This window comes from Nymphaea colorata, chromosome 5 (genome assembly GCF_008831285.2).
Source record: "Nymphaea colorata isolate Beijing-Zhang1983 chromosome 5, ASM883128v2, whole genome shotgun sequence".
In the NCBI taxonomy this organism is placed as follows: domain Eukaryota; kingdom Viridiplantae; phylum Streptophyta; class Magnoliopsida; order Nymphaeales; family Nymphaeaceae; genus Nymphaea; species Nymphaea colorata.
This window is the reverse complement of record NC_045142.1, coordinates 1994246-2064219: the sequence shown is the minus strand read 5'-3', so window position 1 is coordinate 2064219 and position 69974 is coordinate 1994246. Positions and strand designations below refer to the sequence as shown.

General features: G+C 39.4%; 6 protein-coding genes across 14 annotated transcripts in view; 3 read left to right on the top strand and 3 right to left on the bottom strand.

Moving 5' to 3' along the window:
* Positions 1–1933, top strand: part of LOC116254568 (transcription initiation factor TFIID subunit 12b) — a 13958-nt gene extending 12025 nt beyond the window's left edge. Inside the window, exons 6-9 of the mRNA XM_031630038.2 lie at positions 217–281; positions 1043–1078; positions 1170–1394; positions 1623–1933. Coding sequence (XP_031485898.1) covers positions 217–281; positions 1043–1078; positions 1170–1334 — 266 coding nt within the window. The 3' untranslated portion in view covers positions 1335–1394; positions 1623–1933. The remainder of the gene's footprint in view (positions 1–216; positions 282–1042; positions 1079–1169; positions 1395–1622) is intronic.
* Positions 1934–13136: 11203 nt separating this feature from the next.
* Positions 13137–21501, top strand: LOC116254133 (transcription factor LHW-like). Of its 3 annotated transcripts, none has more exons than XM_031629263.2 (11): positions 13138–13574; positions 13672–14375; positions 15230–15418; positions 15556–15649; positions 15765–15806; positions 15966–16025; positions 17618–19126; positions 19236–19337; positions 19821–19952; positions 20535–20660; positions 20764–21501. In XM_031629263.2, the coding sequence occupies exons 2-11, from the start codon at positions 14272–14274 to the stop codon at positions 20851–20853; spliced, it is 2448 nt and encodes an 815-aa protein (XP_031485123.1). In that variant the 5' UTR covers positions 13138–13574; positions 13672–14271; the 3' UTR covers positions 20854–21501. The 3 variants fall into 3 exon arrangements, with proteins under 3 accessions (XP_031485125.1, XP_031485123.1, XP_031485124.1); XM_031629264.2 differs by having other exon boundaries at positions 13667–14375; XM_031629265.2 differs by lacking the exon at positions 19821–19952 and having other exon boundaries at positions 13137–13574.
* Positions 20987–28766, bottom strand: LOC116254134 (ultraviolet-B receptor UVR8). Of its 2 annotated transcripts, none has more exons than XM_031629267.2 (11): positions 28472–28766; positions 25846–25919; positions 25348–25432; positions 25138–25269; positions 24753–24998; positions 24305–24550; positions 22754–22797; positions 22145–22327; positions 21969–22059; positions 21408–21451; positions 20987–21302 (listed from the first exon to the last, which is right to left on the bottom strand). In XM_031629267.2, exons 1-11 carry the CDS (start codon positions 28668–28670, stop codon positions 21180–21182), a joined length of 1467 nt encoding a protein of 488 aa, XP_031485127.1. In that variant the 5' UTR covers positions 28671–28766; the 3' UTR covers positions 20987–21179. The 2 variants fall into 2 exon arrangements, with proteins under 2 accessions (XP_031485127.1, XP_031485128.1); XM_031629268.2 differs by having other exon boundaries at positions 24305–24544.
* Positions 28767–30492: 1726 nt separating this feature from the next.
* On the bottom strand, positions 30493–34922 carry LOC116254210 (BTB/POZ and MATH domain-containing protein 3). The gene is made up of 5 exons (XM_031629421.2): positions 33575–34922; positions 31829–32177; positions 31278–31548; positions 30763–30952; positions 30493–30674 (listed from the first exon to the last, which is right to left on the bottom strand). The coding sequence occupies exons 1-5, from the start codon at positions 33976–33978 to the stop codon at positions 30668–30670; spliced, it is 1221 nt and encodes a 406-aa protein (XP_031485281.1). The 5' UTR covers positions 33979–34922; the 3' UTR covers positions 30493–30667.
* Positions 34923–40469: 5547 nt separating this feature from the next.
* LOC116254209 (RNA polymerase I termination factor) lies at positions 40470–51721 on the bottom strand. 6 transcript variants are annotated; one of them, XR_004172647.2, is made up of 11 exons: positions 51435–51721; positions 48878–50042; positions 48024–48108; positions 46639–46756; positions 46360–46472; positions 45498–45595; positions 45312–45388; positions 43376–43450; positions 43144–43281; positions 42474–42536; positions 40777–40919 (listed from the first exon to the last, which is right to left on the bottom strand). XR_004172647.2 is itself a non-coding variant. In XM_031629416.2 (10 exons), the coding sequence occupies exons 2-10, from the start codon at positions 49991–49993 to the stop codon at positions 40793–40795; spliced, it is 1872 nt and encodes a 623-aa protein (XP_031485276.1). In that variant the 5' UTR covers positions 49994–50042; positions 51435–51719; the 3' UTR covers positions 40470–40792. The 6 variants fall into 6 exon arrangements, 5 of the variants coding, with proteins under 5 accessions (XP_031485276.1, XP_031485279.1, XP_031485278.1 ...); XM_031629416.2 differs by lacking the exon at positions 43144–43281 and having other exon boundaries at positions 40470–40919; positions 51435–51719; XM_031629419.2 differs by lacking the exon at positions 43144–43281 and having other exon boundaries at positions 40470–40919; positions 48878–50025; positions 51435–51719.
* Positions 51722–55068: 3347 nt separating this feature from the next.
* LOC116254208 (probable methyltransferase PMT10) lies at positions 55069–61076 on the top strand. The gene is made up of 9 exons (XM_031629415.2): positions 55069–55732; positions 56078–56230; positions 56322–56595; positions 57111–57221; positions 57824–57983; positions 59206–59463; positions 59802–59921; positions 60317–60394; positions 60503–61076. Exons 1-9 carry the CDS (start codon positions 55142–55144, stop codon positions 60702–60704), a joined length of 1947 nt encoding a protein of 648 aa, XP_031485275.1. The 5' UTR covers positions 55069–55141; the 3' UTR covers positions 60705–61076.
* The last annotated feature ends 8898 nt before the right edge of the window (positions 61077–69974 follow it).

Here is a 69974-nt window from a genome sequence, read left to right as displayed (position 1 = left end):
TGAAACTGGCTTTTCTTTAGATTGTTTCATTAGGTTCGATTCCAGCATGTTATAGATAGTTCCACAATTTTCCTTTGTTCTATTCTTATTTAGTTGCGTAAGGGACAACCAGACAAGTAGTATTTGACACATTATTGATTAATTCACAATCACCATCAATGGACATTTATTTAGGCAGTCTGATAATGCCAATCTGATAAGATGACATTTATGCAGAGAAAAACTGGCAGCTAACCATCCCTGGGTTCTCGAGTGAGGAGCAAAAAGATCATGGGAAACGTGTAAGAATTGCTTCTCTTCTTCTGGTGGAACACATCCACTTCAGCACATGTTACTTTTCATTTTGAGGACATCTTCCTATCTTTTTATCTTGCTTTGAGTGATCCTGTTGTGAAGTCATCAGATCTGAAGGAACATATTTTCGTGCACTGCTTTTCTGTTGTTCTTTTGTCATTTATTCTTGCGTCTGTTGATATATGAATGTTTTCTGCAATATGAGGTTGTCACTGGCAAAGTCAGCATGCTTTTTGGGTAGTCATCGATTGCCACTTCTATGCACCAAGGGCCTCGTGACATAAGCCTGGCATGGGTTTGTATCTTGTAACTGCTGTTTTCTCCTTGACCTTAATCAGCATACGACAAATCAGCTTACTGATGTTGCCTGATTGCATGCTACCCTGGTGAACCATGCAAATAACACTACAACTATCCCTGGTTCAGATCCCTATATATCCACCCTATCTGATGCTGTGGTAGCTGATTGACTGTTAGCTAACATTTTTCTAAATTGGTCTCAGAAGTCAGAACTATGTGGTTCATTCTTGTGTTTGGGACCTAATCTGAGGTCTGCAACACATTTGATGGCATCAGTAATGTTAAAATCTCCTGATTGTTTTGATACTTCTATTATTCATAATATTATTACTTTCTTCAAAGACACATGTCAAGCGTGGAGATTGAGTTGGAAACTTCTATAAGGAATAGTAATATACATGGTCATTTTGTCATTGTTGATTCTTAATTCTGTTTTAATTTTCTGTAGATGCCAAGTGATTTGCACCAGAAACGTCTTACTATGGTAATTATGGAGTTGAACAATGTTGTTTAGTTGATTATTACTGGATTTTGTCTTAATCAACTGGACTAAGTGATGTACGTACTTTGAGCAGATTCGCAAAGTAATGGATACATCTGCCTCTGAAACTGAAGCTACCAAGGAAATGAACAACAATTCTCCTGTCGTGCAGCAACCAATAAAAGCTTCACAAAGCTCAGAAACATTATTTTCTCCTTCCTCTGCTTCTCCAATGCTGCAAAATGTACCTCGATTTTAGTCAAATTTTAGTCATTTTTAAGTGCCCCTTTGAGATCTACCATCATCATCCATAGATCAGGTGATCATCCTTTAATCCAATGATTTTTAATTTAGTTTTTCAATTGAGTAATGTCCTTCAAGTTCAGATACGTTAGTTACTGTCTATGATTCTGGAATTCATGCCATGGCATAGTATGATAGTGCGAACTTGAAATGCTTGGGTACGATTAAATGACATAGGTTATGTTTGTGGGCTAAGTTTGATTTTGGGATCTTAAATGTGTCTTTCTGGGACTTTGTTCTACAGGATGACTTGCTATTTCTGAAGAAGCTATGGGGTTTGGATGGATACTAACTGCAAAAATATTCAGGCTTCACATTTCTAACCGTACACGATATTGTCAACATTTGCAAGGATGGTTTTGCAGTTGGAGGGTAAAGTCACCTGCAACCCTTAAGCCTACGCCATCTTCTTTGATTGTTGTTGTCATCATAGTCAATGTATAATGTTCTCATTTCGAAAATAGAGAAATGGGACAGGTTCTTGTCGAATATTTCTCCAGGTTCATATGTAAATAAATTCCTTATTATAAAGCAAGCCTTTTCATCTTGGGAGCTTATCGCCCGTTTGGTGTTTGGAAAACTCTCCTTCAAGACTAGCCTTGTTTCCAGGGACAGAGGATAACATACAAGCCCAACACCATCGGAATTTTCATTCATAGTGTTTTGACTCTGGAAGAGAAAGTGTATAGGAGCTCATTAAAGGGGCAAAATCTTTCGGCTATTATTGGGGCCCATCTTTGGCAAGAATAGCTGGTTGCCAACAACAGCTCTCTGGTTAGATAAGTTGTGATCTCTTGGCATTTTCTGTCATATGCATTTGATGGCTTCCATATTCTAGCATTCCGTTGATTTTTTATATGATATCACCATTTCCTAGGGTGGTCCAGCATTATTTGATATTGAATCTGAATCTAAGCTCTATTGTTCGGATTCTATAAGCAAATCCAAATCTAGTTGGTAGTTGAGTTCAGACATGGTATATCAATTTTTTTTTTTTCAGTCGAAGCTAATATACCTTTACCTCAAGTGGAGTTTATGCATTTGCGTTTTGTATCTTAGAATTCAATCTGACTATAGACCTATTAGTTTATACTCAGTGAAAACGTGGTTATAGCTATGCTCCACATGAATCAGATTGTTTTATGCTCCTACTAATAGAGGAACATATTTTGTGCTCGTTTCTTTGCCTTTGAGTTCTTTTCTCTTCTCCCGCAGTTGGCTGTGTGACGTTATTATAGAGAATTCTATACTCATTTCTGTTTTTCCGGCAACTGTAGCTTGAGCTCACAAAGAACCCGAGTTAAACAAACTGAGCTTGAGTCTGCTCACTTTCATGTAAAATATATACTTTCAAGTCTAAAAGTTGGAGTTATGAACTTTTAGCTCATTGAACCAAGTATGTGATAAGATTTGATATTTGAATGTATTTATTTGCAAGCTGACATTTCATCTAGTTGTTTTATATCAAATATGTGACAAAATATATACTTTAAATAATGAAAATTGTTACGAACAGGTTTACACCTTCTGGGCCGATCTGAGCATCCATTGTAATATTTCTCGTCGAGATCATTAGTGGTCCACCGACCTCTTTCAGGGCTGAGCCAAACTAAAACATGAACAGCTCGACTTGGTCCTAATGGAAAGCAAAGTCAAAATTATGCAAATTATAGTCCTGGTAAAAGGAAACCTCTAGATAACATAAAGTAATTGGTTGAAAAAAGTGGGCTCTACCTTATCTTGGTTTAGAGCTACCAACTTATGCATACAATGCATCATCATTTTGATTTAGATCTGAACGGAGAAAAATAAAACTATTTACCACGCATTACAGTAAGCATGTGGGTGAATCACATGGGGCTTAATAATTAGGCCAACAATATAGAACTTAATTATTATTCATTTTATACTTGATTAAAAAAATATAAACTTATACTCTTTTGAGTGCTAGCATTTAGAGGTAGCAAAGGCATATATTAAATAATTCTCTCGGCAGGTCAGCCATGTGAATTTTAATGCACGGTAAAGACCTCTCGGCGCGCGCACACACACATATATATATATATATATATATGAAAGTGATGGCAATTTTTTGGTCTAGTATTAGTTTCCAACTTTTTTTAAATATTTTTCTTTCAACCATCCATTTGTATATTGGTAAGATAGCTGAATAACTCTGGATGGCTAAAGTTATCATTCACTCAATAAATATATATATATATATATATATATATATATATATATATATAGAGAGAGAGAGAGAGAGAGAGAGAGAGAGAGAGAGAGAGAGAGAGAAAAAGAGAGAGAGAGAAAAAGAGCTAATTAAGATGGATTATTGAGAAAAAAACAAAGAAAAAAAAGTGTGAATTAATATTAGATAATGAAAATGTTTATCATATTTTTATGAGGAGTAGGACTTGAGGGACACCCATCAAGTTGTTAAGGAGAGGCACCGTGGCCTCCTCTGCGCAGCTCCCGCAACGCCCGCCCGGGCTCTTTTGGTGGCCAGGTGACTCGCCATGTCGCCTCCCCGCTGCAAAAAAAATTTGCAGCAGCGAAGGCTACACCCGTACGGCGTACCCCCTCACAGAGGAGGCCTTTGCCTCCCCTTGTGGTGCCAACGACGACCGATGACCATTGTTTTTTTTCTTAATATATATATATATATATATATATATATATATATATATATATATGTGCTCAAAGTACTTCCAAATTGTCGGTTATTTTCAAATTTAACCGTATAGGTTAGCCTACCGTGTCAGTGAACCACACGAGGCTGTGTGAAGCCGTAAGAGGGGAGAGACTGAAAGCTTGGCCTCACAGCACTTCAACAAATCAAGGTTGGCATGGCTGGCCCCTAACTCTGCCCGACTCGGCCTTGACTTGTCCTTGACTCGCCGTGAGCCTCTGACTCATCCGATTCAGCTGCAATGATTTACATTTTGGTTATTTGAATACTCAAAAGATTTGGTTATTTGAATACTCAAAAGAGTCGAAACCCAGTGACTCAGTTATGCCTTATGAATATGATGAATCTCTCTCGTGAAACAATTATTATAGTATTTCGTGAATTCAGAGCAGAGCTAGACTAAGAGAGAGGTGGCAGGGCTCTTGTTCCCCTCAGAAGTTTTTTTTTTGAAATTTACATATAAATTTTAAAATAATTTGTTTATCCAATATAAAAATTTTAAAAAATAATATTTCAGCTCATGTTAAAATTTTGAAATTATAATTCGCTCCCCTTTGTTTCTTGAATCTAACCCTGTATAAATCTGTCTCATTTTTTGAGCCAAACTCATATCATAGTGATGATATATTACTCTTACCAAATAATTCCCCAATGTTGGGTCACTAGTTACTAGTGTTTTTGATGGGCTAGATTTGGTTTCATCCAGTGGTATTAAAAAATCAGAAATTGAATTCAATCAGTTAAAGCTGCTGATTCGGCAGCGATTGAGTGAGTCAGTTTTGAAAGTGTAGAAGTTATTAATGCACACTTGTTACGATAAAAATTATACAAGTAGAAGAAATAAAAAAAAGAAAAAGAATAAAGCTTGACTTATGGCGCCCTTGAATTGGCTGGTGAATCACTTTGATTTGCCAGTGGTCAGGTTCAAATTCATCTGGTTTAGGCCCATCTGTAACAATATTGAATATCAACCCTAATTTATTTGGCTGTCTTGCATCAGAGCCACTTACGACCCTACTAATTATAATCAAATTGAGGCTCTCTCTCTCTCTCTCTCTCTAGAGAGAGAAAAAGTGAGCCTCACTTTACACACACACACATTATATATATATATATATATATATATATATATATATATATATATATATATATAATGTGTGTGTGTGTGTAAAGTGAGGCTCACTTTTTCTCTCTCTAGATCTATATGTGTGTGTGCACATATATGTGTACATTACATTACATAGGATTTGAATACATATATATGTGTGCGCGTTTTTCTTGTTTGTTGGGAAGTGCATGGACAAGGAGAATATCCCTGGTTATCAGCCAAATCAGGGTGGAAATCTGCTCTAGGATCTCCACCATCTGCTTCCACCTCACGAGCATTTTATGCGGGAAGGGACCGCAGCAAAGATGCTGGTGCGGCACCATCATAATGGTGGCCATATAAACACCAAGCTTCCACATACCGTGTAGGATCTTAGATCACTTTAACAATGTAATTTGGTAGATAATATGTTCTACCACTACAAAATGAGTTTATATATATATATGCCATCAATCTCTTTTCAAATCATCAGTTGAAAAAAAACCAAGAAAAAAAAGTACCATAACAATTTGATTACTAATATTAGTTCACACATTTTCATTTTCTTTTTCTTTCAACCGAAAACATAGAAGACTGAAAGTATCCTTTTATCTATCTGACATATGAGTGTTTAGCACCTATATATATAGTACCATAACAATTTCATTACTAATATTAGTTCACACATTTTTCTTTTTCTTTTTCTTTCAACTGAAAACATAGAAAACTGAGATTGTCCTTTTATCTATCTGACATACGAGTGTTTAGCGCGCACACACACACACACACACACACATATATATATAGTTGGATGATAATGAATATGTTGGATCATTAAAATTATTATATAAATGAAAATGAGCTACTAGAAATTTCTCGCTCCACCGTTGGAAGAAGGAAACACTTTTAATGTTCACTTTAATGGGTTACACATGTATTGATGATTATACATACGAAATGGGATGAGTTGATCATGTGGTCCACCGCACGTATAAGGTTTGAATGAAGGAGGAGGCAAAGGTGGGAGTGGTTCTAGGTGCAAGTGCCCCACTTTGCCCAGAAAGCGCAAACAAACAAAAACACAAAACTTCCAAACATAAAGAACCAAAATTGGAGCTGGATATCTTTGGTGCTAGGGAAAAGAACAAGATCTCCTCACTTCTTTCACAGTAGTGATTTCCACATCTGTGAATGTGTGTTTGTGTGTGCACGCGCATATGCTTTGTATCATTTATAGGAAGCGTATATACTTCTCATACTCTGGATAGGAGTTACAAATCCACACTCACATGCATGCAAACGTGTGTGTGTGTGTGTGTGTGCATGCATAGGTGTTTGTGTATGTAGCACAAAATGCAATTTGGAAGCCAAAAGCTTAAGAATATGCTCCCAAAACAAGCTTTTCTAATGTGCATGTAGGATTTTCATTAATGATTTAAAAAATTAATAGTTTATGCTCACTTAATCCAAGGGGTTGAAGCACACTGCACCGCGGAACATCACAACTTCAATCACCATGGTTGTCAGCTCTCTGTGCCCTACAATATGAGTAAGCCCACTGATCAAGCTGGTCCTAGCTAATTATTGTAAATGAATGGGTCTACACAGGCAATTAATTGATCACACGTGCCTCGCCCATGCGTAGCTCCGCCACTGGCGGTCATCCTCGCCTAGGGTTAGGAGTAAGGAAGCAAAGTCTTGGCGGTATAATCAAAAGCATCACAATATCTTTGGGTGAACTAGAGAAACATTTAATCTCACTGCTCATGTCTTTGGTGAGGTAGAGAAATATTTCATCTCAGGACCCAAATAAGAGTCAAACCTTTTTTACTTGCCTTTAGGATCCAAGGCTGCATTAGTGTCTAGTGGAGTCAATGTGCCGTCAATTCGGTACTATACTTCATTCCAATGGCACACAGACATAATATAAATGAGAATCGAATGACAACACCAAGTTTCACCATTACCAGCTTGACTAGCTGTGCTATGCTTATCGGAGCCTAAAGTGTGAGCCAGGATTGACTTTCACAGTTTCAGCATAAAGATCATGTATCTCTGATGGTAGTGATAGTTTAATTATTAAAGCAGAATTAATGAAAAGATGATAATTATAAAAAAAATTTCAGAAGGCAAATGCACAAGTTAGTTATATTCAAGAACAAAGCCAACTAATTATTCCTTGAAATCCCCCAGGGAATTGGTGCAACCATCAGGGCAGGGGCTGATAGGTGGCGAGTTTTCGTTTTGAACTTCCATGACATCAATTTTCTGTGCTGCAAAAGGGAGATACCGATATGAAAATTGAAATATAACAAGAAAACCATCCTAAAGCACCGAAAACAACCCTCGACTCTGAAGGGATGAAATAAGGGGAGAGAGGCTTTGGCCTCCACTCAAGTGATGAGATTTCCTCCAGCTTACTCGAAACTACTCGTTCCTTAACATTGATGGCCCTTACCCTATTTAACCATTAATAGTGGTAGCTTCCTAGTGTGAGCCCTCATAGATGGTTGCCTCGGGTAGGCCCTAAATGGCAGTATATGAGAAAGTCCACAAGATTTCTTCCCCAGTTGTTGTTGTTGTTTTTTTTTTAAATTTGTCAAAAGAGAGATCTGCTTTTCAGTTGTTTGCTTCTTTTGGGGTGAAAGAGTTATATGGATGCATGAATTGAGTGTCAACTTCAAGGGGACACTCTATTATTAGACCCGTCACTGATGAGCTATTCTTTTCATATTTATTATGACTTTTACAAATTTGACTTCTTGCTTGGGCTCATCTATGATGCCACCCTCATTCATTATTTATGAGAGCTAAAAGGTTGCCCACATTAGGTACATCAAAAGCCAAATTGATGGCTTCTAGTGAAGTGTCTTTCTCTATTGGGGAAACCCTTCAGTTAGCTTGTAAGGCATGAGAGAACAAGAGAGGCTTTGGTACTCTACCCTTTAGTTGGCACTAATATCTTGTTGAAAACCCTCTTTGTCATGATCAAACAAGTTTTTTGGAGTTAATTTTGATGCTAAACCCGAGTTTCTAGTGCCGTCCAAGTAGGTTACAATTCGAGAGTTAGGCCCCCCGACCTTTATTGACAAAAAAATAGGTATAGTTAGAGAGGATTGAGGGCAAAATTGGAAACATAGACTCGAGTTAGCACGTCAATATTTTTTTTTTTTAGGTTTGAAGTTTGGGATGTTTGAATAAGTTTTTTTTTTGAACTTTTTTAGTCAATGAAAAGTTTCTTTTTGACATTTTATCATATTAGTACTTGAAAAAAGATTAAGAAATACTCCAAGAAATAAATAAATAAACTTCTAACTTGGGTCATGTAACATGTTATATTGTAGCGTGTTCAGCTTATGTCATGCATGACATGAACCCGAAATTGGCACGTTACGGTGTCATATCTCCTCACGTTCAAGAAGAGTGTCAAATTCGTGATCCAAGTTAAAGAAGTTCAAGGGTTCAATATCCAAGGTGGTCGTAATAATCTGGCCAAGTCTCTAGCGAAGGCAGGTGTGACTTGTGTAGATGATTTCCCACACATACCTGTATAAATTGTTTATGTATATATTGATGCCCCATAGTTATTTTCTCGTTCATATGTTGGTACCGTTTAAGCAGGGGCGGAGGCAAGTGTGGGTGCTGTGGGGGCAATTGCCCACACATACCCACAAAAAAATTTATTTTTACGTTGATACTTTGAAGTAATTTTTTTCATTTACATATTGGTGCCTCATAAAAATTTAAAATTTTATGACTGATGTCTTTTAACCAAAACTTTTTGGCACAGTGCACCCCAACAGCTGCTGGTCTACCATATCACCCTTACCTCTCTCTATCTCTTTTTTGCTCTCTCTCTCTCTAGTCTTTACACACACAAACATACATACAAGCACATATACAAACACGTAAAGTGGAAGGTCCAAGTAGTAACTAAGTGACCAATAGCTTATCAATGACTCAACTTGAATATTGGAACTCATATCATTGTTTCACCTAATAAAAATCACCCCGAAACTACTTTGTCCGTGTTTGTCTTGTCCGAATCCGTCCTCTGAAAGCGTTATCAATTAATAATTACCTCATCTTAGTTGGGGACAACAACGTACATTCATTTTTTCTTACCAATTTGACTCAAATGCAATCGGATAACAGATAATATCCGATATTTCTTTAGAAATCCAGTTTGTCGTACGATTTTTGTTTTTTATCCTGATGAGTTTTTTCTATGACGTCAAATTTGGTAATGACCAATGCATACTCTAAACTAAGTTGGAATGCACTGGCAAGTTTACTTAGGTATGTACGTTATTATGTAAATTGATTTTGTCACTGTAGATATGTACAATCTAAACATGAATGCTGTACCAAAATTGCTTTTCAAGCGGCAATAGTAATCATCAACTCTAATTGAGTGCGAGTGCCATGTCCAGCTGCACAACGAGTCTGAGTCCGCTCGAGCCGACTCGAATTTGCTTGTTAAAACTCAACTCGAACTCAACTTATTTATAAAAAGTCGAGCTTGAGCTCAAACCTATGCTCAAATGAGTCAAATTCAAGTTGTAAGAACTCGACTCGGCTCGACTACACAATGACTATTGAAATATAATGAAAAAATAATTAAACGAGTGTCAAGCAAATAAGTTAAAAGAAACAAAACATGCTTAAGATAAATGTGCTAAACGAGTTCAATAAGTCGAGTTCAAACTCGACATTATATCACCGAGTGGAGGTTGAGCTTGTTTTGTTGAGGTCGACCGAGTTTGAGCTCAGTTCGAGCTTGAGCTTTCTAAGTCAAGACAAGCTCGAAGTAGCCCAACTCGAGGTTGACTCGGCTCGTGTGCAGCCCTACATGTCCTTCCTTTTCTATTTTTTCTCCCACCCCCCCTTTTTGGCCCTACCATTCAAGCTGAAATATGATCATCAGTAACAAATTATTGCATGATTTATCTCTATTTTGCCCACAAAAAATTCATCTCTCTTAGTGTATTTCTTTGTTTAAAAAAAAAAAAATTATCCATGAATGTCTTGGGGGTTATTTGACAGTTGGAACATTACGTATGTATTCTATGAATCTACTTCAAAGATTAGGACATGTTCATATAAATTCTATAGACATAACCTAATCTTTGAAACAGATTCATGAAAGGGTTCTAACTACCAATGACTGCTTTATGTGTCATGCATTCTGCAAATACAAAGAAAATATTGAACCCTTTGGAGCCATTCAACATTAGGAACACTGCATTAATGTTGCATGAGAAATTCATACTATTGCCAGATGATCCCTTCATCTGGCATATTATGTCTCTCTCTCTCTCTCTCTCTTTCCCTCTCTCTCTCTCTCTCTCTCTTTCTCTCTCTCTCTCTCTCTCTCACACACACACACACACACACATATATATATATATATATATATATATATAGGACACACATGATGACTTGCACTATCCATATAAAGGCACCCATAGTGACCAATCTCTCTCTCTCCTTTAATTTTTAAAAAAATTGGTAGTGGGCTTTGTTTGCCCACTCCATCCACCACTTATGTTAATTCTTGGGACTTGGTAACTCCACTGCTTGGCATAAATTTAATTTTCTCCAAGTTCTAATATAAGTGTAAAGAGATACAATTTTTACATAGAGAATAGATGAGGAGAAGGTTAATGTTGAGGTCAAAGGCATTGAGGTGAAAGACCCTACCAACTTGCCCACTGCTACATTGGTAGCTTCTTTATGTTGTCATCCTTCCAATTGATGGTAGCCAGGAGGGCTCACCCACCATGTACCTCGCAAGGACTGCATCATTATGCGTCACAAAATCATAGCAATGGTTTGACAATCCCTTTTCTTCTTCATCACAGTCAACCATTGCCATTAAATGACCAATCTGTAGATGACATGAAATATCAATAATAGAGTTTATATTTGGTTAGAAGGGATTGAATTGCTCCTCTTCCGCCATTCATGGCATTGAGTCCTGTTATTAAATAATGCCTTCCAAGAGATGAATCAAAGTAACAAGTTGTGCATTGCAATATTCAATCTTCCTTTTCTTTTTTTTTTATTTACTTGAGAAAACTGCACACGTAAGATTCGGAGTTTGATACATTCTTTCTAGAGTTTATGTTTACTCTGATTTGCATAAAGAGTTGACACACACAAAAATAGAACCAACGGTTGCTCTCATGCCTGCCTCTAATCTAACCAGCCACAGAAAATCCCTTCAAATATATTGCTAGATTAATGACAGAAACTAGCTTGTCGAGTAAGTACTAAGTTTCGGCTTGTGAGTACGTGTGGGCCGGCTACCATTGTAGCCAGATAGTTATACGTATAAACATACATATATAACATGCATTTTATAGATTTCATACAACTTATAAGTTATCTATTTGTTATATGTCATATATATGTGAATATATATAACATATATGTCTATATATATATATTCATGTTATGTTATATATATATATATATATATATATATATATATATATATATATATATATATATATATATATATAAGTTAAGTGGTTAAGTCGTCCGACCATCTGACTCAATGCAATATATGTACAAAATAAGAGAAGACTTTTAGATGGCCTGCATGACGCAAGCAAGGATTTGGAGAATTTCAAACATCAACAACGAACAAATGTTTATCTTTTTATATCATTAAAAATCATGTATTTCAATAAATCTGGAATAAATGCAGCTTATCTGTCTGAACTTTGGCGTATTTAACCAACATTGCCAAGTTTCCTCCTTTAAGAATGGTTACTCTGCACATAGAAAAAAAAAACCGTCACATTGAATATTGTTATTTGTGATTGTTAAATCCGTTCTTATCATCTTACTTTCACATTTATACTTTCAGGACAAATTTAGATTTAACTTTGTAGTTATGCATATATTCGAGGGGTTTTGTTATGAGAGCTCTATTTAGGAGTTGTTTGGCAGTACCAATATTGTTCCTTTGTAAGTGTCTCATAAATCTGTTTTAAAGATTGAACATATTCATAGAACACTAGAACGACCCCTTAAAAATGTGGATAGATTGTTGTGTTTGGATTTGGTCCAGATTTGATAAAAGTCTCACATGTGTTTATTCTTAGATCTTATGCTAGTCAAATTTTAATCTGGTTTTAAAAGATGACATCAGAATCCAAGTCCAAATCTAAATCCAATTTAGTAAAAGCTGAATCCATTTATACCCATAGATTTTTGCATAAAATCGTCATATCTAATTTAGGTTGCAAGGGTTATATGCTCAATAGGATGAGCTTATATTCTTTGAGAAATTATTTGAAGTCTATATAACTATCTCTAAAGCACTCTTGTAAGCTTATTAAGGGAAAAAAGAAAATTAATTATCAAATTTAACATAAAAAGTTGATTTGGTAATATGAAATACTTGAGTAGGCAATAAATTTATAAATTATCTAAGGTCCATTATTCAAATGAATAGTTTAAAATCAAGTTGCCACTTATATAAATAGCGTCCATACTTTAATAAATATGTGATTTAGCTTGTCGAGTGTGACGATTTGAATACTGGATCTCGTTTTTTATTGCGTAACTTATACAGTAATTGCATAATATTTATTATATGAATATTATTGGCCATAATTATTAATTTAATACATCTCACATCTATGGTGACCGTGAGAAGGTGAAAAGTCACGCTCAGCCACGTCAGTGATATTCAAGAGGTTTCCAATTGCAACTCACCGAGTCTGATGACGACAGAATCGGTTTTATCCGAATCGGTTGCAGAGAATGTCGGCTTCCCGAAGCAGCCGGCGAAATAATCGGGGCGATCTACTCGCCGACGCGACAGCGTAGCTACGGAACTACCCGACCCCTAGTTCCACATTCATTCCATGTGGGGCCCGCAAGCCTCACGGTCACGGGCCCAGAAGGAGGCTATCAATTTCGGTTTTCAAACAGTTTCAAGTCCGCGGGGTTTTCTGCCGGAGGGCGCGCGCTATTTAAAGGGAAAGGCCCCGCCGGGAAAGAGGTCGTCGTCTCTTCAGAATCCGGCCGGTGTTTAGGCCATGAGAGAGACAGAGGCATGATCTGGTCCGTTTTTTAGGGCAGAAGAGCTGCGGCTTCATCGTTTTCCGGTTGCGATCGAACGGGGAAGGCGGAGGATTATTACATTGCTGCGCGAGAACCGGCGGTGAAGAAGACGAGCGAGAGTGCGTGATTCTTCGGCGTTCTGGCGTGTCTTCGGTGAAAAGTTCGCGAGGCGGTGAGCGATCGGAGGCGTTTTGCTATCGGTCGTCGAGGAATTTGAGGTGTTGGAGAAGGATCGCCGTTCTCAGGCGTTGCGGCGTTGCTTCTGGCGAAAAAGTGACAGATCACTGCTTTCTCCGGCAGCCTGGCGGGTTCTGGGTCGAAGCATCGGGGTAGAGGTAGATGCGGGGTTGATTTGGTCGAGTTTTTACTGGCTTTTGTTTTCTAGTCCATGATAGTTGAAATGACGTTTTGTCCTTTTCTTTCTAAGGGAAGTTCATCGTCGGCGGACGGATTTTTGTCATTTAGGTGTGGGATCGAGGAGGCGGCAACATCTTTCATAAGATACGAGTCGGAGGAATGAAGCCTAGTTCGCGATATTGCTTTCTTTGGAGAAAAAACTTCGAACCGGGGGGAAATGCCACCGCCTGAGAAGCGCCTTCCTGTTGGTGTTCGGAGCCTATCTAGTTGATGCGTTGGACTCGGTTCTTGCAGAATGCCTGAAGGGTGTATCCGTTTCCTTGCAGCAGGCCCGAAGCGTTCAGTATCTATCAGCAGCTTTGTTAGCAACTTTTTCGTGGTTTTTGCTGCCAAATTCTAGCTTATATTTACGCTCAGGTGTTTGCTAGAGAGAACAAAAGGATGTGTCTTTTGTTATTGTCTGCAAAGGGGCCTCCTATCAAACGAAGGGCTGGTCTACGAATGAAACAAGCTGGTAGGGGATCGTATCGAGGTAGCTAGAGACGGCACCTTGGTTGACAGCGAAATTTGAAGTTTATGGGCGGCAGAGAAGTTTGTTTTCTTAGAGCTTTTATAGTTTAGCTGAGGCTTTGCATTAAACTGGTTAGAGCCTTTCCCCGCTCCGATATACACAAAATGGAGATGAGTCGCATGACCGTGCATCTGCTCCTGAGAAGTATTTGCAACGATAGCGGATGGAACTATGCAGTCTTCTGGAAGCCTAAGAACCCACACTGCATGTACGTCCTCCCTCGCTCCTATTCGCATTTTTTTTTTTCACCTCTGTCTGCGTGATCCTTTCTCAAATTAGTACGGGTTTATCTCTTTTGCTCGTAGTCTTCTCCATCATTCTGAAATTTCTGCAGTTCTGCGATTTTTCCTTTCCTTGAATGTGCTGTCCCTTGAGCTCCTTCCAGCGGTTTCGAAAAACCCTTTCCCTGTTCATTTCATTTCTGGTTCCGGTCTGCATCAGCCACCTCTGACGTAAACTCTTATGTTTTTATCTCGTTTATTTATCATTATTTTGCTGAAATATGATATTGTTGTCTTACAGCATTATTGTCTAAACAAATGATTGTGCGTATGAAGGCGGGGCTTCTCGTGTAGCTTTTGTCTGTCGCTGTACCTATCCTCGTTATATATATATATATATATATATATATATATGTTGTGGAGTTGAATGATGCTCCGGCAAGTGGTGCCAGATATTTATAGTATAGCTAAAATTTAAAAATTCGTTATTAAAAAGATCATAAATCAACCATAGCGTTGTTAGCCGTTACTGCATCATAAACTATGTTTAATATCAATTTAATAAATTTTTTTAATGATAAATTCTTAAATTTTATGTATCATTAATATATATGTGTGTGTCTAACTTTCTGGAGCTATGTAACTGCTTCAGCTGCATTTTATGTTCCCTAGATTGCTTGAGCGTATTAAAATTAGAACTTGTGGAGAGACTTATTTTTCCTTCCACACGGATGAATATAAAACTTGCCTTTATCGACTTGCGCACATGTTGATGGGATGCCTTGACAACTATTATGTGCGAACACTTCTGACTAATTTCCTCATCTTATTCTTCTTACAGGCTGCTGACATGCAGTGAGGCTTACTATAATTTCCCAGAATCTCCGAATGTAAATAGCGCAGATGCGGGTTCATGCTTATACAGAAACGAATTGAATCATTCTGGCGGCGCTGTGAGTGGATATTATGGATCTGATCTTCAAGTAACGATCGCAAATATGTCACACCATGTGTATTCTCTGGAAGAAGGGTATGCACCTTTCAATAATTTTTCTTGGCTTAAGAATCCTTTTCTTTGCTCAAACGGCCATCTATAAATAGGATATCTGTTCAAGCCATTAATTTACGTCCGTTAAATATATGACCATGTTGACGTCCATATTTCAGTGTGATTAGCCAAATAATGAAGTCCGGGAGGCACCATTGGGCTTTGGCTGAAAAGGATCCTAATTTCGTCGAAAATTCTGAACTGTCACATGGGGTGAGTTTGTTTAAGGGGATATCCTAAGGCACGGCCTGACTTATTTAGTTATTAGTTACAACTATCACCAGTGTGTTGAGAAATTTCATTCAAAGCTGATGTGTTGTGTGTGCAGCTTCCAGATGAGTGGAGAATCCAATTTGCAGCTGGTATCAAGGTGAGTTTTTTCTTTTATTGCTGGTTTTGCTTGCTTTGACATGATTTTAATGTGTTTTCGAACTGATGTAGTTTGTATTTTTTTTTATCCTTTTCGTTATGATCGTTAATAAAACTGATTTTTCTTCACTGATTGTTAATAAAACTTGACTTTTTGTAGACAATGGTGCTCGTACCTGTGATGCCATATGGTCTGGTGCAGCTTGGCGCCCTATCAACAGTGAGTAATCAGCCTATGCTTGTTTTGATGGTAGCGGTCGAGTTGGCTGTCTGACTACTGACTGGGGCCTTTAAAGGGTCTGTCAGGCTGATCCAACCTAGGCGGTAGCCCATCCTGAGACTCCCACGATCAAACTTACCTCAACTTCGAACTACCTGATGCTTGTTCTGGTCAGGCTTAGGTCCTCATGGAAAGGAAGTTGAACCGTTAGTTCATATTAATTATCGGCCCAGGCTGGGCCCAATATGGAACAGGCATCTGGGGCCCAGCTCTTATTAGGCCGAGCCTTCAGCCTGATATCCCTCCTTGTTATGCGTGTGTTTGAGGTTTCTCGTGATTCCGCTCTAAAGAAGTATATGCATTTGCTTGCCATTCTTTCCGTTTTTTGGTGTCATTCATTTTTATTGAATTATGAATAATTAAACTGCATGGTTGAATTTGTCTATTTTCTGGTACCTGCCTTACAGCTGTTCAAAAATTTTATTCCTGCCTTAACTTGCAAATTATTTGTTGAGAACTGGAGGTTAAATTTGTTAGTAGAAATTGTATTATCTTTTAATTAAATGACATAAGTACCCTAGAAGAGAGAACTGAGTTAAAATGAATTGCTTAAAAGTTTCTTCTAAATGGCATGAGCCCATTTGTTCAGTGTATATATGTCTATATATATTGTTGTGAATAGACTAACAAGCAGAAGAGCGTCTTCAAAGCGCATGTAAGGTATGGACTTGTTAATTATCTACAATTCCGGATAAATTTTGGAAAGCTTTGTTTTGTTTCACATTGAGGGGTTCCAACTAGCTTCTTGCTGAATTCTCGTCATATATACATATATATATATATATATATATATATATATATATATATATATATTAGACTAACAAGTAACAAGCAGAAGAGTTTGTCTTCAAAGCGCAAGTGTCAGGTATGGACTTGTTAATTGTCTACAAGTCCAGATAAATTTGGAAAAGCTTTGTTTTGTTTCAGGGTTCCAACTTCCAACTAGCTTCCCAAGTATCTTGCTGAATTATCGTCATATTAGTTTTGAACTTCATTAGGCTACTTCCAACTCCGTCGAGGCACGTAAATATGGCGGAGGCATCCCCTAAAGTATGAACAAGCGTTTTGTTCCCTGCTTTTGGGTATACATGTAATCTGTTAGGATCAACGATAAATCTCCGTAATTTAGTCCCTGGTCGTCATTTTCTGTATTATGATTTGCTTTGTCAACCTTATCTTGCAGATCTTGTCTATTTGCTTTACTTCACATTCAGTGATCCATCTTACATTTTCTCTTTAATGAAGGCAGTAGGACCGTGTCTTCCTGAGCGTACGTGAACAACTAAATCGGTGTTTGTCTTATCGAAGTCATTAACTTAGATATTTGCGACCTTCTAGTTTCTGGTTACTTATTGCACATTTTCCTGTTGTCAGTTGTTTCCTGCCTCATAACCAGCTATTTCTGCTTCCTCATGAAACCATGTTTGGAATGTAATTTTATAAAATTGTGTGCTTGTTATGCATACGTTTCTTAGCATTGTTCTCCTACCATAGCCCACTAACTCACCCGAGGACTTCTTATGATTAAACAGATGAGAGAGGACGTGCAGCTGGTGGACCACATTAGGTCTTTATTTATCCATCTTCATCTTCCATCTGAGGTGGGATTTACGGTCTCCTCAGTGGGTTGCCTGCCCGAAATGCTCATTCTAGGCTCTGGTTTACCTGCAAGCTCGGCAACTTCATATACAGCCTATAACCTTTCACAGCAAAAACCTTGGGAGACACTGTTTGAGAAGGCCCCTGGTCTGGCAACTTTAGACGCAGACCAGGCGATAAAGAGTAGCTTGTTGAATAGCGAATTTTCAAATTTACCAATGTTGACTGTTGAGGATGATCCTGAGATGTGGCACAAGGGTTTGTACGCCTGTAAATTTGGTCCAGGTGGTGGGCATGGTTCAGACGATGAGATGGTGACGGATTTGGTACCAACAGCTTTAGCTGAATCTTCACATATGCAAAGTTGGCATATGGAAGACAATTCCCTATATGTGACTGCGGCCCTGCTGAATGATGAGACCCAACTTTGCAACAACATAGAAGCCGGCCCACAATCTAGATGCGATACACCTGATCAGAATTTTTTTGCTGAAATCCCGTATACATCTCACACGTTGGACAAAAATCTTGAGCAAAATCTGATCTGCAACGTCACTTACGCTTCACATTCGGGAAGCCAAACGTTCCTTGATGATACATGCAGTTTCATGTCTGAAGAAAGCGCTTATCAACTTTTTGGAAGGGGATATACTGTAGAGATGGCCGAGGCAATTGCTGATGACACCTTCAAGTTTCCGAATGATTCTGAACTACATAAAGCACTTGGACAGACGTCATGTCAAGAAAGGGCGTCTTATTTCTGTCTTGGCGCTGTTGCAAATCTTGATGGTTCTAGCACTGGAAGCCCTACGGTTGATAGGTTCATTTTACAAGAAAGTGCTTCTGACTTGCTTGGGGAAATCAAAGAGTGGTTAATGGATGGAAGCAAGTCAGAGCACCTTTTAGATGCCGTTGTGGCTGATGCGTGCATTTCCCTAAAAAATGAAGCTGCTTCTCAGCCGACTTCAGCTAAACCATCTGATGGCTCATTTGTAGGCTGTGGTCTTTACTCTGAAACACAAGATGATGTGCCCGATTCTGTGGCTGATGACGCAGTTAAGAATTTTCCACTTAGATCGACGGATGTTAAACCTTCTAGTCACATCCAGGAGGCGGCTCTTGCTTATCGTAAAACTCAAACTCAAAGCAATGGCATTCAGAGCGACTTTCTGCTGCATGATCTGGAACCCTGGAGCTATCCACGTCGTGGCTTTATCTCTTGGTCTGAAGAATCGGCAACCATACCACCGCCTGGGCCGCAAACTGACGACCCAAAGAGAATAAACGCAGGATCTGTATTGTCTAAGGACGAAGTCAAGTTACCGAAATCAAATAAGAAGAAGAGTAAGCCTGGTGAAAGCGGTAGGCCAAGGCCAAGAGACAGACAACAGATCCAAGACCGCATTAAAGAGCTGAGAGAGATTGTACCAGAAGGATCTAAGGTGAGTAACCGCTTTGGAAAACACTCTCTTGGAGTGCCTTTTTGTGAATGTTTGCCTTCGGGATTTTCCGACATTTGAAACACCATTTGTGGGTCATTGGCGATTGCAGTGCAGCATCGATGCGCTCTTTGAACGAACCATCAAGCATATGTTGTTCTTGCGAAGTGTCACAAACCATGTGGATAAGTTGAAGAAATGCGCACGGCCAAAGGTACGTTTAGTCCTGATATTGATATGGTTTGCAAATTTTAAAGTTCCAGACTGAATAAGCTACGGAGTCACATCTTACGCATGTAGCTTCTTCTCATACATTTGTCTGCAGCGTCTGCAATCTTTTGCAGATTAATTTTAGCGATTTACTTATTTTATTTGTCAACGGTGTTGATGTTAGGTGCAACAAATATGCTCCTCCCTGGCTTTACCGTCCACCAAAATCAATGGCGACAGAAGGAGCATATTCAGTGTTGCTGCAATAATAAATAACTTTTATCCACACGACATAATTGGTCATGGCAACATGACCATCCGGTCTAGCTGGAAATAATTGGTTGAAAACCTACAGATAGCTCGGGCACAGCTAGGGACAGGCCCTCTTCCTCTCCCTCTCATAGGAACAGGCTCTCCCTCTCTCTGTGGGCCAAATGGGCACACTTCGGATCGTGATAGTAATTAAGTTGTTCTGGGCATCGTGCAGGTTGTTAATGATGAAGGTTCTAACTCTCTTCATTCGAAAGGTGCGACCTGGGCTGTTGAGTTGGGAAGCCAGTCTGGTTCATGCCCACTGATCGTGGAGAATCTGAGTCATCCTGGTCACGTGCTCGTTGAGGTACCCCTGATCCTTTTAGTCATTGTTTCTAATGGGTTAAAAATAGACGGCAAAAGGCTTTTGCCGCTTTGAGTCTGTACCGGATCGCCATATCCCCTTCATGTTTGAGGCCGGGAGCTCACTGAACCCACTTAAATATGCTTAGATGCCTGCCTCAACATGTATCCGAGCATGCCGAATCTAAGCACTTGTTCATTTTCTGAGATAAACTCAAACAGTAACTTAGGCCTGGGCATTGGGCCGACTGGATAAGAGTCGGGTCTGAGCCCAGGTCCTGGGTCTCGAGCCTGAACCCGGCCCAACCCAATTACAATAATTTTTTTTAATACAAAACAATTTTTATTTTTTTAATACAACACAAATTTGAATATAAAATACATTTTATAATAATAAAAAATATATAGAATTTATTGGGTCGAACCAAGTATCCATCGCACCAACCCGGGCCCGATACCCCGATGTCCGCCTCCAACAGCAACCTAGAACAAGTCCTTTTCTCCTGCGTTTTAATGTTTTCTTACATCAATGTTATGTCCTTTTCTCCTGCGTTTTAATGTTTTCTTACAACAATGTTATATGCAGATGCTCTGTGAAGACCAGGGGTTATTTCTAGAGATAGCTCAGGTGATTAGGAACTTAGGGATGACTATCCTCAAAGGAGTTACAGAGACTCGAGAAGATAAGTTATGGGCTCATTTCATCATTGAGGTATCTAGCACACCAACGCACACATGCACACACATACACTTTTACTCTCTCTCTCTCTCTCTCTCTTGGATACTAATGAATCTTGGCACATGTTCCTAAACAGGTTAGCAGAGGCTTTCAGAGAATGGACATACTTTGGCCATTAATGCAACTCTTCCAGCCCAGACATAACGCTACATTAAGCAAATTTTAATCAGCTGCCGAGTAGTTTAACCTAGCTCACCTGCCTTTTAGCTCTCTGTGATTCATATACTGATTTTGTTTAGGCCAAACAGCACCAGAAAGTCTCATTTCACAACCTGTATGCGATAATATACTACCAATGATTCATGTATAACTTAGAATCAACTATTTGTCGAACTTGTTTGGCTGTACAACGTAGGCCACAAAAGAATGAAGACATGTAACTTCCGTTTATTGTTAGTCGGTGCCCGGACCACCAATGCTCTCCTAACCTCCCAAAAATGAGGAACCAAGGCTTCTCTGCTTGCTTCCGTGTATACGGCCTTCTAAGAGCTTTCATGGAGGAGACTCGGCCAACAGCAAAGTGTGCCACCACCCGCAGGCAACCTTCGTTGGATGGCAATCAATGAGTGGAACTTGAGAAGGGATGCTGCGGTCGATCACGTCACCCAAGCCAAGCTGTGCTTCACAAGTTAAAAGCCTTTAGATTTCTCGCAAAGGCGTGAGACACAAACTCCGACAGTAAAGGGAGAATGCAAGGTGCCGTTGCATGAGTTTTCATACCTGCCCGTACTTGTTCCATCCCCAGCTGAATACGTCTCCTTCCTCTGTATCAAGAAATGTCTCCAGTTAGAATTCTTCTGCTTTCATTTTCTCACGGGAAGAGTATCAATTGATGACTCGTATATAAACTTTCACCCCATTTTCTTACTGGACGGCAGCTACACTTCTAATGAACGGTTTTATAAAGGAGGCATTTAGGTTGGGCGAAATAAACAGAAACACTCAAGCTACAAAAGAAAAATCATATAACCCATTTAATAACCAATATTTACTTCATTTTCCGTGTTGACAGGAAAACAGATTTCAATCCACAAGTTAAACGCCAGGGGAAATTACGAAATTCAAAAATAGGTAAGCAGTAGCAACAAGACGAGCATTGATTTATCAATAGATGGCCATAATTTTAAGGATGAACCGGGAAAAAGTCCTATACTTTGGCAGGCATTCTATGAGACAAGAACTCCAGGAGATTCGGCATCGAAAGGATGACCGCTACCTTGATATACAGATGAAAGTTGAAAGTTGAACAGAATGATATCCCTGCACAAGTTGCTAGTTTACCTGTAAGTATCGCACTATGTCGTGCACCGCATGAAACTAGCTTGGCATGCTTGTTTTCCAGCGAAGGAGCCGATAGAAGCCTAGGAAGAGTCTAGAAAAACGACAAACCAAATTAATGAGAATGCATGAAGATTCTTAAGATCCTCAAAAAACCCATAATATCGACAAAATATTACCTCAGCTTGATCATTTCCTGTTCCAAGTTGCCCAAATTGGTTACCTCCGAAAGCATAAACTTGGCCTTCAACGGAGGTACAGATTGTATGCCACAAACCTGCTGCGACCCCTCCAATTTGGACACCCCATAGAGATGATACAAGACTAGGGCTGAGCTCATCATCCGTGCTTCCTTGTCCACACTAAGCCAAGTGAAACGCCATTAGCAAACTTCTGACTCGAGATGAGAGCTGACTTGGTTCTTGGACTGGTCAGATCAGCCCAAGTCAGTTTTTCAAAGCAAGCATTTTAAAAGAATAAGGGCCAATATGGAACAAATACGTATGTGCAGTCACAGATTATTCTCCTTTATGCTAAAATGGATCTGCAACCAGTGCCTTCTTTTGTCAAAGAAATATCTATTTTCATGAGATAATTGGTTTTCCTTTTTTTTAATCATGGGAAAAGGCAGGATGTAAAACTCAAAAGGAGTAGCACATGCGACATTAGTTGTAATGATCTTCCAAACCTAAAACACATGCTTTCGTTTTTCAGAGAGCCACCAGATAGCAATATAGAAAAATTCAGATAGCCCAACGTAGAAAAAGTACGGAAATACCAACATTTACCTGTCCGTATAATCCCCATCCGAAAGTTAGTAAAGCACCTGCGTCTGTCATCAATCGAAATCATCATATTTCCATAAATCACATGAAAAATGATCCACAAGGATTAGTTGGTGATCAAGCTTCCTCAAAGGTATCCACTCACATCAAATGCAAAGAGGCTTACGCAGAAGCAGAACAAGGAGTAACGCAAACGGCATTAATATCATATCTAGGAATACTGGAGCGAAAAAAATGACGAAGTAAAACAAGGAACAACAAGGACAAGAATACAGAGCGTAATCCTTAATCCATGAAAACAGGCAATGTTATCAAAATTAGTTTCTGGATTGAATTGGAGAAGGGTTTAATCAAATGAAAATCAGAATCATTAGTGCATTAAATGAAAATTATGTATATAATGTGAAAATTGGAAACAAAATTAAAAATAAGAAAATTTTGGGAGTATAAAAGATATAATATCAAATTATGAAAGTATGCCAGTATACCCCTTCAATCTGACCCTGTATCAAATAGAAAAGGATCCTACTTGGTCAGCCAAGTGTACACTGATTTTAGCAACACCGAATAGAACAATTAAAGTAGTTGGAAATCACTGCAAGGAAATGGGAAGCCCATAAGAATAAAGCCCAAACAGAGGAAAAAGCCAGAAAAGTATGAACAAACACAGCCGCAGGTTCAGATTTGTATACAGCAGACCTGAAAATAAACATCTTGAAGGCAAACTAGTAATGGCTATTGGCTATTAAAGCAGCAACCAGAAACACGACCAAAATAATAAAACAGAAACAATGAGACTAACAAATAAGGAGCTTGCTTCATAACACAGCACAGGGGACACACAAGAAAAAACTGAAAGCTTTAATAGATAATAAAAAAACAAGAAACAAGGAGAAAAGGTTTTTGTTTTAGGAGATATAGTTGCAGAAGCAAAACACGCATAAAATGATAAAATTCTTTTTGACAGAAGAGCTGGGGAGAAATGCATCAAGTTTCGAGCAGGGAGTTGTTTCTCTTTTTTTTCGAGTGAATGGAGAACTTGCATTACAATGAGAACATGAACCTTAAATTGTAATTTCTTCAACTGAGCTGAAAGAAGAATTTTTGTTTGGTGGCGTAAATGGAAAAACTTTTTAGCAAAATGCAGCAATTCAGAAGCCAGTATAGTAATGCCAGAAATTAACCCAAGATTTGTAAAATCCAAAACCAATCTGACTTTTCTTCTTTATCATGATAGAAGCCACGGCTGACCTACAGATCTGGATTATCTATTGTACCATATTCCGACTATTCTTATTAAAAAAACCCAGGTAATCATCGCCAGCCAACCAGGGAAGGCCATTCCATACTTAGGCCTTATAGTAAAGGATTCATTCACTTACTACCAAAATCTAGAGTCTAGCTAGACTTCAGAGGTTTCAAGACAACCAACCGAGAGAGGTATTTGGAAACCTTGCGGTTCAATATCCAGTTTATTGTACAAATAGAATTTCATTTGCTGTCGATTGCAGATATCAGACATGACACACAAAAAAAGATCTATTAAATGTGTACCTGTTACTACTGCACTATGTCGACCTCCACATGCAATAGCCTTGATGCAGGTCCCAGGAACCTTATAGACCTGAGAATCAGAAGCCACGCCTCGTCTGGGAAGGCCAGGAATTCTGTCCCTCACATAGGAAGAGGTCTCAACACAAGCTATCGGATGAGGAGAGGATATCATCCGTATTCGAGAACCCAAGCCTAGCTGTCCTTCTCCTCCATAGCCCCATCCCCAAACTTGACCCACATCTGAAACTTTAGGGAAAAAAGAATAGATCAGCCACCATGCTTTTGATTGCATAGCTCTAGCACGATCACTAAAATTTTCAGAGACAAGCTACAAAAGGGAATATTTGAGCCTTCCCTAACAAAGCAAACAAGTGGTTGATTTGTAAAAATAAAAATGCCTAAGCAATTCTTACACGCTAGTGCCAATGCATGCCAAAGCAATTCCTACCTGATAGTGCCAACGTATGCCTTCCACCAGCAGCAACCATGGCGATCCTCACACCTGGACTCAGTGAAACCAGACATGGAAGTGCTGACATGGCTTCCTCAGTTGTGGGGCTTTCAGAAGTTTGCTTGGCTGTTGATAACTTTCTCCGCTTGGTACCTTCCTCACCCACTTTATTATCATGTTTAGATACGCTTCCACTACTTTGTCGTCTTAAAATTGAATGACTGACTTGTGATTTGGGGCTAACTGTCACAAAGTTCACAGCAACATGCAATAAAATAATAGGAACTCTGTATAAACACTATTAAAGCAAGTCAAAGCCCTAAAAAAGAATCTTCAAGCTTGATGTAACAAATGGAGAAATTGTTATAAATCCATTAAATACCTTCTTCAATAAATGACCCATTATGTTTCTCTGTCACATCTTTCTCCAAATTTTCTGTAGTGGATTGATCTGTTACAACTCTCCCAGTTGGAACGCATTCTTTCCAACCCCAAGTATAGACGCCTCCATTTTCTACAGTTTCAAGACTTTGTTAATGTCCCACAGAAACATCAATAATTATTAATGTGAACACGAGTGGGAAGACACTACCTGTGACAGCAACACAATGAGCCCAACCAGCCGCTGCATTTATGATGGTGGCTTCTGTAGGTAGAGGGAAGGGCTCTGGATTTTCCTAAACAAGCCAAACATTGGATAATTTATGGAAATCAGTATGATGGAAATATATTGGTCAATTGACAAACTTTAGCAAACTAATTGCATAATTCCAGTGTTTTTGCAAAAATAAATTGCTTCGCAGCTTTGAAAATGTTTCTCCAACAACATATGAAAAAAAAAAAATGAGAAGCATGCTATCTCATTGAACACATGGTAGCACATAATGAAACCCGGTGACCTATAAAGAAAAATGATGTTTTTTACTTGAAGCCTCCTACTAAAAGAAGCTAATTCCGTGTGTGACACACATATGAGGAGGTAAAATTTGCTACCATGGGCATAGAACACTTAAATTCACCATGGATGATTTCAGAAAGTAAAAAAGCAACAGATAACAAGACAAAATGGAACTGATAAAAGTCAAGCTACCTCATGCTTCCCAGAAGTCACATATCCTTGGCCAAGTTCATCTGTAGAGCCCCAAGTGTTGAGCTTCCCTGACTCTATTGAGACCACAGAACAATTAAAATAATGCTTGAAGCCTTTCACTGATCTCAAATGCCAGTGAAATATTGGTATCATGCTGACAAACTTGAAAGAATCAATGCTCAAAATGGTTTTGCAGCATTTCTGTCATCTTATTTAGGTTCAGTTGTGTTCTCACGGTTTTCTCATCTCAAATTCTGATTAAGAAGATTAAAAGATAATAAACACAATTTATATTCGAATTCAATAGATACTCACGATACTTTAAAAAAAAAACTATGGAGTACATAAGGGAAAAAAGGAAAAATAACCAAACTACTTGGGAAAATTTGTATTTCCTTTTTGTCTTTCTAAGATTCTGCATCCAATTTAGTCTCCTAGTCTAACACCTGCTTTTTTCCCCAGGTTTTTCCAAGATCAGTTTTAGATGGAAAGCTCATCTTACACCAATTCTAGTAAGCAGAGGATTATAAAGGTGTCCATATCATCTGGACTCACCTTAAAACATATGAACTGTGGAGACTTCATCAAGTATATGTTTGGCCTTTGGCTTTGAGGTTGCATTTGGACTTAGGTTTTGACTTTGGTCTCCTTTCAATTTTCCTTTTGCCTCAAATCAGCCTCTGCAGTTAAGTTTCACATGACATGACATGATCTTGTTTATATTTGACCTTTTACCATCGTGAACTATGCAATTTGGGCTACAAATGGTCGTAACAGCTCAACTGCTACTTCACAAACCACTCAGAAATCATCATGTCACCTCTTTGATTATGACAGAAAGTACAGAAAGTGAAAGGGTCAGCTTCAAATCTATACCGTTGTTAGGCTCTCCGCTCTCCCTTTAAGAGTTACTGAAGTTCAGTGGGTGCATAGAAGCTCTTCTGGAAGATCGCCACCCTGTTGTAGATGATCTATCTTATGCTAGGCCATTAATTTCTAGCTAGGTGCATGATAACCACTTTACCAGTATCTGTATGTAGCTCCAGTTTACCCACGCACCCTACCCCACTTGAGATTCTTCTTTTCTCATTCCTACAGTTTGCTTCTTATTTCCTTTGAGCTCTTTCTAGCCAGGTTGCCATATTATCAGGGTTGGCAGTCACTATGTCATTAAAGGAGATTGGATGCATCCTGGAAAAAAGGATGGAAGTCGACCCTGTTATCCAGGAGCTTCTATGGATGGTCAATTGTTGTCCTAGAGTGAACATCAGAGACATGTTCCACCAAAAATTCCTACATCTAGCTTTTATACCACTTGTTGCCAACTTTAGAAGTTATGTCGACCTAGAAAATATCAATGGAATTACGAAAGAGCTCTCCAAATCAATGAACACTAAGTCAAACTGCAATTTGACCTGAAAAACAGAGACCTATGAACAACTAGGTTAGGATTTATAAAGGTAACCTAAGCACTTACTCCATCCATACTAAGTGCTATGAGTTCCCTTCTTTCAATCAATGAAAATGCTTTGATGAGCTCACAATCGGAGAAACCTACTGTTTGAGAGCCCTGTCAAATTTGTTTGTCTATTTCTTAATGAAAAATGAATGGGGCTGTCACTGCTCCACATAGAAGTTCTCTATCTCGAAAGCCATCCTCATTGGACGCCCTATCCAGCCCTATCAGCCTTGATTCACACTAGGTCTTTCCACTCCAATCTGGATTCCTGTCGAAAGACCTTAATACTCGAGAGCTGCTTAGCCGGCTTATACTAAAAAAGCTGCTTGAAGACCGTCACCAGATTAACACATCTGAAAAACCAATGCCCTATCTATCATCCATCTTACACCATAAAAAAACACGGAAGCCAAAGCGTTCGAGTCAGATGTTCAAAAGTCAAATGTCAAAAGAAATAAGGCGTAGAAGCACAGGATAGACACAAGAGGGAAGCCAAATCCTCGCCTTTCGTAGCTATTCAGATGACAAATCACAAATAAGATAGCAAACATGAAAATTGAGAAAATAACGAGATCGAAGCAGAAAAGAAAGAATACTCTCGACAACTTCAACTAACATGATAACAATGAACTCGATCTTCTGTCTGAATCAAAAAACGTGCTCTTCAAAAGGAAAAGAAGAGAAGCAAAATAGACCTGAAACTCTTGACTCTAGACCTGAAAAGGAAAAGAACGCAACGACTAAATGTGCCAGAAATGTATAATCTCTCGGAGTATACACAGAATCCCGGTGAACAAATGAAGCAAGAACATCACAGAGCATGGAAAAAAAGGAATGAGAATTCAAAATGGAACCGATGAGAAACGGAACTGTAACTTATCCACTGGATAAACACAAGCTGACTCTGAAATCCAAGGCAAACCAAAGGGAGGAAAAAAAGGACGCACGAAGGAAACTCTTCCTCACTAACTAACAAAGAGCTAGACGCCGAAAAGCACGTGTACTCAACAAGCAAGTTTGCGAAGATCTCCAAAACATTTACGCTAATCCAGCAAAACACAGATATCAAGACCAGATCCAAAACCCTAGTCAGTTTCAAGTCGGACACACCAGAGAAACAACAAGAACTCTAGCGAAGCTAAGCCGAAAAAGATCTGAAGCTGTTACCGGATATCGCCATGGCGAAGCCGCAGCCTCCGCCGCAAACATCCCTCCACTGTTCTCCTCCAGCGGCTTCCGCTACCGGCTCCGGCGACAGGATCGGCGATCTCTGCGGCGTCGCCCCTGGGAGGTAACCCCACATGTATACCATGCTCCTCCTCTTCTTCTTCTCCTTCTCTCCTTCTCCTCCTTCCCCTCCGCTCATTCTCACTCTACCGCTCTGCTTCTTCTTGACTCTCCTCGACTGAAAAAATTCCACTGAAGTCGCTCTCTTTTCTTCTCCTCTCCGTCCTACACACTCTCGCGCGCGCGCGGGACGCTTACCGCCCACAGGGCGGGGCCCACTGCAAATCATTTACCGGGCGGCACATCGGCCACGTTGACGGTCGGAACAGCAGCCGTGACACGTGGCAAAACTCTGACCAGGAGATGCGTCCGCAAGGTCAGAACCACACTTCTCACTCTCCATTCTACGGTAGCTTCGAGAAGTGGCTGGATCAAGGGGTGAAAGCTTGCCACGTGCGCTCAGTGGGGCCTACCCTTCTGGTTGTGCTGAATCCAGGCGTCGGAAGGGGGAGTGAAAGTGAGCGACAGCAAGCCGGGTCGGGTCTGGTTCTTCTTACTGATCCAAAGTGAACTGGCGTTTCAAGGACCACTATTTACAAGTTAAATATTATCTTTGTCAATACTCAATATAACATATAAGTTATAGTAAAAGTATATATACCTGCATATATATGTATACATATGAAGAGAGGGATGGGCAATTCCAGACCTTTCTCTACACGTTTGTATATTTTTTTGCTTTTCCTCAGCCTTTTATAAATCAACAATGTCTAATTTTTCTATTTTCAATAGGTGAGTTCACTGAGTTGGATATAGGTGAAGAAGCCCAGCTAGATTGTGCCAACTGAAACGCACCTTGAGTATCTAAAAGTTTACCTTGTTCGTTATGAAGTAAAATGCCAGTTCTTCTGTTATTTATTTAAGTAATAAAATGTCTTAGGACATAACACGTTCTTTTACTTATAGTGATTTATAGTAAAAAAAATTATCATGCCCTCAAGAGTCCATTGTGATTAAGTACGATGTATAAACCAAAGCTAAAGAGTATATTCTCGAAAACACTTATACCTGATCAATCATATTTGTCGGAACGTGTTCGAACATACATTATTTTACAAACAGAAACTTGCAGCGAAGTGCGAATTGTCGTGTAGGTTGATGGCAAAGGATAAATTGTTTATTGAGTAGAGATCACATGGCTGGCTAGTGGCTATAGCATAATTCCAAATCATTCTTCCACAAAAAATAGGGAAACGGTAAGAAAGTACATTCGGAGTCGAGCAATGGATGGTCGTGAATGCCCCTCCCTTCCCACTGACACGCAACAAGGAAGGGCTCTGCCAGTGGGGCCACTTGGATGGGTTTTCACTAAGTGGTTAATGTCAGTTTCAATATTCTGATTGTATCAACTCTATGTTATAAAAGAAATGCGTTCAAGCATAAGAGCATCACATCGATACACCAAAAAACCCTTGACCCTAAAAGAATCAAAAGAATGAAGGAGGTTTTGACCTTCAATTGAGCTTGAGTAACAGGATTAACCTCCTGTTCACCTGAACTCTTAACATACAACCGAGTGTATCTCTCACCTTAACTCAACACACAACCGAGTGGATCTCTGGACCTCCTTAACACACAACCGAGTGTATCTCTGGAACTCCTCCAAACAGGCGACCACGGTTCACTTTCCATGGGTATGGCCCACTCTGTAAGCAAAAATTGCGTAAATGAAAGCCAAAACCGAGTGTATCTCATGAAATGCAGGATTCCGTTGCTTCTCCAGAGTTTAGAACTTGACTTTCCCTTTAGCTATCGGGAAAAGCATATCAAGGTGGAGAAGGACCTGATGGGATATCGATGCACTTTATTAGTTGACATTGCCATTGAGGATCTACCATTATACTATTTGGCCCAACATAGCAGTTGAAAAATTGAAATTACACTGGAGAGAGAGAGAGAGATCAACTGAGAAATTGCCTACAACCAAATTGCATACCCAATCCAATTAGTTCTTACAAGAGGACAAACCATTCGACAGGGCTTCGATGGGAGTTTCATATTCAAGTCACCTTAGCTTGCATTTCAGCCAACAAGACGGGGCTCAAGGCTCTGAGCAACTGCAAAGATCAAGCGCCATCACTTCCTGTACAGAAATGGCAGCTCGACTATAACATACAAGAAAGCATTTTAAAGCAAATGCATCGAATGAGTGATGATGGAAGGGCTAGGACCTCCGCCTTGTTCGCCTCCCAGTAGAATCGACATCTGCTAAGTTCAGCCAAGCCAGGTTGCTGCTGCCACTTCTCTTCCTGCCTGACGAGTTGGATTCATCACCGGCGGCTGCCACTGTCCACAAGAGATCAGACAACAACAGCGGACAGGTCTCAACGAGGTAACGGAAACCTCCTGACTGCATAACAGCTGCAATAAAAGTCACACGTACATCCATCATTTTCTTCCCAGCACAATTAGTACACCATCTTTTTGTTCATCCTTCTGGATGGCAGCGTAGGGAATTTTTCACAAACATAAAAGTTCATGATTAAATGCTAAGGTGAAACACAAAAATCATTGTTTCATCCATGTGATGAAAAAGTTAACATAGTTCTTAATCTGGAATTGCAACAACTGGCCGCCATAATATGCCTCAAATCAGGCAATGGTTGAATAAATTCAGCATACAAAACCTTAAAGTGTCCTAAAATATATTTTTAACATAAAAATGATATTTTAATCTAAGGCATACCTCCCAAGTTTGCCCTGTTTGCAGCAAATTTCAAGCAAACGGACTTTAGCTCTACACAATGGTGTCGCTCTGCAAGGGCCAGAGTTGTTGCCACAGTGTCCACACTTATGTCTGAACATAATTTTGATTCACACAACAGTTTAAGTCTATCCAGGCCATAGCGGTCAGCTGCTTCCAACAGATGCTGCACCATATTAGTAGCAGAGCCTGAAGATCCTGCTAGTTCGCATGCATCAAGAAGTTCATCGGAGTACAAGAAGTTTAGCATTGCCTGCAACATTTAATCATCAAAATGAAAAGAGCTAGCTAGAAGAAGTGAATTGATTTGGTGACACAGTACTTTCACAGACACAAGCCCCACAAAAAGAAACCATACAAAAAACGTGCCCCTCTTTGCCCTAAATACAAAACCTAGTCATTTCAGGGGAAAAAAAGATGAAAGAAGAGGACATTTAGACCTGTCTAAACAAAGAAAAAAACCATAAAAACCTGAAAACCATTTGAAATTGCAAGATACAGCACAACTTACAAGTTGATTATCTGATATATACCTTAAAAACGGGTGGTTCCATATCCTCCACTACAACTTTATCCATTTTTGGATCTCCAATAAGTCCATAAAACTGAGCTCTAAAAACTGGGGACCGAGCAGCAAGGATTAATTTATGAGCCCTGTAAGTCTCCCCGCCAACCTCAAACGTTATGTCATAACCAAGCCCTGAGTCCAGAAACTCCTTTAGAGATTGACCCATACTGCTGGGTGGTAACGGAATCTCATACAGTTTTGGCCCCTCAGTTCGAGTCATAACAACACCAACAGTACAGTGCATGGTGAGGCTATCATCCTTGATGTAATCGGATGTTTCTAGAAGTGTCCTCCTGAAAAAGCGTTTGTAACCCCTGAGGCAAAACAAGATGACATCAGGCTCAAGCATCCAATTCACCTAATCTGATTAGATAAAATATACGAGTCATTGCACTTAAAGGAATTATCCTAATTTGATAAAAACAAATTTTATGACACACTGCACCTATAAAGTTCTTGTTGAATCACTGATGAGAATTCAGGGAAAACAAAAGAAAATGATTTTGGAATTAAATGCTTGTCCACACAAGCAAGTTGCTTGCAACTTAACATTTTTATTTTTCAAAACTAGAGGAGAGGCTAGTTCCGGGACCACGAAGAGACAACAAACAAATTACAATTCCACAGCACCACAGTTGTGTCCTTCTTCATCACCTATGCCACTCGTTTAAGGTTTCTTCACGTTCTTCCTAGTTCCTATACTTCAACAAATACCATGACTTTGGAATTATAACATTCAAAATGATCCCACACCTTAATGTGTCAGCTGGTGGTAAGGGGGTTACAGTAGGCTCGAAGCAAGATCTAATCTGCATGGGCTGGTTGGACTTGAAAATTTGACCTCAGGCATCTTACTTGTGCTAGATTTATCATTCCATCTAATTTGGAAATATATGGACCACACCATCATTCTAAAAGAATGGAGGTAGTTAAGTCTGAGAAGTGTTATCAAAGGCATGAATAGGAATGTTATTTTTCATCGAGAACCCAAACAGCCATTCAATTTTGCTAGAATCAAGGTTGAATTTGTAAGGAATCAAACCATGATGATCAGATTGTTTGTTGAATATGGAATTTGGAAGAAAAAGCCAACTAGGGGAGGTTGGGGGAGGGGGGTCTATAATTGTTTCTCTATTTTCTGGTGAACAGGGTTGCATGCAGTGCGTTCCTTATTTTTGTCATTTAGTAGTACCAACAGTATAAAGTTATAAACCAATCTTCCTTGTTTTCCACATTAACCTTCAGTATCAACACTACAAACAAATAAGATAAACAAGGCTATTGCAATTGTAACTGTACACTAAGTGCACAAGCAGGTCAGCAGATTTGGCGACAGAGGGATCAACATCTAAATCCAAGAACCAATTAAATTTTTTAATTATATGCGTCGAGAAGTATAATTGATCCATGGACATCAGTAACTAGCTTCACGTGGTATCACAATATGCAAATGGAGTCATAAATGGTGTTCATCTAATTTCCACTTGAATTAACAACTCTAGGTTCCATTTGAAATTAAATACATATAAAACCATGCACAAAAGTAAAATATCATGTACAGAGGAAGCCACAATGAAAGTATTATGGAGACACAAAAATGTGGTCACAACACAAAAGAAATGCACAAGACAGAGGGTTCAGCTCAGCAGTTAACCTATTACACGAGCTGTTTTAAAAGCAACAACCAACTTGTGAAAGATAAAGAACATACCACATGCTACCTCTGTACTTCAGCGTGTATGGGCCACTCTCAAGAGCTCTATCAAAGTGACTATGGACCTTGTGTTTCTCTTTTCCACTCTGGTCAAACAATGTCAATTCGAAGAGTGCCCTCACATCGGTGCCCTCGCTTGCCAAAGCGATGAAGACAGACACATATTGGGCACCATCTTCAGTGTTCTTCCCATCAGGATAGAAGTATACTGCCCAATCATACCCTCCAACAGTAAACGTATCACTAGTTAGATACTTTCCAATACCCATGCCCTTCGCTAGTGAATACCCTGTTATGGTGAACTTATGGGAGCCATTTACTGTTTCAATTACTGACTTAGAGAAGGAATCCTTCACTGGATCTGGCATACCAACTCTTTTGTCGACTGGATCCTCTTCCATATTTACCCTTTTTTCAAGAAATGCATTCCTGAATGCAAGTGCTTTCCTCCAAAATCTTGGTATTCCAACCCCCACGCGAAGGATTAGAATGCTTCACCAAAAGACTCCCACCACCGTGCTACTCATTTTTCATGTTTCAATATCCTCCCAAGTCTATCTTCGATTCCGAAATTTGTGCTTACCCAATCCCAATGAACGAAAATCGGTTTTTGCAGCCACAAGCGCATGAAAAGAGCCAGCCAAGACTTGTTCTTTATACCCAAATAGTCCGAATAAAGGACAAGTACTACTGAACAAAGGCATGCACGAATCTCCTCAAACAGAAACTATCTGACTGCGCATAATTCGAGTGTACACAATAAATGTTCGCAGCTATCTTCTTCCTGCTAAACCAACGGTTCCAAGACCCAAAGAAAAGACGAAATACATATACGGTTCCAAGCCGTTACTCAACAAAATTTCCACATGAAATCTCCCCCCAGACAAACAATTCTAGTTTTCCTTCTTCCTCCCAAATCACTTCCCTTAGAAACCTTCTCGACCCGGTTTTAAACTTCCAAAGCCCGCAAACTTGAAATTTCGGCCCACCAAGCGCCTTCTTCAACGCTTCCGGTCACAAACACCATATTCCAGCCAGATCACCATCCCCGCTAGCCCCCTCTCTCAAACCCTCCATGGAAAGCCCGGGCCAGAAAGCTTTGCCCTAAGTTCTAACCCTAATACGAAGACCGCGAAGAGTACGGGCGAAAACTTGAAGAACGAAGAGACGTACCTCCCCGCCGGACGACGGACCGAACCCCCCGCGGCCGACACAAATTATCGCCGAAAACAAAAGACCGGCCGGAAAATGTTTTACGGCTCACGCTTCCCAAGAAAGTTTCTGGAAATGGGATGGACGACGGCTACTTCGCTTCTTCTCCTCGAGGTTCCCCCCACCGGGTCGACACTTATAGCTCCCGCGTTGAGGTCGCGGGAAGGCACGTGACTTCGGATGTTTCTATTGCCGCGAGGCTACTCTCGCACGTGCCACCAATCATTTGAGCTCCCAGATAAATCCCCGATGGCTACGCCAAACGCCTTTAAGAGGCGTTTTAACTTCTTTATGACCACAGTAGGAGAGGTCCCCCAGTTCGATTTCTTCGGAATTTCTTTATTATCGTATAAACACACGTAATGGATCTTATTCGAATTGGTCATCCAGCCGAACTATTTTAAAAAAACCGGATAAGAAGAAAAGTTGATCGGACTATAATTCAGATCTAAATTTAAAAGTCCAATTTAAATCCAATTCATATCATAAATTCAAAAGTTGCAGATATGATATAAACTTTTTTATTTGTATTTAATGCCAATTTAAATCAAAATACGAGAGCATCTAAAAAAGGTGTCTAGTTTTTGTTTTAAATTTTTGAAACAACAACTATGTTTTGTAAAGGAAAGGATACTAATAGGCAAGTTAAAGCAAGAAAAGGACGGCACTCCGAAACATAAAAGATAAACCATATATTTTGTGGAGATGAAAGGTTGAATGCAGGCTTCAATTTTTCTACCAAGTTGTGTGAGAAACCTCAATCACCCAAAAAAATAAATATGAAAACAGAATGTGTTGTTTTCTACACTAAAAAAATGTATATTTTAAACATGTTATTTGTATTGCTATCAACATTTTTCTGGGACTCAATTTCGAGAAGGGCACCTTTTAGCTTATCATTTTTTTGTTCGCTTGTTGTCTATTTTGTAGCTTTCGTACATTAAACATGTTAACTATTTTCAACACAACGGAGGCTATAAAGTCCAAAATTTCATAGGTAAGGTTTTTTTTCATGGGGTAATGAAAGTGAGTGAAATGGCGCATTAGATGGAAGGGACGAAATCTTTCCAAGTGCATTTTTTTAAGGGAATTTATTTTACATCTTTTTTATTCAACACAAAAATTTTGTTGAAATATTTTTCAGTTTTAAACCACTTTATGCATGCCTTTATATTTGTTTTCTGTCTCTATAAAAGAGTCTAACTTTTGTTTTCCAACCTATCAAATACTTCTAAGGATTATACAAGAAGTCTAGTAAGATGGAGCACAGCAGTTGTAACATCCTGAAGAAGGTTTCCACCCAACTGGCTGGAGGTAGCATGTGGAGATGTTAATGGATTGGATTTAAATAAGATGTAAGCATTATCATATCCACTTTTTTAGATGTCAATGTTTATCAATTCAAATTTGAATGAAAAAATTCTATACCATATCCAAATCTAATGTTCGAACTTAGTCTGAACCCATTTTCTATATTAACAACTGTATGATTTTTAAACTGAATCCAAACCACATTGTCAACATTGAATATAGGATAGTTTGTTTAAAACTATATATGATCTGAATCCAAATCTGGACAATATTTACTTAAATTCGAATCCGAGTCCAAACCAATTGGATGTCATTTCTTAAATATGAATCTGATCTAACTTATTAGTTAAATACATTTAATTTTCCATGTCCACTTACGCATTCCTGCATGTTCAATTCCACATATATAGTTAAACCATAGTGTTGCTACTGCATCGTACATCTAACTGTATGGAAAAATGGAAAGAAAAATCTTGTAGGACATGTGGATAATCTAAGATAGGCCCGTCGATATTAATATGGTCAAGATCATGGTTTCTTGGTACTTGTTCTTTAGGAATAGTTTGGCAGCAGAGACACTTTGTGAGTGTCTCATAAATTTGTCCCAATGATTGGGGCTGGTTCATAAGATATTAAAACTATTGTTTCATGAATTATCCCAATTTCTCGAGTAGATTCATGAGACACTCATAAAGTGTTCTTCTAACAAACTACCCCTTGAGCGTTTTGAAAGTAAGATCTTCAAATTTCGGGAGAAGGAGGTTTAAAACCCAAGGTCATAAATCGAGGATTTGGTATAGACGCTTGAAAATTTGATTTCAAGAATAAGCAATTAAGCCATAAAGTTTTAGAATGTAGAGGGGTTTAAGTTTGAATGTGGACTCTCATTTTGGAGACACACTTTACTTTTGGCCAGAGAGGAAAGCTTGAATCTATAGAAAGACCAGCATAAGTTTGCAGATTTCTTTTGGAAAACATTTTTGAAAACATTGAAGAATTTGAAGGTTTATACATATATATCCACATGCATCCATATGTTTTTCTTGGTAAAGCAAGTTCTCGCCTTAGATTAAGTGAGATGCCTCAAGGGACATAGCATAGCTGGTCGAACAGGTGGCATGTTTAAGGCACATCAACGAGGGCCTTTAAGCTTCTTTTTCTCAGGTAGTTGATTGTTAACCTCATGTTCACAGAGACAAGAAGCCTCTTTCCACCATTGGGCATGGGAGACGTCCTAGGCCCATTGAAAACAAAGAAACACCCGAAGGGATGCTCTGATTTGGTGCAGTGGCCCATATTTGGCTCTTCTTCCTCCAATGTCATGGAGGGAAGCATTCACTAAGGTGGCACTCAAGGTAGTAACCCTGCTTATGCGTAAGGGTTTGGCTCTTCAAATTGAATCATGTGACGATAAACAATGTGTGATAAGAACGATCGAAATACAAGTCAGATGGTATAAAGGTCTAAAATTTAAAATAATGACGTTTTCTTTGGATTTGAATCTAGATCTAAAGAGATAAAATTGAATCTAAAGCCAGAATTACTTTCCATGTACGATAAGAAATAAGTTGAAAACAAGTTGATTATTTGAAAATTTTCAATTCCACCGAATTTTGATCAGAGTCATAGAAACCAGGCTTCTCACAGGGACAAAGAGACGAACTTAGAGGCTGAAGTGGAGAAAACTGATTCTTCCATTGATCGATGGCTAAGAAAGACGTGACAAATCAACAGTTGAACAAATGTTTAATATGAAGAAAGAGAGTGTTAATTTATTATATGAAGTTATAATTAACCTATATTAGTATCACATCATATTCAAAGATTCAGTGTGATGGCCATTTGGTTACATGGAAAAAAAAATCAGTAACTTGTTTTTATGTTGTCAGATGTAACATGCTGCCACCTTTACGGCCCGCTTGATGCACAAGAAGAATTTAACGTGGTAAATTTATCATGGTAAATTTTTCTAAAAAAATTTACAGGATGAAATTTCTCCCTGTACTAATCTGAGACTCTGTTTGATGACATGGCAAAAGTTAACGTGGTAAAATTAACTATGTTTGATGCACAGATAGTTTTTTGCAGGGTAAAATTAATCTTGTTTGATGCACATAATAGTTTTTTGCAAGGTAAAATTAATACTGTTTGATGCACATGATAAAAAAATTTGAGAGACTTTTTTCAGGATTGTTATGAGAAAACAGTGCACTAAAAAGAAAAATATGAAATGCTGTCGAATATGAATGTCCATGATTCCAAAATATTCCTGCACTACGAAGGAAAAATAACAGTGAAAAAGTGAAGATAATGTGAACTGATACCCCGGCCAAAATTCCAAAATTTATTCACCGAGAAGGGAAAGCCTTTTTCATTCCATCATACAAACGAATTAAATGTACATATCATTGTTGTACAATGGTAGGCATCACAAACATGAATTTTTGTGTGCTATGTATTATATACTACTGAAAGAGAGAGGAAAGAAAAGACACTTGTGAAAGCATCAGCTTATCTGTTCTCCAATCATGTCCAAGCCAACAAGTAGAAAAGACACTCCTTGAAACAGAAGGAAGTAGAAATGGATGCCTTGAGCAGACAGTAGGCTTCTTACTGCTGCTGTGAGGAGGAGGAGAGCAAGAGCTAGCTCCTTGCGATATATGCGATTGACCTTCTTCTTGGGAGAAGGAGCTTCTTCCTGTTCTCTCATTTTACTTAGTGTCTCCAATGCAGATTCAGAAGCTTGTTTGTGGAGCTTATGCTGTTTCATTTTTGCAGATTCCCTCTCTGCAACTGCTACTAGATCTGTTTCTGATGATCTCCCAGTCTTCTTTGTGACAACCCACTCATAAGCACTCCCCAATTGGAACAGTCCAGAAATCATCGCATTAAATTTTGTGACGGACATGGTGTTCTCAAACAAAAGGTAAGGCACCACAAAAGGAAATGACCTTGGAGCAGGCATAATGTTTAAGATTGACATAATCCTCGACAGCTATGTCCATATCCTCGACAGTCTTGCGCTCAAGCCAACCACCATTTAAGTTCAGGAAAACAGTAGGCACCTTGCAAAGAAGTTCAGGAAAACACCATTTACTTGCTGCTCCACCTCAAAGTGAAAGCACAAGCTGATGTTCTGATTCCACTTTGAAAATTCATTCTTAATCAGCTTTTGTATGCCTTCCTCATCTGAATCATCTAATATTTGTATCAACAGCCTATCTTTTGGCCAATCCAAATGGCAAACAGTTGAGATGGACTGTTCGTACACCTAATCATCACAATCCAACTCCATTGAAGATGCAAGCAACAAAGCAACTAAAAAAATCTAAGCACGCCATAGATCTAACAGCGTGGAGTGTGCTCTAACTTCTGTAGGATAGCTGGTCAATTCTCCACATTAACCATTCCACATCACTATAGGCCTTTATACCCAACGCGCTCGAATAAAGTGAAAAAAAAAAATCTGTTGTGCCCAAAACTAGATACTCTTCTGCCTGCCATGCCCAAGACAAAAACCAAAAACGAAAAAACAGACCTGATTGCATAAACACTATGACAGAAACAAACAAAAAAGGAAAGCAAGGATCAAGGAGAATGAGAATGGAACAACAGCAGAAGAAAGAGAGAGAGGGAAGGAGGACCTGGTTGTCGATGAGGGGAGGAGGACCTGGTTGCCGGTGTTGCGCAGGGAAGCTGCTCTAAGGCAGAGGTGCTTTGCTTCCTGATTTGCCGCGTGAACAACAAAAAAGCGAGGAAAGAGTGAGTGTGATGCAGCAAGGGAGAAGAGGAGAGGAGAGGGGTAAGGGTGTCGACGGAGAAACGAGGAACCCTGTTGCTAGAGAGGAGGAGTAAGGGCATCGATGGGAAAACAAGGGGAAAAGTTAGAGTCCTAACGGCAACTTTTCCCTCAAAAAAAGTTGGCCCTTGACTTTTTTTCGCGTAAAATTTCACCTAATCGCAAGATATTTCAGGTGAATTTCACAATGTTTGTTCGTCGGGTGAAGAATAAAATTTCACTCACCCGTACACATTTCAACCGATGCACAAAAAACGGGCACAGGAAATATGCTTCTGCCAAGCAAAGGCCCCCTTAGGGTCAAAAAATCACAAAACATCTCATAGCAACCTGGTTTGAGTTCTACATAGCAAAAGAGAGAAGTTGGATCGTTAATTTGATGGTAACTTTTCACCTTTCTATTTGTATTTGATTTCGTATTATAAGGAGGGAGTGCCTTACGTTTGGGAGAGATAATGGAATTTATATGAACAGTAAAAGCAGGAAATACCCACGCTATAGAACTGGCAACCTCCCCCAGTTGAAGCAACAAAAAATTGGAAAAGACATACGGTACCAGAAACCAAGAGGTAGTGAAAATCTCCAAATGTGTAAGGTTCAATCTACCCAGAAATTATGTCAATATCTTAGTGAAAATCTCCAAATGTGTAAACTCCCCAGAAATTATCCCAATCTCTTCCATTTCAAAAATAGTGGCCAAATTTTGAAAAGCAGCAGCACAAGAACCTTGCCGCAGGCAACTGTTTATCTTCATGTACAGGTAAAAGAATTCATCCTGGCTAGTGGCTACATTCAACATCCAAAGCTGCTCAAAAGGTACTGCGTTCAGAATTCGACAGCCACATTAGTGGTGATCTAAGAGAACCCTTCGACAATGCAGCTCCCACGTAGCTTCATTCCAACAAGTTGGGGCAATATCTTGAGACCAGAAGATGGACCTGTTCCTCAAACGACTTGGTCCTGTTGTCTCCAATATGTCTAGTCATCTGCTCCCAGCGCTTGCGGCAAAGTTCCCCTGATCTGAAAAGGACAATTACGCTCATTCATTATGTGGGAAGCACCAAAAGAATAGAATAACACAGAAGAAAAGAAATGGGAACAAAAGTCGGAATGAACAACAGACAGGAACTAGCATTTCACAAGTTTCCTATAGACAACCCCAGATATGAAATGGGGTCAATGTACTGCTCCCACTTGTTGACAGCCTACCAAGGCAAAATCACTGTTGTTGTACAAAACAACCTAATCCAAGCTTTAAGAAAGTTGATACATTGCTTGCACTCCTAGGATAGTTTCAGGAGCTTTTGTATCTTATGTTACGGCATGGGGTCAATCTTATGCTGTGCCTTAAACACAAAAAACTGACAAAAAAGAAATCCCCTTTTATCTTAAACTAACATAGATTCCTTTTGATTGGACATGATGTTTTCCACTAACGACATTGCCAACAATTAAGGTGAAAAATGAGATTTAGAATTGATTCCACGCAACAAAATATAGCTAAATTTCATGTCATTTCACATAAGGGTCTATCCCTCCAAAGTAAAAAAACAAGAAGAAACCAAGTTTTATAACCATTAAGTTGTTTCAAAACTCCAAGCAAGCCCTACACAAGAAATTTGTTTATCTTATACTCATTGAAGCAGTAAGAGTAATTTAAGTGGTCAAGTTGGAATTTAGTTATTTCTAATGAAAACATGCATGTTGTAGGCAGCATAAATTGGTATTTTTCTAAGTTTATGTTCATGCTTTTTCATAAAGAACATTTTTCCTATTTTCTGATTTTTCCTTGTCTGGTATATTTTTTTCGTTTTTGAACTTTTGTAAATACATTGAAACATTAAAATTTGCTTTTTTTTATGTAATGGTATGTATCAAACTCCAATCACTACAGTAAGTGTTTTACAACATTCCACAAAATAATGACGAGTGACAAAACTATTCATAGGATTTTGTTGTTCACCCATAGACGCCAGACAGACAATAAAGAAGCTAGCGGACAGCGATCGCAATGCTTGAGCTGCCTTTTACTGAACTAAAGTGCTTCTTAGATGGTTAGCACTTAGCAGGAGCTCAACTGGACCTTTACTGAAACCAAAAACTTAACTAAGAACCAATTGGAGTAAACTGAATCTGACCAAATTAGGACCAGCTTCGAAGTTTTCCAAGCACGACCGTAGTGGCTTGAACCAGCTGCATATCCAACTCAAACCTGAATAAGTGACAACTATATATATATATATATATATATATATATATATATATATATATATATATATACCAGTCCAAAAATTGGACTTCATTCTTAAGTCCATTTTCCTCCCTAGGGTTCCCCGATCCTAAGGTGGAGAAGAACAATGCAACTCAACAACCACATACTTCGAGGCAGTTTTGGTCAGGTTGCTATAGTAGGAAGCATTTAAATATACGTAACAGATTAAAAAAATTGTTTATAGTGTATGTCAATCTACAAACAAATGGTTTCATTTGGCAAAGATAAATATTTTAACTATCGGTAAGAGTAAGGCGGATTACATGAGTCCAACTCCACATATGAAATTAAACACCACATACCGATTGTCAAGAAGATTGTCCCAATCAACATCATCCACATTACATGCGTCCATCTCCAAAAGTCTGAAAAAAGAACAGCATATATTCAAATTAAAGAACTTTGCAAACTTGCAAGAACAGGCCCACAGCTACTTCTTTCCTATGTCACACGGGTGCAGATAAAGGTGCAGATGCGGCAAATTTTCAAAAATATTTAGGCGCGGGTGCGGTGAGGATGTATATGTGTGGGTGTGCATCATTTGTTATATAGTTATTTAACTGTTTAATAGTCTTATTTAGCTATATTTGTATATAAACATTTAGATTAGAGCTAGTTTAGTCATGTGGGGCATTTAAAATGGTTTTAGCATGATTCAGCTGATTGCACTGACCATGCTGCGTCAGAAAAGCACCAGCACTAGCGTCGACACTGGTGCGGCAACTATTTAGAAGCACTCATGTGACATACCTCCTTTCCCAATATGTATTTACTATTTACCAGATGAGATAGCTGGAACTTGGTGAAGATGGTAAACAGCTTGCATGTTGGACAACCATGAGATAACGCTGTAAGGGCTTACTTTGTTCACAGGTTATATAACCAATTTTCTAATGCATCAAACACTACAAAGGCCATGTCCTAATGCCAAATAAAGCAGACATGCTAACTGACTTCACATAGGAACTCAACTGAGTCAACTCCAGCTCATGATTTTTCTATCGTCCTATCTGCAAGTCAAGAGACTGATACTTCTATTCACCAGATCTGCACATTTAGCTTCTGCTCCTTACTAAGAATGACAGCATCAAAACGCAGACCTTCATTTCACTGATGATATGCAGAAAGCCCCAAAGTCTTGTAAGAACCTAAGATCATGCAGAGTGACTCTTAAGGCAATAGTGTCTCATCGTGGTACTTGTACCTTCCCAATAAAAGGTGATCATCAATATTAGCCCAAAGCCCAGTTTTCACTAAAGGTGATGCCAATTGGTTGTACCTGAAAACATAGGAATTACTGATATAAGATATAGGACAGTTAAAGATACCAATTCAATATGATGCTAAATAATTTTTATGGAACAGATTCAAGATTTTAGGACATGGGAAAAAGAAAATGTTGTAAAATATGTAAAGAGTAAACAATGTGCATCGATCAGAGCAATTGTTAAATATGTAACACAAAGTAAAAAAATTCACATTTTTTAAATATAAAAGTCATGAAAAGCTTTGAAAAATAATAAAAAATTCAAAAATCCAATCTAAGAATAGAAAAAAGTTTTCCCATAAAAAAAACGACTTACGTAAACACAAGTTACAAATATGAAAAGTAATCATTGTCTACTGACTAAATCAACTTCAACTTCCCACGGCATAAATATAAGAGTAAAAGGGGACATGGTTGCAAAATGGAAATCTGAAACAACAAAGTCCTAAGACTAAACAAAGAGGAAAAATATATAAGAAATGAAGACCTAATGATTTCACTAGGTTCTTCTGCTTTTGTTAGGTTCTCATATTTCAAGTTATCTGGCTCCATTGAGTTCGTCTTCATGCAGTGTTCGTACAACCAATGTTGTGAATGTTGTTAATGCATCATAGTTTCATTGCAAAATGAGGGACAAAGATATTTCTGTTGCAGGTGACCCATGCGGAGGAGAACATATGTGTGTGTGTGTGTGTGTGTGTGTGAGAGAGAGAGAGAGAGAGAGGATCAGTCTAGCAGGGGCTTCTCAAACATGGTATTAAATATTTGAGAAGCCTCCATCTCCAATAAGGATCCAAGGGAACCAAACATGTATAGATTTCAAAAGTATGGATTTAAGATCCTCAAAATGCCTCAAATCCATGGATCTCAAAGGGGTTCCGACTTTATTGACAACATTTAAGATGCAAACGTTACCAATTTATGATGTAATTCACGCATAATTCAAACAAAGGATTTCTGACCCTCATTAGAAAACAAGCATCTGAAATCTTCAAAGATCTTATATCACGCTGGATCTTAGATTCAAGGTAATCCAAGACAACTCTATCTTACAACCTATGGGTACCTTTCTCCACACTGTGTGAGCATCTTGGCACACCCGCACCAAAGCTTTTCTAAAAGTGCCAAATCTGTACCTGTCAGATAGGTTTACCACAAATTGCTTTTTTTTGTTTTGACTAAATAGTTCAAAAAAGAAGAGCAAAAGCATAGGCTAAACCACACAATCAATAATTTACATTGAAAAACAAAAAGACAATTTGAATGGAAGCATTAATTCCTTAAACAAGTTTCAAGAAAATTAGTAGGCAATGAGGGAGAGTGAACCAAACAAGCTGTCACTTTGCAATTTATGAATCTGCAACTAATACAATCTTCTAGAAGGTCTAAAGCTTAAATGCCACCCAGAATGATTCCCATCCAGGAGAGAGAGAGCATCTCCTATGACATACTAGACTTGTCTTCTTGAAGGTGTATGATTTCAGCTAAAGTGCACTACTATGTTGTTAGCATAGCAAGGAAAGTAAAGCTAAGTCTTCAATTTAAATGATGTCAACTGGAGGAAGTATGAAACATGGCCAGCTCATTTCATGTAAACATCACACTCTAATGCGATCATTCAGTAGCAAAACAGATGAAATATGATGTGAAATGGAAGGTTTGGGTTTCTGCTAGATTGCAAATTCAGGGGACAAAAATATGAAAAAGCAAACAGGTATCACCAGATATAAGAATGTGACAGCAAGATGAACAGTTCAGACCCGAAGTATGCAGTGAAATGACACCGCAGGACAAGTGACCCCAAATGGTGATGGCTCATGCTTGTAGGATATACTGCAGCGAACAAGGAAAAACACAATAAAGAAGGCTGTACCATTTTATACAGCAGTATACTTGACTCCTTGTAGCCAACTTGTCGCTAATTGCTTCCCAGGCTATGTTATCCCGCAACTTAAAAAAAAACCCAAGTTTTAGAAAATTTATTCCAAGGGTAGGTAACAAATGCTATGCTTATTTTAAAATCAATAGTGTCATATTTCTAGCTGAAAAGTTAACCAACCATCCCATGTTTTGTGTCCTTCTCTTCAGAAGCTCTCGTTTGTAAGTCAAAGTTGACCATGTCAAAAAGCTGCTGGTACTCCTCCTGAGACCAACGTCCTGGAATATGACAAGCAAAAATCAAAACATAGAAGTACATATGCCAAAGATGGAGTGAAACACAATTTTCAGCAGTCATTGATACATGATTTAAGGCACCAAAATACTAGAGGAAACTGAGCTGAATATTAGGTTAAGCAGCGTAAGTGGGGCTGTGGCTTGTATTCATGCGATGCAAGTACATTGTGCACAAGCAGACAAACAGCATGTTGTGTATGTGTGTGAAGATGCAAACAACGAAGATGGAGAATCTACAACTAAATATAATCTCAATCTAATGTAACCCCTCCCCACCCCCTTCATTTGTGATGGAGCATTTTCATGGACTGGAAGGCCTTATACATTCTACTGTGTCTAGATTTTCAGTAACTGAATCTTATACATTTTATCACTATGGCTTATCAGTAGCAAATGGCACTAATATGTTCCAAAGTTTGCATATGTACTTAAAACATGAACAATTAGAGCTTAAAAAAACATCTAAAATTTTAGAGCACAAGTCACTAGGTACTGTTTATTTTTTTCTTTTAGAATCACATACATGTAAATATTGAAAAGCCAAGTGCAAACATTTCTTTTAAATATAAATAACAAAATCTAATGTATCAAGTCCAACTATAAAACATCAAATTTATCAGACGTATGCATGAAAATTATCTGGAAGTAAACATTCAATGTTTAGTGCAATAACAAAGCTGCCTAATGAAGATGCACTAACCACTTCCAGGAGTTACAACTGTAGCAATAGTATCATGACAACATACCTTTTCTATAGTTAGCAGACTTAGTTCGACGCCAAAGATCCTTAACATGAAACCTATGTTTCCCGAGCATATCTGATATTTGTCTCCACTTTTTTCCATGAAATTTAACATATCTGCAGATCATCTATCACTTAGCATATTTAACATGTTATATTACAATAGTAAACTAAGTCAAACAAGTACAGTAATGAACTGATTGAAAGGAAACAGTTAAACACAGAAGAATACCATGAATACTCAGTAACTAAGGACTATGAGTATCACTATGTAATAAATCACCTTAGCACAGTTTCCCGTTCTTCATCAGTCCATTTGCGCAGTTCTGACCTACGAGACTCATAAAGTACATGTGCACGAATATAAATGCTTCTATATGGTCTCCAAGGCATGGTAGCACCTAGCACAAAGAATGACAAAACCATGAGAATTCTTGAAGTGGATTGTATGAGACCTTGACATCAGCAATGGTAAAAGCCCTACTAATGACACCATACATTCTGCCTAACATGAAGGGCCAAAACAGCAGGAAAGCTTTCGAAATTTGAATTCAGGGTGTATTAAAAAGTCCTGTAAACAAAAAATTGGTGAACACTTAATGTGACCAGGAAAAGCAAATTTCTGCAGGACTATCATAGGAATATTTTCATTGTTGTCCATCTATTAATCAAGCAATGCCTAAACAGGTACATATTTTCTAATAATTCACTACATCATCTTAAGTTGTTCTGTTGCATGAGAAAATGAGAGATGAAGCCAATCATGTATCACAATCTTTTCATCTCTGAATTATTTCTTTTGATGCCCTCTTTCCCATATACTTCTGTGCACAAAATCGTTTTGTATGTTTTATTGTTTATCCATCAGTAAACACTGTATCTGATGCAATGAAAAGTCAAATCTCAGAACATACTATGTTGCTTCAAACTGTAAGCACATGTTTTCACATGAAAATGTACCCAAAAACAGAAAAAGTTTATCACATGAACATTCCACACAGCCCAAATCGTTTGTACCTGCCTCACTGTCTGAGAACCCTTGGGAATATATGAAGCAACACTAACATTAACATTTTGATTACATATTCTCACAAGTCAAAATTCACACCCACAAATACTGTCTCATGATGCATTAATGCAAAACGATGTAGCTTCGATCACAGCATATGCCACATGGTGACTGTTCATATGCCCTTATTTGTCTTTCTTCCCAAACAAGGGTACCATTTAGGAGTATACAAAGCCAATGACAAATCTATCAACATAACTGCTTGTCACCCAGCCATCTACAGTGATAATGTTAGTCTCACAGATGATCAGAGACTTGCATAAGAAAAGAAAATACACAAAGCCCAATAGACATACTGGATAACAGGAACATAAAACAAAAATATCATGAGAAGATACTGGTATAGCATTTCACATACTACCATACCTTCAACTGCTATTATAAACCATGAAACCAAAATACCAGCATGACATGTTAACAGTAGGAATTTCTGCACAACATAAGACCTAAACCTTCAAGATCCCTATCATCTTTTTCTGGAATAACTGAACATATCAAAAGATACTGTACTGACATAAGTAAATTAAACAACATGATGCCTCAACATCTGTTATTTTATCAATGCATCATAAAGCAAACAATAAACTGATAAAGCTTACCAATTTCTTTCCAACAATGCCTAACCTCAGGATGTTTTTTGCAGTTCATAACCTTTTCCCAGCCACTTTCTCCCAAACCATGTGCCTGTAATCATACATAAGTTCATAGCATAATGATCATTAATAAATCATATAGCTAAATCATCAAGCTTAGACAAATTTAGTTGCCAACAGAACATGAAGTTTCAGAAACACAAGAATGTGGTAGATCATTTCCCAGTTAACCAAGAAATAGGAAGAGGAGAGAAAAAGAAAAGGAAGAAATGCCACATGAGATAAAACAGGTTCTCAAAGCATATGCAAACAAGAACATACAAGCAACTCTTTTATTTTTTCTTAACTTTTTTTTTTTCAGACTGCACACAAACTCATGCCTTTTCTTTGCAGCAGTTCTGCTTACTCCTATCTTTTTTACTACATCATACCTCTTTTCCCACAAGCACCAGTTTTCTTAGATTTTACAAACAAAAAAAAAATGTCAAAGACCCCATAGCAACAAATTGTGTCACCAAGAAAATAGGCCAATAAAATTACCGTATACAGACAACTATACCTTTTTCAGCATCTCCAACTATGTAAGTAACTTTAAATGTCAAAAAAAACTGTCAGCTAATAAGCAATATCTTAGCATGCCTTAAGAATAGCTAGTCAAGTTCTAGGTTGATGCAGAAGAGCTTAATTTTGGTCTTTTTTAGTCGTTCTCTCCTTCTAAACAAGTGAAAAAACAGTGAATGACTGACAGGTACAAGCACTTAGGAACAATTTATGTCTAAACTACCGAAAAGAAACAACCATCTCTATATAGAATAAAATAGGATAAGTAGGGAAAGCATGGGACCACCAGGAGTACATACCTTTATGTACATGTCTATGGCTTCCATAACCATTTCATCTTCTTTCTTAGTGAACCTCTTTCCCTGTATTAGACCTCCCTGAAGCTCGTCAGATTTCTCATCAGGAGGATGATCCCCGACAAATGTGAAAACCTCTACACTGTCGGCAAAAGACACATGCTTCGACCTTTTACCTGATTTTGAAGAATCTTTAATACCCTTAAGCTCCCTCGAATTCTTCTTGTTCTTTGCCTTTTCCTTCTTCTTCTCCCCAAAATGATGTTCATCGGCCCACGCCTCCTTACTCCTTTTTCCCTTCTTGTTCTTGGTCTTCCTTGATGTGGCGCCTGTACCATCAGATACTATCTCTGCGTCAGCATTTTCACTAACTCCGGTTTGTCCGCAACTTTTTTGGTCATTTTTCAATGCACAAGTCCCCTGGCTGCACATCTCATGTTCGTCCACGCCCTGGTCATGAAATTTATTCCGTCTCTGCTTCTTCGGTTTCTCTTTATTTCCTTTCCAAGGATCTTCTTCTTCCCCCTCAGTAGCTGCCTGCTTTTCCCTGTCCTGGTTCTTGGCATTATCTTCCTTTTGGTGGCAATTTCCATTACTGTCCTCATCATTTCCTGATTGATCGTGACTATGAAGAGACACGCCATGATCTCCTGCAATGTCTTCATCAGCTACTTTCACCTTCTTTTTCTTCGCATCTGCCTTCTCCTCCAAAAGCTTCTCTTCCACCAACTTCTTCCGCTTCTTCTCCCTTCTTTTTCCCTCATCATGATTCCTCCTTTCCGGGAACCCTTCGTCGCTACCTTGCAAATGACCAAGTCCTTCAGTAGAGATCCCACTCTGAGAAGCAACCTCATCACTATTCTCCTCCTTGACCTTCTCCTTCTTCTTCTCCTTCTTCTTCTTATTCTTCTTCTCCTCCGCCTCCTCTGAACCAACATTCACCATTTGGTCCTCCTCTCTTAAAACTCTCTCATCTTGATTGCCTGCCCCATATTTATCATTTCCGAACATATCAGAGGTGTCCGTACCGAAGCTTTTCCTCCGTTTCTTCTTATTCTTTTCTTCATCCATCAGACTCTCCTCCCCGTTTGGTAGCAAGTCTGAGCTCGTCGATTTCATTCCTAAAAACAACACATTCTGCCCCCAGAACTCTGCAAATATTCCCAATCTATAAAATTGACAAGGTAAAGAAAGTGATCAAGGAGAGCGTACGCGTTAACTTTCACAATCACACCAACAAGAGAAAATCCAGAATCCACATAACTAAGCAAAATAGCTACGTGCAACTCTAAGCGTGATAACCAAATCCAATGAAGTATTCGATCAAGCAAAGGGTTCAGAAATCTCAACGGCAGACTTGAGAAACTTCTATGTCGTTTCTTTCTTTGGAAAGACTTTCACATATCCAGGGAATCGTAGGATAACCTATCTATCTCAGTGGAACCAACAAAGCGGCTAGGGCCTTGAGAAATGGTCGGACTGGTGCCCCTCCTTTTAAGGTCGGAAGAATTTCTTGGCTGTAGGCAAATAGAGGTCCATTGACAATCTTAGAACATAAGGCACAAAATAAGGGCCACAGAGGGAGATGGAGAGACGATAGGAAGGAAAACTGAAAAGGGGAACGGCGACCTATTCGTCGGGTTAAGAGAGAGCGAGAGTGAGAGAGAGCGGCGGTACCTGCAGAGGGGTTCCGCTCGTTGCTTGTTAGAGGGAAGAGGGAAGGGACGCCGTTTGATCTCCTCCTCCTTCGAGCACGCGTCTACATCGGGCCGGGTCGGCCCGAAAAAATTACTATTAATTTTAAACCCAAAACCGGTTCAGGATGGTCGACCTTAGGCCCGAGCTGTCAAGCCGGCCCGGCGAGATGCCCAACGACAGGGGCAGGGTGGCCGGCCCGGCGAGATGCCCAACGACAGGGGCAGGGTGGCCGGCCCGATAATTTTGTGTCAGGTATGGATCGAGCCGGCTCGTTACCCGCCCCGGCCCGTTTTGAAACGGCTAAAAGGGTCGGGTCAGAGCAGAGGCCGGACCAAAATCAATTCAGAGGTGTCCGTCGGAAAGATGCAACTTAAAACTGCTGCAGGGAGAAATCAGAGCAATGAATTCTCCGTGGCTCTCGAAGCCAACAGTTCAGCTCCAGGAAGAAGGAATAAACTGAGTACCTTCAAGCGTGTAGAACAGAGGCCCTTGTTAATCAGAGCAATATCAAAAGCAAAGCTCTCGAAATGCCACTTCTACCTGTCGGATTAGGATGGCGATTCTACCACAACAATCAGACCCTAGGTTTTGTTAACCTAATCCGCACATGTGAAGAGCGAACTCGTGTTAATGAATTTGAGAGAGCAGATCTTATCGGCATCTTCTTGGAGCTACCGAGGGGCATGAAATCATCACAAAAAATTGCATCCGCATCAACAAGATTGAGATTCAATGGAGCAACAACCCCTGTATTAATTTTTTCCCTCGCTCGTTTTTTCCGCCACTCGTTTTGGAGGGGGAAATGAAAGTAAAAACCAGGCAGAATGTATAAACATGAATAGACAGACACAGACGCACATACTCGATGTATCGCGAGTACTGTAAAAATGGCGTCCACTGCTCCGGCGGCTCCAAGCTGATGGCCAGTAGCTCCCTATGAAAGAGGCGACAGCGGCTGGTTCAGGAAGATGGACCTGCAGAAAGTCGTGGGGATATTGGGGTATCGGGGAGTACAACGGCTGGTTCACAGGCCCTTCAGGAACGCGGCTGGCGGGCGACGACTTATGCCTGGCTGGTGGTGGGCAACTCCTCCGATGTCCCTGCGTCCGGTAGAATGAAAGCGGCAGACCTTACTGGGTATCACTCCCGTTCTTCAGGTAGTCTTAATTCGTTGCCATTGGGTTAAGTTTGAAAGTGTTTTAACATTTGTTACATTTCGACCTTAACGGACCTCAACGGGCCAAGTCAGGCAACGTGGGCTCGGCCCGTTATGATGTCGGGCTAGCTGCATATAATTTTAGAGTTATAGCAACGAGATGTTGAGACATTGTAATGCAACAAGTAGTAGCTCGGCTACTGACTATGACTATGCTATACCCTCACAGATCTTTCACGGTCCGATTGGTATTTGTTTATTTTTTCCTTTTAAAAGGTTGACCATTATAGGTCAAGTGGATACATAAATCTCATTAAAACAATATAAGTACCAATGTCAATATATCCGATTTGAATCAGATATTGGACCGATTCGATAAAAAAAAATCGGATATGAAAAAATAAAATGATTTGAATCAGATATTCGATCGATCCGATCCAAGAAAATCAGATATGAAAAAAAAAATAATATCTATTAAGAAATCGGATTGGATTGAGATTTAATAAATGGATCCAATCGGATTCATATTCAGATTCAGATATACATAAATATCCAATCTGATTTTAGATACAGAATCAGACATATTCATTTTTAGACAAATATCATGTATCTAATGCTATTAAATTTTGAAAATTAAAAAAATCCGGTTCAAAATTTGGATTTGGATTCAGATTCAGATATAAATATAAAAATCGAATTTGAATTGTAAAATCAGATTTTGGATTCGGATTCATACATGATTTTTCTTTCGAGTCTGAATATGTGAATATCAAAAAAACAGATATGATTAAAGATATATCCAATCCAAATCCGATCCATTGACATCCCTAGTTATGCTTTCCAAATTGAGTCAAGTGAGGAAAGAAAACATGGGTCACAAACTACCGAATCCAAGTTAGGTTTTAGATTTAAAATTCAAAATAATGACATCTTATTTGGGCTAGAATCTAGATCTAGGGAGATAGAGTTAATCGGAAGCCAGAATTAATGTCCAAGACCGACAAGAGAAAAATTGAAAAATATGTTGATTAAGTGAAAAAAAAAAAAAGGAATTAGATGGAGACAATAAGGCTTTTCTACGAGCGAAAAGACGCATTTGAGGCTAGGTTAGCACTGAAATAGGGTTGTCATGCTGGCCCGAGTTGGCCTTATTTTTTGATACGTATGTCTATATATTGTTACAATTAATTAAAGTTATATAATAAATTTGATTAAAAACATTTTTTTTTAATGAAGCTGGCCCATGCTCAAACCCAAGTTGCAGGCAGTTGGCCCAGACATGAGCTGCAGCCATAAACTGCAACTTGCTATGGCTCAGCCAAAGTTCGAGCCAAGTTGGTCCAATGTTCAACTCTTCTTGACTCTGAAGTAGAGGGGACTGACTCCTCCATAGATTGAGAGCTCGGAAAAACATTACAAATAAACAATTCCAGACAACGGTTGCGTGGGGTAGCCCCCAACCTTTATTAAGAACAAAATCAAGTAATATGTACAACAAAAAAATGACCCTTTACTTGTAACTAACCTATAATAGAATCTCATATTCAATAAAAAAAATTTTGGGAGGGGGCAGGGCGGGGGCATCAGGATTCAGGACATGGGAGATGGGAGAGAGCCTTTAAGATAGGCCTGGGCATCGGGTCGGGCCGCCGCTGGGCCGACCTGGCTCGGGCCCGATAGGCCGACTCGGCGGCGGCCCGGTTCGGCCCGTTTACATTATTTTTTTTTGTTTTAAAAATATATATTTATTATTATTAAATATATTTTATATTAAATGGGGCCAATGCACTGCTCCCACTTGTTAAGAAAATCACAAACAACCTATCAATGCATGCATTAAAGATTATAGAATTTTTTTGCACACCCGTACATACACAATCGGGGCAGAGGGAAAGGGGGGCACAGGCCCCCCTCAAAATTTAAAAACTTTAAAAATTTATATATAAATGTGAAAAATTTTAGATTAATATATATTCAAAATTTGAAAATTTTTATTTGGACTAAATTATAATTTAGCCCATGCAACAAAAAAAAAAATTGGCTCCAACCCTGTACACTAGCAAACAGCCACTGCAATGCTCAAGTTACCTTTTAGAAAACCAAAAAACACTTCTTATATGGTTTAGCAGATTTTAGATGGCCCAAATATTTTTTAAGTCATTCGACAACATTATTTGAAATATATATATATAACACCCATCTCCATCTTGAGCTCCTGTCAATCGTGATCACCCTGTGCAGTTGAGTGGAGGATTTCTCCATTTAGATTGTTCATAAATTATATATATATATATATATATATATATATATATACAACACACCAGCAGCTGTTTCTGGTAGATGTGACCGCTTGCATGAACGCCACCAGAAAATCTCTCAAATAAAACAGGAGATGGTCCAAGCAGTCACCTTTTTGATGGTGCTTGTGCACAACGTGACTTGAGGCTGAAGTGGTTCTGTTGTTGGAACCTGCAACTTACTTCACAGCCCTTGTTAGCCACGGTCTATTTCTTCACAGCAAATAAACCACCTTTGGAATAAGACATTTTGCCCGATTCGTGGCGGGTTCTCCGTCCATGCATACATGTCATTCAATGTCATAAACTTTCACAAATTGCAACTAAGTTGAGGATTAGATGAATTTCAATAAGAAGTGAAAAGAGAGAATCTTCAGATACTTAAAGATAAGTACTTGATCACTTGGTCTTGCTTCCACTGGCTGAGCCAGATTTTTTTTTTCTGTCTGTTGTTTTTTCTTGATAAAATTTGAAACAGAGGTGAGAGTTTTCTTAAAAGCAAGCATTATAATTTTTTTTCTTCTGAATGTTTATTTTTTTAATAATTTTAAAAATGTGGTCAGAGTTTTTACGAAACAAGCCAATATAGTTTTAATACGAAGTGTCACACTATTATAATGTCAGATTAACAATCATAAATGTATAAAAAAAGGAAAGTTGAATGGTTCTGTCATTCATAATAACAAAAAGGCATCCGGACGTAAAAAGTGAAAACATGTTTGCGTGTTGGGGCAAAAACAAAAAGAAAAGTGACAAGGGAACATTTTCTAATGGACGAAAATGACCTTGGCGGAGGCACGCGGTGTCGTGAGTTGTGAAGGCTGGCTGACGCACCCACGAGGAGGCGACAGATCACGCCGTTGAAATGATCTTACATCTGCACCGTCTATCTGCCTAAGAATCACAGCTAAACAGCGGGCCCCGCAATAAAATTTGGTCAACAAGCTTGAGATGTCGGTCGTCCATCTCTGCAAATCGACGGCTAAATATGATTTGCACATTTCGTGTATATATTTGGCGGACCGTATCGCGCTTTTGTGCGTTCGTTGTTGATGATTTTCTCCTTCTCCTCCTTCTGCCTCTCTCTCTCACTGTGGTTCTCTTTCTCAACAGAGGATGAAAAAAGCATCGTCGACTCTGACGCCGTTCGTGAAGCTGTCGTCGGTTGCCGTCTTGGTGATCATCGTCTTCATCCTCGCCGGCCACTGGACGGACGTCCGCGAACAGATAGTGTTCATCACCCGAAACTCCGGGTTGGGCTATGGTGCCTCCAGCGACGCCGATCTCGCCCTCAGCGACGGCGATTCGACGCTTCACTGGGTGACGTTCGGGGTCCTGGATGAGAACGGGAAGATGACGGAGAATTTCAGGGTGAGCGAGTTCGACTCCGGCTCGGTAGTGGACGTGATGATGGCGGCTGCGGCGGAAGAGGAGGAGGAAGAAGAACAGGATGAGGAGAGACCGGGGGCCGGGGAGGACAGGGTGAGTTGGAAGGCGGAGAGGTTCCTGAAGTGCCCTGCGAGCATGAGAGATTACGTGCCTTGCTTGGAGGAGGCGGAGGAGGGCGCAGACGGAGAGATGAACCCGACGGTGTGGGGGGAGAGGTTCGAGCGGCACTGCTCCTCCCTGGACAGCGCCCCCAAGTGCTTGGTCCCGCCGCCGGCGAAATACCGCCGCCCGATTCGTTGGCCAATCAGCAGAGACCAGGTTCACCGTCTCTCTTGATTTCTCTCATGTGCGCACGTGCCTTAGATTTTATATATATATATATATATATAAACAATGACTTTTATTATTTAAGAATAGAGAACGTAAAGTAAATAAATGATTGAAAGAAAAATAAAATAAAAAACAAAGGTATTTGGATCTTGTTTTTCATTGTCTTTTTTTCAAGGGTGTGTGGTAAAAACAACTACATATTATTATAACATATGTTCTAAGAATCCTGGACAACTTCTCCGTACCATCAAATAATTTCTTTTTCTGAAAGATCTCTCCACTTGATCTTCTTTTTGCATCACAATTTGATAAGGTGTTTGGATCCGATCACAGGTATGGTACTACAACGTGCCGCAGTCTTTATTGGCAGCAGATGATGGTGAAGAGAAGAGCTTCGTAACAAGAACCGGGGACAAACTCAATTTTTCGGATCATGGATCGCAGTTCCCCGATGGAGCCAACAAGTACTTGAATCAGATTGCAACGGTGAGTGTTGAACGGTAATCTAACGGGAACTGTATTCGGATCTGAGGTCCAAATCAATCTGGCTTCTCTTAGTGGCCTTGTCTGGGTGCAGATGGTTCCAGGAATTGGGTTCGGTTCTCGGACGAGGGTGGCCCTGGACTTGGGGAGCGGGATAGCTACATTTGGTGCGTTCCTCTGGTCCCGGAACGTGACGACCATGTCCATAGCACCGAAGGACCTGGTGCACGGGAACCAGGTTCAGCTGGCCCTCGAGCGCGGCGTGCCCGCCATGGTCGGTTCCCTCGCAAGGCGCAGGCTGCTGTACCCGAGCCAGGCGTTCGAGTTGGTCCACTGCTCGAGTTGTCAGATCAATTGGACTCGCGACGGTATGTGACTATGTCAGAATCCCTGAAAGGCTGGAAAGAATTGGAAAAAATGTCCCGAAGACACTGTGTCTCAAGTTTTAAGGATATATTTACCGCATGGATGAAACAAAGACGCGGGGAAATTTTCTCATTTTGCCTATCTTATCACAATTCGCTTGGAAAACGTGAACTAGATTTTAAAGCGAGATATTTATCTGAGGTATGTTGGGATTCAGTGAAGACTTATCCCAGATAACTTTCACCAGCATCAAAGCACACCAAGAACACGTTAAAATAAGTTTCCAGTAGATAATGTTAGATATATGTTTAGTTTCTTAGGTGCAATAAGTTTCACCTGAATATCTTGTTTTAAGAAGTGGGTAGAATTTCAGCCGCATTTGATTGAGGAGATAAGTCATTCTCAAAAACTTTTTCATGCACCCTCGTGTAATTACTTAGTAATGTTTTTGTACTTTTCTGCATGTTCCAAAATTTATTGGTGTTGATGGTTTTCTTCTTTTGATTGTTGCGGAAAGATGGAGTTTCGCTGCTTGAAGTTAATAGGCTGCTTAGAGCTGGTGGCTACTTTGTTTGGGCAGCAGAGCCAGTTTATGAAGGTGACGAGAGCTCCAAAGAAGCATGGAAAGGTAAATTGCTTCACATGTTGTTCCAACCATGTGAGAAATGAAAATAATAGAACAGGCTCCAGTTCTATGTGAAGCCACTTCCTGTCTGATCACCGGCATTTGCACACTGGCCTTTGAACTGATGACCTGATGATTAGGTGCATACCCATTTTAATCGGTTGAATTGTCCTCACTTCCTTGTTTTCTGCATCTCAGCTCTATCTTGGGATGAAGTGTTGACGTGGTTGTGGCAGGGAGGGGACATGCTGCCCACTCATTAATAAATTCAACCTTTCTTTTTTATTAGCTAGCTGAGTCTAGAAAGACTCTTACTACATTATTCCATAGAGGGAAACTCTAGACATTGGAACTTTTCTCCGTCTTCAACTAGTCTTTAAGTTCAACACTCTACCCAGGTGAATGCAGCTCTTTCTCTGCTTCTTTAGCATTTGACATTCTCGACTGTGGAACTACACTGCTTAATGAGCCTACACAAGCTCAGTAGAGATAATTCCCATTGTTGGTAGCTCAGTTAGTGAGCTTGTTCACTAGCAGATTAGTCTGTTTTCAAGTCTTACTTGCATCTACTAAAAAAGTTCATCTTTGTGCTTCTTGTTGTGCAGGGATGGAGAAGCTGACTGCTTCAATTTGCTGGAATCTTGTGAAGAAGGAAGGCCATATTGCCATCTGGAAAAAGCCCACAAACAATAGCTGTTATCTCAACCGTGAGGATGGTGCTCAACCTCCACTCTGTGAAGCTGATGATGATATAGATAATGTTTGGTATTACCAATATCCTATGGCTTTCAGCTTAATTGATTTGTAATAAGCTCATCTAGATGTCTCAATTATTCGTGTTTAGCCTGCAACACTAACCACTTGATCATTCATCTCAACATTTTTTGAGATGGCAAAAGCAGACTAAATTTTTGAGCCGGAGTGTTTGAGGACCAAAGAGAATAAAGGCCCCTAAAGAGTTGTTTGGCGTTAAGAATACCTTGTGAGTGTTTCGTGAATCTGCCCTAAAATTGAGGTACATCTATAGAATGCTTGAACAAGTGTTCTATGAATCTACCCAAAAGTTGGGACAGATTCATGGACCACCTACATGCTATTCCTAACGCCAAATGGCCCCCAAGAAGGTCATTTAAAGCACAATTATCTGTTAGCACCATTGAATAAAGGGCTTAACAAGCTAATATGAGGTGTTATGCGTAAAATATGCAGTTCTGTCGCTTAAAATTGAATCAGGTCCGGCCGTCCAGTGGGTAACATTGTTAAGATGAATTGCCACCAGGACCACTGTGTCCCTTGTTGGCCTTTCACTTGTCTTGCAGATTTAATACCAAATGATTGGATGTTTGTGGTTTTGGTGGTTGTTTCACTTCACCTAGAAATTTCCCGATCTCTTCTCTGCAAAATGGCTCATTCCTTGGAGTGTGATCTGGATCCCTCACTGTTGTATTTAGTTAATATGAAATGCCAGTAGGACCTCATGCTTCCTGGTTGGCAGAAATTATTCTCTTGCAGTTACTGGTGGGCATGTTGCAGGAACAGCAGGTGATTTGATCCCACTTCTTTTCTTGGGTTCATTTTAGATAAGCATGTAGCTGCAACCTAACTAAGCAGTAAATCTTACCAAATTTTATTTTTTTTCAGAATGTAGGTTCTTATGTTATGGTGTTTCAGCTCGTATACGATTCCTCACATTGCTTCCTGCTTGCATCCTTGCCATATCTTCTAAAAATTTAGTAACTACATTCTTGACTGTGTTTAGATGTAACTTCTAGATCTGATTTTCATTCTAAAAGTGAAAATGTAACACTTTTTATGGAGTTGATCATGCAGTTTGTTGCAAACTCAGGTGTTTTCTTTGAGATCCACCCAGTGTTTGGTAAATGGCATATTTCTGTGAAATGTGACAGACAAATATACGTAAACATTTTGGGTGCGTTCTGTTCATTATGCAGCTAATAACAGGCTAGCTTGTCCTCATAATGTGCAGGAATGTTAACCTTAAACAATGTATTGCTCGATTACCCGAGAATGGTTTTGGAGGCAACATCTCAACCTGGCCTGCAAGATTGCATTCTGCACCAGATCGGCTCCGCACAGTAGACATTGATGTAAAAATCGCACACAAGGAGCATTTCAGAGCAGATTCCAATTACTGGAAAGACATTGTGATGGGCTATGTTCGTGCTTTTCGTTGGGAAAGCTCCTCGGTTCGTAACGTTTTGGACATGAGGGCAGGATTTGGAGGGTACTTTGCTAGTCCTGTAACAATTTCATGCTTAAAATTGCAGAATTCTGGAGATTTCGCCAGTTTGGTTCTTGCTTCTTTTAAAGCATTTGTTGCTGACTGGCCATACGTAGCTTAGTACCATCTTCGAGGGCCTGATAGAGACTGGAATTGTGATAAGTTTTTTGCCCTTGTAAAGCAAATGAGTACCCACGCTGACTCTAGCTCATGATCAATCGCTTGGCTGCTCAAGCACTTTAGGATTGGACCAAGCAACATTGATTGTCATTATTTAGGCTCATGTATCAAGTGCTATGTACCAAATTTCTACTGACTTGTTCTGGTGGTGGTAATGCCAGGTTCGCTGCAGCATTGGCCGAGCAACTGGATTGTTGGGTGATGAATGTTGTTCCAGTCAGTGTGACCAACACCTTGCCTGTGATTTATGATCGTGGACTAATGGGGGTTATCCATGATTGGTATATATATATCTCTCTCTCTTTATCTCTCACACACAGGCATGCATGAACACATGCACATATACACACATATATAACACAATCACGTACATATTTAAACACAGACATACACACACGTACAAATATCAAATGATCACATATTATCAAAGCTTACTGTGTAGGGATATTAATGTATCAGATTTGGATCAGATATCTTACTAACTGTTTCGAAAAAACCAGTTATAAAAAAATTTGATATACAATTAAGAAATTAGTATATGAATGTAAAAATCAAATTGGGAACTAATTCTGATTGTGAAATTGGGTTTTAGATTTGGATTCAGAACTTTTTTTTGTTCTTATGCGAATCCGAATATGTGAATATCCAAAAAAATTTAAGGGTAAATTCGATGCAGGTGTCAGCCATTTCCGACGTACCCTAGAACATACGATCTCATACATGCTGCAATGGTCTTCTCTCTGGAGGACAAGAGGTACATTAGTTCCTTGTCATTGGCTCTGGGCACCTCTCTCTCTCTCACACACACACGTACATATGCACACACATCTCATGAATGCTGCCTAACAGGTTTCATATTCAGGTGTGACATTTCGAGGATGATGCTTGAAATTGATAGGATACTACGCCCCGGTGGCTTCGTCTACATCCGTGACTTCAAAAAGACCATAGAGAAGATTCATCAAATCGCATTTGCCATGGGCTGGAGGGTTTCAGTGTTTCATACTTCCGAAGGACCATACTCAGGTAAAAAGCTGCTAAGATGCGAAAAGCCTGGGCCATAGCAACATTGAACCACTAAAGGAAATGCAGCAGCAACTGCACGGTTTACTTATCCTGATTATGACGGAAGGTTTCTGGAAGATGAAGAAACTCTTCATTCATATTGAATTCCATCTGCGACCAAAAATTTGCAGACCTGTGCTATTACCCGATCGACATTCCAGATGTGCCATTCTGCTGTATAGATCAACTTATGCAGTTGTTGTATGTCAATTTGCTCCAGCAACATGTGCCTCTTACATATATACATTCATAGAGCGAGTCTTCAATAGGTTGTTTGCTTCCATGAGGTTGGACTTTTCATTTTTATTTTTTTTGCTTTTCATTGTCAGCAATTTGTTGGTCAATGAAAAGAGCCACTACTTTATTTTGAAGGGGGAGATATCCCAAAGGGGCGGAAGCCTCTCCCTCTATGCCCAAAAGTCCAGGGCTGTTTCACGACCTAAGCAAACTCGTAGTATATCTCTCAACTAGAGCGTTGCACTATTACCATTTGTAGTACAGAGAAGTAACACCTATAAAAATCAAATTGCTGATTGAGCTCTCATCAACTAAGCCGCAAGGGCAAAATCTAAGGCCATATTTTTTTTTTTAATGTACCAACATATTCACAATATTAAAATTCTGGGCTCATCTAGAGGATTTTAAATTTACAAGACAAAAAAATTTGATCTTAGATCTATAAATGTTAAACCTTGTGAGTCTTAAGTATAACAACTGAAGCACAATCAGACAGCCTCTAAGCAATGTAATAAAAACAAGTTTCATCTTGCATTGGGATCGAACAACACAGCCGCTCAAAAGATTCTTTTAATAGTAAACTAACCCATATCGACCCTCTGCCCCTGCGGGCAATTAAGAGAGTCACCACACCAACTGCATATATGAATTTTTGTATGGGCTTCACTTTCAAAATCAATTGTTAAAAGAAAACGTGCTAAAAGAATACTTTCCCTTAAATTTTTAAATTTTGATTTCATGAAAACTTGTGCTTTCCAAAACTACCTTTTACGTGAAAAGGTGGTTTCTGTTTTAAGAAAAAGTTTTTTAAAATTTACATGTAAACTTAAAAAAAAAAAAAAAATTCTTTTTTGAGGTGGGGGTCAGGGCGCCTACGGGGCTCCCCTTGGCTCCGCCTGTGCTTGTGGCAAGATGGTTAGCGCAGTACTGATTTTGTGCAGTGGAGCACTTTGGAAAACTATGATTTGTTTATTTTTTGCATAGGCAAGGAGAAAATGCAGTCCTAACCAAGGTACATTTATATTGCACCAAGCAGTAGCCATCACCCATGGTTATGAGCACAATATGCAAAACACCGATTGTGATTCTCCAGCTTAATGCTGCAGCATGTTGCATTGAAATGAAGTAATTTAGTTTTTAGTTCACACATCCATAGAGAGAGAGAGAGAGAGAGAGAGAGAGAGAGAGAGAGAGAGAAAAGGAACATTGTAGGGCTAACAACAAGATTCCTAACAAGAAGTTAGGAGCTTACAGAGGAATACAAACCATCATAAAAAGAAATTCAAAGAGAGAACTAAGACAAAATACACACACTGAGACGAGGATCACACTGAGAAGAGAAGAGGATGAGGATCAGGCTCTGAAGGAGCTTCGAACGACGAAGTGAATAGATGTGCCTCTTGGCGTGTGCGACACCAAAACTGTTGGGTTGTGGTCAGATAACGTATGAGAAGACCCACTAATGCATTAGGGTAATTAGTTACAACCTTCCTAGTAGTTATCTAAAACTGAAAAGGTTGTAACCCACTTGCTTTTTAACTGTCAGTGGGCATACAGGGAATCCAAGGAACCATATTTTAGAAGCCCAACATCCACTTGTATGAATTTTTTTTTTCTCATGAGTACAAGATTAAATAGAGGGTTCCTAGAAGTGAACCCATAAATTCTCAAACTCACTATTTTTGCTTTTATCTCGATGCTTTGTTGTGATGCTTGTTGCAGGTTCAAAGTTCCGAGCTAATGCTGCGTTGTCCAAAACACAATCAGAAAACTGATAGGCTGTGTCGCTGGTATGGAGGCCGTATGCCGCTATGGGTGGGCGGGGGCCTGGTACCCGGCCTGTAACAGGCCCACATTCGGGCCTGGGTCGTTCCGTCAGGGCCCAACCTCGGCCCGGTAATATTAAAATTTTTAATTATTTTTAATTTAATAATATATATGTTATTATTTAAAATATAATTTATATTTTAAAAATATTTTTATAATTAAAAAATATTTTTTATTGTAACCAGGCGCGGCGAGAGCCAGGCCGGGCCGGCCCATGCCCACACCCCTATACGCCGCTGCCGTGGAGTAGGCCATGAGAAAGGATGGAATGGCTGCTGCCACCGCTAATAGGCGGGAGGAAATGCAGCTCCACAAGCCCTCCTGCCTTTACTCTTCTCCTGCTGCGCATTCCATCACCCAGCTTTCTCATTTGGTCTTCGGACGAAATGCTTCTGATGGTCTTCTCCTTCGGCCTTCAAAAGAAGCGTTTGTTAGTCTTCTCCTTCGGCCTTCACACGATGCTTGTCTGGTGGAGGAGGTAAATAGTGGATGCTTTTATCAAATGCAGGAAAAGGAGCACTGATTGAAGGGCAAAAGGCACCGCCTTCCTTCGATCGAACAGAAGTCAAGGGGACTAAGTTATTCCAGTTCAGGTATGCGTGTGTCATCGTTTTGTCTTTCTCGCTGGAAACCTTAACCTCGTCCAATGGCGGTCACCGGCACACTCTGCCCAGCATCTTCAGCAGTGGTTGATGCTGCTGCCTCTGCAATTTGCTTCATCGCCTTCTATTCTTTGTTCCCTCATTCAATTCAACCCATTAACGCTGAGATTTGGCTGAAACCATAAACCATTCACCATTTGTGGAGTTCATGGGACCGAACTTCGCCTTCCAGCGCCTGCTCCCGCTCCCTCACTCATTAATATTTGAAGTTTTGTTTTCTTGTGAAACTTTTTTTACGAACTTGGTTGTTCGCTACAAGCAAAAAGGTTATCTGTTGTTTCAAATTATTTCAGTCATCTCAGTTTTTTTTTTCATAAATGATTAATTAGTATGTGTTGAAGAAAACCATTCAAGTAAACAAGTTTTAAGCTGCAAAACCAATTTGAAATGCTTATCATTGGCCTGTAGATGGGGATGAAATATGGAAAACAGAAAGAAATTCTTTGTTCTCTAGATAATTGCTTGCCTTTATACTAGGTGGATCTGAATTCAGTTTTGAAAGATATTATATGAATCTGATAACTCATTTATTTGGACTTCACGGTTAGGTTCCTAGGAAAAGTTTTTTATACAATTGACCTGAGGACAAGGATTTCTTGACAACCCAAGTTGCAAAGGGAGACAGGGCAGATGTTGACCTAGCGGTTCAAGCAGTTCGGGCTGCCTTTGACCACGGACCTCGGGCTGCCTTTGACCACGGACCATGGCCGATGGCCGTAGGTGCAGGGGCAGAGGGAGGGGGGGCCGCTTAGGCAATGGCCTTACCCTCTCCAATGAAAAGAAAAAATTTTATATTGAAAAAAATAAATTTTTTTAATTGCGCCATATATTTTTTGGATTTGAATTCAATTTGGCCCTACCCAGATCTAAAGGTTGGCCGCAAAGCAGGCTTTGACCGCTAGGTCAACTTCGGCTGTCACCTGATCATCTGCACGCAGGTCAATTGTATAAAAACTTCTCCCATGAATCTAACCATGAAGTTCAAATAAACGAGTTATTCAGATTCAGATATTATTTTTCAAAACAGAATTCAGATTTACTAGCATATAGGCAAGCAATTATCCGGAAAACAATTTTTTTTTTCATTTTTCAAATTCATCACCATCTCCAGCTTAATATTGCAGCATTTAGTTTTTAATTCTCACATCCATAGAAAGAGAGAGAGAAGGACAACAAGACTCCTAACAAGAAGTTAGGAGCTTAGAGAGGACATCATAAAAAGAAATTGGAAGAGAGAACTAAGACAAAACACGCACACTGAGATGAGGATCAGGAAACGATATAAAGCAAGCGGATGTGCCCCATGGCGTGTGTGACACTGAAACTGTTGGGTTCTGGCCATGCGCCTGACCTGCAATCTTATAACATATGAGAGGGCCCACTCATGCATTATGGCAATTAGTTACAATATTTTTAGTGGTTTTTTAAAACTGAGAAGGTAGTAACCCACTTGCTTTGTAACTGCCCAGTTGAGCAAACGGGGAATCAATGAAGCCTATTTTAAAAGCGGAACGTCCACTCAGTAAGGAACAAAATTTTTCTTTCACAAGTACAAGATTAAATAGAAATTTTTTTTTTCTCAGGAGTACAAGATTAAATAGAGGGTTCCTAAAAGTAAACCCATAAATTTTCAAACTCACCATTTTTGCTTTCTTGTTCTCTCTCTCCTTCTCGGCTGGTTTGTTGTGTTCTTGTTGCAGGTTCAAAGTCCCAAGCTAATGCTGCGTTGTCCAAATCTCAAACAGAAAACTGATAGGCTGTGTCGCTGGTATGGAGGCTGTATGCCGCTGCCGTGGATCCAGGCCATGAAAAAGGATCGGACGGTTGCTACCACCTCCTAACCCGACCCTTCTCTTGCTGCTCGTTCCATCACCCACCTTTCTCGTTCGGTCTTCAGACGAAATGCTTCTGATGGTCTTCTCCTTCGGCATTCAAACGCTGTTAGTCTTCTCCTTTGGCCTTCACATGATGCTTTTCTAGAGGAGGTAAATAACGGATGCTTTTACTAAATGCAGGAAATAGAGAAAAAACGTAAGCGCAATTAAGAGAGTCACCATGCCAACTGCAGATTTGAATTTTTGTATCAGCTTCACTTTCAATAACAATTGTTTAAAAAAAAAACGTGCTAAAAGAAGACTTTCCCTTAAATTTTGATTTCATGAAAAACTTGTACTTTCCAGAACTGCCTTTTAAGTGAAAAGGTGGTTTCCGTTTTAAGTCAAAAGGTGGTTTCCGTTTTAGTTTGATTCAACGTCGCTCCTCTTGACCCGACCCGCGAACCGTTTGGCCCGCTCCTAAAAAAAATTCTGGCTCTGCCCATATGCAAAGAGAAAATGTAGTCCTAATAAGGGGCGGAGTCGGAATTTTTTTTAGGGGCGGGCCAAACGGTCCGCGGGTCGGGTCATGAGGAGCGACGGGTTGAGTCAAACAAAAAAAATTCGTTTTTTTCAAAATAATTTTTTCTTCCCCACCCCCCCTTGTCCTAACCAAGGTACATTTATATTGCACCAAGCAGTAGCCATCACCCATGGTTGGGAGCACCATATGCAAAACAGTGGTTGTGATTCTCCATCTTAAAATTGCAACATGTTGCATTGAAAGGAAGTAATTTAATTTTTAATAAAAACATCCATAGAGAGAGAGAGAGAGAGAGAGAGAAGGAAGGAACATTGTATAACTAACAACAAGACTCCTAACAAGAAGTTAGGAGCTTACAGAGGAGTGCAAACCATCAAATAAAGAAATTCAAAGAGAGACAACTAAGACAAAACATGTGCACTAAGACTAGGATCAGGATCAGGTTCTGAAGGATCTTCGGATGACGAAGCGAATTGCCTGTAAGACACCGAAAATATTGGGTTGTGGCCATGTGCCTGACGTATAATCTTACAACGTATGAGAGGGCCTAATAATGCATTATGGTAATTAGTTACAACATTTTTAGTAGTTATATAAAACTTAAAAGGTAGTAATCCACTAGCTTTGTAACAGCCTAGTTGGGCATACAGGGAATCCTATTTTAGAAGCCCAACTTCAACTCTGTATGATTTTTTTTTTCTCATGAGTATAAGATTAAATAGAGAGTGCCTATAAGTAAACCCATAAATTTTCAAACTCATGCTTTCTTTCTCTCTCTCTCCTTCTCCGCGACTTTGTTGTGTTTTTGTTGCAAAAAACTGAGAGGCTGTGTCGCTGGTATAGAGGCCGTATGCTGCTGCCGTGGAGCCAGGCCATGAGAAAGGATGGGACAGCTGCTGCCACTGCTAGTAGGCGGGAGGGGTGGAATTGCAGCTCCACCAGCACTCCTGCCCCGACCCTTCTCTTGTTGCTCTTTCCATCACCCACCTTTCTGGTTTGGTCATGCTTCTCATGGTCTTCTCCTTCGGCCTTCAAACGAGAAGCATCAGTTTGTCTTCTCCTTCGGCTTCACATGATGCTTCTCTGGAGCCAGAAGTAAATAGCAGATGCTTTTACTGAATGCAGGAAATAGAGCACTAATTGAAGGGCAAAAAGCAGCGCCTTCCTTCTATGGATCGAACAGAAGTCGAGGGGACTATGGTATTCCAGTATGAGTGTGTCATCATTTTGCATTTCTTACTATAAGGATGGGCATCGGGCCAGGCCGGGTCAGCCCGATGGGGCTGAAACTCTGGTGGGCCCGGCCTGGTTACCAATAAAAAATATTTTTTAAATTATAAAATAATTTTTTTATATTTTAAATAGTAAAAAATATATTATTAAATTTAATAAATAGTAAAAAATATTTTTTTTTTTAAATATTACCGGGACCGGGTCGGGCCCAATCGGGCCGAGCTACCGAGCCCCTGTTGGTGGCCCGGCCCGGTGCCCACCCCTATTTCTCGCTGGAGAGTGGAGAACCTTAGCCTCGTCCAAGGGCGGTCGCCTGCATCCTCCGCCCATCATCTTCAGCAGTGGTTGATGCCGCTGCCACTGCAATTAGCTTCATTGCCTTCTCTTCTTTGTTCCCCCCCCATTCAATTCAACCCATTAACGCGAAGATTTGGCTGAAACCATTACCCATTTCTAGAGTTCATGGGGCCGACCTTCCCCTTCCCCCACCTTTAATATTTGAACTTTTATTTTTTTGTGAAACTGTTTTTTACGAATATGATTGAAAGACAGAATCTAAATTAACATGGTAGAAAGCCCTGTGTAGAGAGACAGAATCTAAATTAACATGGTAGAAAGCCCTGTGTAGAGAAAAACTACACGGACATCTGCAATTTCAGTAGGCGTCATCAACCAAACTCCTCTACATACACTAAACTGTTATAGCCAAATCATAGCCACAAACATCATTCTTGGGTTTTTATCAGCAAGGTTTTTCTTAGGTATTTCTTGGCAAAGTTGTTCTTTTCGAGAAAATATAAGGGAAATTTATGAGATTTACAAAAAAATAAAAAAATCAAAATGTTAGATAAAAATACAATAAATGAGAATCTACTAAAAATGTATTAAAAACATCTAGTAAAAATTATAAAAATGACAAAGTAATGAGCCTTTATTGCATCTAGGAGGTCACTTGAATACCTAAAACAAGAGAAACAAAACAACAAAACAAAAATTGGAAAAAAATAAAAAATGAAAAAATACCCAAAAAAATCGTGATAAATTGATTTTTAATGTTTTTTTTTTCAAATATAACGATTATCCTTTCTTTTGTTTTTTTATTTTTTGTTGCTTGTCATGTTATTTTCGAAAACATTGTGTATTTCTGGCTACGAGTCAAACGAATTTTTTTGGAGAAAAGTATGGAACAACAGGGAGATAGCAAGCTTTACATTTTCAGTGAGCGATGTCTCTATATACCAAGGGGAAACAGAGTTGGTACGGATATTGTCCTTTGCCCACTCACAAGCCAAAATTCTTTGCAAGCTGGTATAACGCATCAAATAATTGATTTGAAAGAAAAAAAAAAAAAATCACAATCATGAATAGAAAAACCACTAACCTTTACTTGCCGCATAGATGGAACCAGAACTTAGAGCGACAACGCCAGCAACAGAAGATACAAGCACAATACTTCCATTTCCTGACCTTTTCAAAAGCGAATGAGCAAGTTGGCAGAGATGGTAAGCAGATTCTAAGTTGGTCGACATTAGAAATGAAAAATCCTCGGCTGTATATTCCACAGTTGGCTTCCTTATATTTGTCCCAACATTGTTTACCGGATTAAAGAAAATAAAACAAAATAAACTGAATATTAGAAGTTTTGGCACATAAAAGGTTCCCCAATATTCTAAACTAAATCTTGTAACTCACCACAGCACATCAAGGCATGGACCACGTCTAGGAAACAGAGTTTCTGATGCCCATCGAATTTGATCACATGAAGACAACAAACACATTGGGGAGCTTAAATAAAGCTAGTAAAGAGCTTCAATGGTGACATTTCAAGAAAAGGACAAGAAGAACAAATTGCTTCATTCACACTTCACGTCACCCTTCTTCTGTAAACTGCTATATGCCTACCAGTGCTTGACAACTCCAGAAATTGCCATGCTTCCTATCTCTACCCACGCTATAAACAAAAGAGTTGAAAGACCATTGGTGCATGGGTTTGAGTTCCGGAACTCAGATATCTTCATATCCGAACAATTCGGGTGATCAAATCAGCTAAAACTCAATCTAAATCTCATTGTATTGGATTCTGAGGCCCGAAAAATGTTTATGTAACATTTAGGGTTAGTGGAAGCAGTGGCGGAGCGGGGCCACTTGTAAGTGAAGGAAAAGTAAAAATAAAATAAAATGTCACTAAGTAAATGAAGCAAATTTACTGGATCCCACAATACCCACAAATTGACTAATCGGACCCGTTAAATTGTCATTAGCCTAGGATGCTAAAACAATTTGAGGGAAACCATATACTAAGTTATTTATCTTTTGAGTTTAATGATGTTTTATAATAATAAAAAAATGAACAGCTCTTTTAACAAGATTTTAACTATAGAAAAAATTAACTTTTTTCATAAAATAACGTCAATTAGATACATGTCTTGTGTTCCTTCTTATGAACGTATCCGGATATTCATATTTTGTCACAAGGACAACTCTTGCCAAAATCTTCCCATGAATGGTATTTGCTCGTTGCTTTGGTCATATGGAATTTTATATTCGGACATCGGAGAGTTATTTCTTTCAATCATTGCGTCAGGCCAGGCCCATGATCATCTCCTGGTTCGATCTATTCGTCCCCATTCTGAGGAGGAGACGAGCCAATCCTTCCCGGGTAGGAATACCTTCCGGGGTCCTTGTTGGTAGGTTTGGTTGACCGGGTGGGTCGAAGTCAAAAGCAATGGAGGTCCTCCATTGTTCCAGCAAGACTGCCAGTATCGGTCCTTCCTCTTGGGGCTCTGTGTCTTGTATGCGGGCGAGCTCCTGTACGGCCACCTGGGCTACGTCCTCTATCCAAGGTAGTGGCTCGGGTTTCGGAGTCAGGGGGACATCCATCTCCCATCGGCTCCCTTGGTAGATTTGGTCTGCCTGCCGCATTTCTTCGTCGAGTGTCTCAAGGAAGGTCTT

What these genes read in the sequence shown, in the direction of transcription:
- LOC116254133 (XM_031629263.2), top strand. Translation starts at nt 14,272, where the DNA reads ATGGAGATGAGTCGCATGACCGTGCATCTGCTCCTGAGAAGTATTTGC. An exon ending in CCTAAGAACCCACACTGCAT is followed by an intron (nt 14,376 to 15,229) that starts GTACGTCCTCCC and finishes TTCTTCTTACAG; the next exon opens with GCTGCTGACATGCAGTGAGG. An exon ending in GGGCTCATTTCATCATTGAG is followed by an intron (nt 20,661 to 20,763) that starts GTATCTAGCACA and finishes GTTCCTAAACAG; the next exon opens with GTTAGCAGAGGCTTTCAGAG.
- LOC116254134 (XM_031629267.2), bottom strand. Translation starts at nt 28,670, where the DNA reads ATGAGCGGAGGGGAAGGAGGAGAAGGAGAGAAGGAGAAGAAGAAGAGG. An exon ending in GCATACGTTGGCACTATCAG is followed by an intron (nt 24,551 to 24,752) that starts GTAGGAATTGCT and finishes TTTTCCCTAAAG; the next exon opens with TTTCAGATGTGGGTCAAGTT. An exon ending in ACATAGTGCAGTAGTAACAG is followed by an intron (nt 22,798 to 24,304) that starts GTACACATTTAA and finishes GATTGATGACAG; the next exon opens with ACGCAGGTGCTTTACTAACT.
- LOC116254210 (XM_031629421.2), bottom strand. Translation starts at nt 33,978, where the DNA reads ATGGAAGAGGATCCAGTCGACAAAAGAGTTGGTATGCCAGATCCAGTG. An exon ending in AAGTACAGAGGTAGCATGTG is followed by an intron (nt 32,178 to 33,574) that starts GTATGTTCTTTA and finishes GTTTTGCCTCAG; the next exon opens with GGGTTACAAACGCTTTTTCA. An exon ending in TGGAACCACCCGTTTTTAAG is followed by an intron (nt 31,549 to 31,828) that starts GTATATATCAGA and finishes TAAATGTTGCAG; the next exon opens with GCAATGCTAAACTTCTTGTA.
- LOC116254209 (XM_031629416.2), bottom strand. Translation starts at nt 49,993, where the DNA reads ATGAAATCGACGAGCTCAGACTTGCTACCAAACGGGGAGGAGAGTCTG. An exon ending in AGGACACAAAACATGGGATG is followed by an intron (nt 45,389 to 45,497) that starts GTTGGTTAACTT and finishes TTTTTTTTTAAG; the next exon opens with TTGCGGGATAACATAGCCTG. An exon ending in GACAATCTTCTTGACAATCG is followed by an intron (nt 40,920 to 42,473) that starts GTATGTGGTGTT and finishes TGTCCTTTTCAG; the next exon opens with ATCAGGGGAACTTTGCCGCA.
- LOC116254208 (XM_031629415.2), top strand. Translation starts at nt 55,142, where the DNA reads ATGAAAAAAGCATCGTCGACTCTGACGCCGTTCGTGAAGCTGTCGTCG. An exon ending in CTCCAAAGAAGCATGGAAAG is followed by an intron (nt 57,222 to 57,823) that starts GTAAATTGCTTC and finishes CTTGTTGTGCAG; the next exon opens with GGATGGAGAAGCTGACTGCT. An exon ending in ATGAGGGCAGGATTTGGAGG is followed by an intron (nt 59,464 to 59,801) that starts GTACTTTGCTAG and finishes TGGTAATGCCAG; the next exon opens with GTTCGCTGCAGCATTGGCCG.